Genomic DNA, 53418 nt, shown 5'->3' on the forward strand with positions numbered 1-53418 from the left:
TAGATTTGGTCCCCTGATTCTATTGTTCTCTGGCTGAAACAGGTAATAGTGAGTCAAAGAATTGTGACTGGTAGTGTACATCCGATTTTGATGAATTTTTCAGTGTTACGCTGACCATCCGATTTTTCTCTTTTTATTCATAAAGACTATCGGGGTGGACTTGTCCCTTAACAAAAACAATGAGTCTTATTTACTACAATAGTATTACAGCAAAAGTTATTTACTGATTCAAAGCTGAATTCAAGCTAATATAATCTGGAAAGTCAACATGGCCTGGTAAAAATAGTAAGGAGTGAGCAGTAAAACAATGTACCTGACATTAATTTAAAGACAAGACAAAAAGCTTTTGGGCGATTCCATATACGGGACATTATGACAACAATTTCTACATGTAGTTACTTTAATAGCCGAATGCTTGAATTATAAAAATTTTGTCCATGTCAGTGATGAAGTATACATGAAATATGTCTGGAGCCTAAAAGGGTTTCATGTAAAAAAAACGATAAACAACCAAAATATTTTTCTTTATGCCATGGCCCATGGGTGAATTTATACAGTACCGGGTAGGCCTAGCCCTAGGTGAATTGAAAATGTTGCGTCATACGATACAGGGCTCAGAAATGTCCTGTACGACACACATTTTCACATATTTTTTTTGGGTTGTCCTTTTTTACAATGACCCGGCCCAGTACTAAAGGTCTAGATCTAGACAGGGTCTACTTTGCAATGTATAATATAGATCTAGTCTAAGTCTAGGGAGAGGTCTAGATCTAGTCTGAACTCTTGACTTGAGTCTTGACAATGACATGCTTGATCATTGATGACTGTGTGAAGTTCCTCATTTGTTTGTTTGGACAGCACTCAGGTCTCAGCAGGTTTAATATTTGTTGTGAAAATGGCTGATTTGATTTTCCTAGCATGGAATCCTCTTTTTGCAATCCTCCACTTGATTTAAAAAACAAAAACTCCCATGATACAGACAGTGACTATTTTTTTATTATTCATACTTGTAACGTACAATGTACGTACCACTCACTCAACTCAATGCGAACGGTACGCTTGACCTCACTCGGCCCAAAGCGTCGGTTCAACTGTTCGCGTGGGGCCGCATCATCTCCATCATTGATATCCTGCTGTTTAGTCAAATTCACCACGAATTATAAGTGTCAAAACATCTTAATTTAGACATGTAAAATAATAACGGAAGAAAAGCATGTTACGGAATTCCGTTCCTCATAAGTCATTTATTGAAATTTGAAAGTGAATTACATCAAGGATTTTAATAAATATGCAAAATTAGACATTCTGTCGCACGATTTACGAAATTTCGTAAACAAGAAAAAAGACTAACCTTGGTCTCAAATTGTCAAGCTCCGTCTTGTACTTCCCACATTCAATCTGCAATTTCGCCTTTTCTCCAGCTGTTTCATCAAGCAATTTTCGAGCATCAGATAATTCCTTTTCATACAATTCTTTCACGCTATCCAATTCCCTGGTTTGTGTTTCTTCAAATGAAGTAATTTGAACTTGAAGTCGTCCATTGTCAAATTCGAGTTGACGAACTCGATCAATGTAAGTTGCGAGGCGATCGTTGAGCCCGATCAGCTCTTCTTTTTCTTCGTGCCTTGATATTTTCGTCGGACTCAATAAAGATCCTGATTTTAAAGGTGATGATGAAGAAGCCTTTGGAGTTGAAGTTGACCTAAACTCCGTCCGAGTAGACCGCTTTTCGTATCGTTGACTCTTCGTTTGGGACGCCATGATTTATAAAGTTAAAATTGGGTTCACGAAAATAAACACGTCGGACTGCACCGGGCCCCGTGTACACACTCGTGCTTTGCGCTTGAACAAGCGAGATTTTCCCCGGCACGCGAAAAGCCCGGAAGTAAAATCTAACGGTAAAAGTAAGCTCAACCTTCCTGAATATCACGTGATGTAGAAGCTAACAAATCGATGGCCAGAAGCGCTTCGTTCAGCGGGAAATTTGTTTCGAACGTGGGCGTATTTTTCATGTGACGGCGCTTGTGTTGAGGGAGCTCGAGATGGGGTGATACTTTGGTGATGGATGGGACCAGTGCTTGTAGTTTTTCACAATAGCACTAGCTTATCTGAGGGAGAGGGGGAGGGCAGCGTCCTCCTACCCTGACAAAATTTTGATTATTTTGTTAGCCCTTTTTCATTTTTTTGAATTATTATTGACATAATTTTTGGACACTTAATTCCCTGTCCAAAAATTCTGTCAATAATATTTTTAAAAATTCATTTTTGTGCTTGTCTGAAAAATGTGATGTAACCACTGGCATCTAGCAGTATGCCTAAAGGGGGATCAGTCATATTTAGAGATTATGGTTTTGGAACTGAGATGCCTCCTGAATGTACCAAAATCACTTTTTATTATTTTTATCCATCCAAATATTATTAGGTTTCAAATCATTCTTCATCATAATGGGTTTTTCTAAGAGATTACAATTTTGCATCAACTATATGGTTAACTTGATATTGTGTATTTAAAATTCAACTGAACACTAGTAGATAGACCCAGCAAAATAACAAAATGAACCAATATAATCTTGTTAATTTAATATAGTTTATTTATCAGAGCATGATTTGTAAATTTTCATTGCACAATATACAAATACATCATGTCTATTTACTTATGCACGTAAAATATTGTATAAAAAAATGTGGAAAGAAAATGAGATATAATAATTTCTAAAAGAAAAAAAGGAAAGACAATTTCTAAAACGAGCATGATATGGAAAGGAAGAGATGAAGAAAACAATCAATAATGACAATAAGAAAAACATAATTTCTATCAGCTAAGAAAGATTACTAAGGAACAAGAAATGTATGAGGTATGAACAGACATCAACAATGGAATTGGGTAACTATAATTTTTCTTGAATTATTCTTTTACATATTTGATCTTTAAAAAAATCCTGCCTATGTATAAAACTCATTAAAATGAAAGAAAAAAAAATGTAAAAAACTTATTGCACGATCCATCCCTCTTTGGTGGCAAAGGCATAACAAATAAGTGGATAATTCAAGTTGTTTAAATATAACAAGTGGAACGCCTCTGGCAGTCTCGCCTGCGTTACGCGATTTGATATAACAGCAGTGCTGACTTTGAAAAAAACTCTTCAATAATTATTCATAAAAGAAAACACTTATATGATAATAAAATACTATGTCCATTTACCCAACACGACCTTTGACCATGATCATGTGACATCAGACATGTGCAAAACAACTTGATTACCCTTATGTCTATGTTTCATGAACTACATATACATGTGTAGATCCATAAACTTTTTAAGTTATGATGCCAACAAATACCCCCAACACGGCCAAAGTTCATTGACCCTAAATGACCTTTGATTTTGATCATGTGACCTGAAACAAGCACAAGATATTCAGGGATACATAGTTACTCTTATGTCCCAAGTTTCCATGAACTAGATCTATAAACTTTTAAAGTTATGATGACAATTCCACAAATACCCCAACATTATCAAAGTTTGTTGACCCTAAATGACCTTCGACCTTGGTCATGTGACCTGAAAATCGCACAGGACGTTCAGGGAGACATAATTGCTGTTTTGCCTAAGTTTCATCAACTAGATCCATAAAATCCCAAAGTTATGATGACGATTCCACAACTACCACCAACATGGTCAAAGTTTGTTGACCCTGAATGGCCTTTGACCTTGGTCATGTGACCTGAAACTTCAACAGGATGTTCAGTAATACTTGATTACCCTTACATCCAAGTTTCATGAACTAGGTCCATACACTTTCTAAGTTATGATGACATTTCAAAAACTTAACCTTGGTTAAGATTTCAATGTTGACGACGCCGCCGCCGTCGAAAAAGCGGCGCCTATAGTCTCGCTCTGCTATGCAGGCGAGACAAAAATCATGAAGACAAGTATCAATACATTATTTTACTTTAAGAAAATGACTTACTGAATCAACAAACATACTCTATTTTGAACCTGGGGGGGGGGGGTCCCTTCTCTCTGCTTAGTCTCCTCGTCTCCTACTAACTCATGTATATTTGTTCTCATTAGATTAATGAATCATAAAGCAAAATAAATAGGTTAATTGGATCAATTTGCAACTATTTGTTGGACAGCATGTTTGTTTTCAGAAAATGTGCTTAATATTTTTTTAGTTGCATTAAAATGCATCATTTTCTGCAATGAGCCCCAGGACACATTAATATCAATGGCAAGCTGATTCTGAATAAATTGATGTGGTATAATGGTGGCCTCCTTTACAGCTAGATTTCATACAAATATAGTACTGTTCTTATGTCATATTACAAATCTACATTGATTCAACAGCGATGTAAACCAATGATTTCCATAATATCGTTGGCATTCATAAAAACCGTTGTATCAGTCAATTTTGGTTTGAGAAAAAAAAAAATTGATTTTGAAATTTTTGCGAAAAATGAAAGCACAAGTCCTATTCTATTCATAACTAACTTTCTAGGCAGCAATTTATTGTAGTTTCTGAGATATCTGGGGATTTCCAGGGGGATGCCATGCAAATTGTTGATAAAATGCGCAAACCCCATAGGAAACATACTGTAGCAAAGAAAACAACAGCTGCGCACACTTGGTCAGTCAAACCGTCGTATCGGCACTGCATTAACTTTGCACCTGAAAAAATGATAAAAGGTTTCGACTGACTGCGCGCATTGAAATCGTGGTCAGGGTTGTTGTATCGCGTATGGCGCGATACAACAACTACAAAATATAAACTGCTCAAACCGAAATTACAAGCATGTAGCTGTTTTGCGATATTTTCTCCGATCCTTGGTTTTGTGTAAGAATAAAGATACAAATGTCAAGCAATTGTCTTGGTCTTTCCAACCATGTATTTTTCTAGCAATGAATATGTTGTAAGGCAGGGGAACTAAGTGTGAAAATTACAGTAAACTTTGTAGTCGATTTTCTCTGAATTGGGTTTGCACCATCGTATGTGTGATTCGATGGTTCGGATGACACTGACGATATGATCTTTAAAAATATTCTGGGGATGGAAGAACTACCCCCCCCCCCTCTCCAGCCTCGCTGCTCATGGCCAAGGGCTTGAATTGTGAAAACGTCATTATCCCTGGTTCAGGACCATCACAGAATAACCATTACACTGAGTTGTAGTCTATAGTGATGCCTCTGCAGATCTTGGAGCTGCTGTAGCTAGGTGTCATAGACTTTTGTGAACATATGCAATAAAAAAGGGATAGACTTGTGAAATTTGCTGGGGACAGGGGCAACTTTCATAACTGCACCCTTGCTGCTTATGGACCTGAGCCTGATCTGGGAGAGCCTTGCTACACTGAAATGTAAAATGTCCTAGGTGATGTATTTGGGGTGTCTCTGCAGTTCTTGGAACTGTTGTAGCTGTAAGTCCCAGACTTTTGTGAAAATGCGCAATAATTCAATTCAATTCAAGGTTTATTAAAAACATGAGTCGCAGCCAAATGGCTGAATTGGTCATGTACTGTGTACCAGCCACCCATATCTTAACATTATGTTTCCAAATGGAAGTGCATGTACATGTACAAAGTCTCAAGGAATAGGGTATACTATGAAAATTATTGGAGACAGGCTATTAAACTATCCCTTCTGCATCCTCACTGTGTATTGTAGTGAGCCACACCACCACAGACGACCCATTACATTGAGTTGAACATTGTTCTTGATTATGTCTTTGGTGGTGTCTCTGCAGTTCCTGGAACTGTTAAAGTCAGGTGTCCTTCAAGGTGCATCATAGACAGATCAACAAGGCTCCTTGATAGATGACATTAGCTTGTTGCCGTTGATAACGGATGTAGTGGCAATGATGAAAGTGTAATCTACAAAGAAAAAGGGGTAAAAGGTGTCACATAGTCATGAATTCTGAACAGAGTGCTATTACATAAAGTTGTTTTTAATACACGACCGGGGATTTTTTCCTTGCGCTAAATCTTCTCCCATCACCTAAAATGAAATCTGAACTTTTGAGAATAAAAATCTTTTCATCAATATATAAAAGAAATTATATTTGTCAAGATTTGAGCAGAATAAAATGAAGTTTGTTTCCATTATATTAAAACAGGGGAAATTGGCGTACAGTGACTTAGCACTGAGCAAACATTTTGTGGCTCAGCTACATTAGGTATTTCAAGGATAGACATTCTTCAGCTTGTTTTATGGCTCTGTCAAGGGACATATAAAATAAGTGGAATTTGTGAGTTTATCACTAAAATGTCTGTTTAGTATTTCAAATCAAAATAATTAGATATAGTGCAACTGTATTTTGTATAAATAAACACATGTCAAAATACCTATATCGGCCTCAAATGAATAAACATAAGGGGCTATTCCATTAAATAATCCTTTTGTTCATCCAGCCCCCAATTACCCCTTTTTTTTACTTTGAATCATAAACTGCTCAGGCCATGACGATTTGACAGCATTACATCTTGTCATACAAACTAGAAAACATAGAGACAAATCCCTAAGGTCCCACATACAGAAGTTAGGGCCCCGTCTTTCAAAGAGCTGCAATTGATCCAATCAACCACACCTATGGAAAGCCAGCAACATCTAAAATGCACATTTCTTCAAGATATTTTCTAGATATTATGTAAATTCATTCATTCATAGTTTTCCTAAAAATTTAGTGTGCTTCTCTTTGTTTATTAAGGACATTGTGCAAATTTTCTGAAGAAAAATTTATGACATTGATGGATTCCTGTGTATCTGAGGTTGACCGGATCAATAGTAACTATTTGTAAGACGGGGCCCGGATGTATGTTTCATGGAATTGCCCTCAATGCCACTTTCACAGCACATACATGTACAAAACTCACTCTTCATTTTTCCAAGAAGCCTCAGGGCATTGATTTCTGCGAAGGTACAGCCTCCTATAAAGTACACCATTACAACTCTCTCTGAGGGAGGGCCACTGATGGAACTGCTTCCTGTATGACCTGAAAAATATTGAATATATTTTTATTCTTTGCAGCTGAAAAGAAAACAGTTTCTTATTAATGAAATATACAATCGGGCAAGAGGCATCAATCATATAGGACAGCTTGCTCTACCCCACAGTAAAAGCTAGATGGATACTTGACTGCATTGAGTTAAAATTTATGCCTCCACCATTGCCAAACACAAAATATATTACACACAACTAACATTTTCCAATAATGACCACCATGAACTTTGACCCCCTATTAATTCAGATCATCGTCCGCCAATATGTGAGCAAAGATTGAAGATAATCCCTCATATGATTCACTAGTCATCATGAATCCAAGAAATTTCAATGTATACAATGACCTTTCACCTCATGACCAACAAATATATTCAGATAAATATCACTTTCCTTTGCCTCTACTAGCCAAATTTGAAGTTAATTCGTCAAAACAGCTCTTTACTTATCATGATATACTAAGGGGTATATAATGACCTCTGTGACCATTTACCTTAATACATCAAACCTAATAAAGCATCACCACTTCTATATACATACTAGGACCAAATTTGAGGTTGATCCATTAAATGGCTCTTCATTTATTGTGAAAGCAAAGATGAGATGAATGGTCGGACAAATGCAAAAACATAATGTGAAATTTGTGACAACAGTGAACGATATCTCCATGCTTGAGAAAATACCCAAGAGTTGCCGTGTCCAATTTTATGGGACACCTTGTAGTTTGTAAGGACTGAGATACAGTACCTTTAACAGATGTTGATTTGTGTGTAGCATAGGATGGTCCTGGTAATAACTTGGTAACATCATCAAGACTGGCCCAACTCCCTCTTGAAAGTACCTTAGGTAAAAATAATAACAATATTAAGATTTTATCCAGCGGGAACCATAAAAAAAGAATGAAAAAAAGACAGACGGTCCAAAGGCTGATATATGCCTTCGTGAACAAATAATTCTACAAATTATGTTTATCCAACATAAACCTTTGGTAAATAACATTCAGATTTTATTCAGAGAGAACAATAAAAAACAAACCAAAGACAGATGGTCTAAATGGCGATAAATATTTTTGTGAACAAATCATGTTTATCCAAAATAAAGGTGGAACAACTCAACGTTTTGATTTCATGACATCTAATGGAGGCCAAAATCACTTGATGCTGCGACTTTACTGACTTGTCGATTTGACAAAACTTCAACCATCTATGGGTTAAATAATAAGTGCTGAACCTATTTTATCTGCACATTGGCTAATATAGATAGATTCCAAAGTAACTTTGTGAAAAGTTTGGTAAAAATCATATGGAATTCATTTTAACTGTGGAATGTCCTAGAAAGATCAATCAATTATTCCCAGAATGTACTACAGTACGTTACAGAAACATTCCCGCTGAATTATTTTACTAAAGCATGTACATGTATAGCTAAAAGGTAATATTTTTATGAAAATATTTGTTCAGATGTTCAGATTTATACTGTTGTGATAAAACAGACAAGCTAAAGCTTATAGTGGCAAACCCTGCAACCTTCTTAAATTGTTATGCTATAGAACCTTGTTCATTTTTTTCATTGTTAAATATGTTGTTATGAACTATGTATTTTCTATGTTATTTTGTATTAGAAAAGTTCCTGAAACAATAAATGAATGAATGAATGAATGAAAAAAAAAAAAGTATTTCACAATGATTTCATGTTTTTGGCTCCTTGGATCTAACACACACATTGTAAACTGTGTTCAATTCGTGGTGGACCCTCACAAATCACATCTAAATTGAATCCAAATGTAGATATTATTTGTAAGCTTAGGATTATTTACAAGCATGTGCTAGTTTATCTGCTATAATCTAGACTATGAGGCAATGAATCATTGAATTTGAGAGCAGAGCAAATAGACAATTCCATTGTTCCCCCGCGACAGTGTAATCTGATAATATTTAATGATGTTTGCTCCCCCATTTTATGCTACTTGATAAAGATAGATGAGTAAATAAAACCAGAATGTCTCGTGTTTAATAAGAATGTGGAAATGAATCAATAAATGTAGGTTTCTTGTTACTAATACTATGCAAAGATTTCTTTGAATGAGAAATGCACTTCCAAAGGAAGCTGTGTATACATTTTCATTCATATCGCAAAGGCAAAAAGCAGAAACATAGTGTGTACCTATTTCAGGTAAAAAGAAGATATAAAAAAGAAAGATTAAGAAACAAGAAAGGTTCTGGAAAGAATGGAGAGATGATTTGGGGTCAGTAATTTTGGGTTCAGAATACATTCAAAGACATTCGTTTTAAATTCTATAACAAGAAAGAAATCCTGTTGAAATTGTAAAAAAAAAATATTATTAATGTCTGCATAGGGGAAGGAGAGGGAGGAGGGAAAGGGGAGGAGCTGTGTCGGCCCACACAAGAGAAGATGAGCAGTGGAAGTGCAAAAAACGACATTCCATTCTTAAAAGCCAATACAAACCAGAAGCCTTGTACATCACATATAGCACCACCTCAAGTCCTCAACTACTCAAATCTGGCCAGGTTCCTAATGCACAATGTAACATTCTAGGCAGTGTAGTATTGTAACATATGCCCATTTGAATAACACACCAAGTCACTTCATAATGCATGCCAACCCCAATAATTATGTAGTACCAAGTAGAAAAACAAGTATTTTTCGAAAAAATTCTAGTTTTTCTGTACCTATAAGATTATAGGCTAAATTAATGGTTTACATGGAGTTGGTCTGTGGACTGTTTCATGAAAGGTGTCAGCACTGACAAATTATATTTCTCTGACAGTTAGCGCAGTAACAGTCAAAAGCCAGAGCATCTGAGCCAATCAAAACCAAGGATTTCACTGAAATTGTCAGCGCTGATAAATTTAATGACCCCCCCCCCCCCCCGCCCGGTTACTTCCCTTTAAAAGTTTCTTACCTGTTCAACCAATCGGCACGTGATGGGGGTATAGGCACCGCTGTATACGTAAGACATGTCATTTGGGTCCTTAAGGTTCACTTCAGAAGCCTTGGGGATCTGAAGAAATGAGGCATCCAAAACGGATGTAGATTGTTAGTTAAGAGTCATCTTTCCAATTCCAAGATTATCTAAGTTGTTACTTTAGGAGCAAAAGTCAGGATTTCATAAAACAGGGCAGGGGCACACAAATCTCTGAATGTTTTTTGCATTTTTTAATGTTCTCTGACAAAAAAGTACTCACCACAAAATGAAAATAAATTTCTGTTAGACCCCCCCCCCCCCCCATGAAATGACCCTGATTCTTATGATTTGAATTTTCCATAACCCATATTCAGGCATCAATCATAGTTAAAAGGTGAAATAACAATTTTACTTTTAAAAAGGGGGCAAAATTTTTGCTTATTAAAAAAGGTGATCACTTTAGGGGGAGATTTCGCACAAGAGGGGGCAAAGTTCCCTTTTGGGGGCAAAATCTGGAACTGTTAAGATTCAGTACATACATGTTAATTCATGACAATAAAAAGCAAATTTCTGATAACATGACTTCACATGGTCGGGCAATGACTTCATGACTTGAAAGTACTGGTGTTTTAAAGAGAGATTATGACACAATTTTTACTGACAACTGGTGTACCTTAGGGCATATTTGTCTGTTAAAAAGGAACGAAAAGATGGCCATGGAATACTCTTTTTTAACCCTGTGCTTCATCTTTTCAAGGTACGAGTCCTTAGCCAAGGCTTACAAAAAAATACCTTTAATTTTCTTTAAAGTGATCTGAAACATAGCTACCATTCTCCCCCCCCCCAAGAAACCTCAGGAATTTATCAAAGCAATATAATGAATTATAGAAGTTCAGTAATAATAATGATAAAAATAAACTTAGGGAGGGATTACAGCACACACATTATTTTCCAAGAAAACGCACACGTAGAGGAATGATTCTTCCAATGCATGATCGGTTGGAAACTTATGCTGATTCTTATACAAACCAATCACAATAAAACTAGAATAGCTTTTCTTAAAGGGTAAGTCCATCAAAACAGCAAATGGAATGAATAGATGAAGAAATATTAGTAAGTGACATCATTGACTCTCCCATTTGCATATCACTTTGCTGTGCATAGACCTCTTATCTGGAAAATATGCAAAATTTCAAAACATCACAATTTTCTTATTCTGAATCCGATTTTAATGAAATTTTCAGCATTATGTTTGTTTTTTTTCATTTATGTCTCTTTATATTCAAATCAACCTTTGATGGGATGGACTCCCCTTTAAGAAGAAATGGTAATTGGAAATCTAGTTGCACCAAGTCTAAGATGCTTTATAATTAATTTTTTCCAATCAAGGTTATGCAAAAGTTCCTTCTTCTCACAGCATCTTTAACCTACCAAGTTGAGTTTCCTTGAAAGCTGCCTGAAGCCTGCCCTCTTCATGGCCTTGTCCGCTACGCCACTGATCTTGGTGGTGACCCCAGAGACAGACATCTTTCCCATGTTGATCTCTACTGGCTGCTGTTCAACAAACAGACCCAGTTTCTTCAGATTGGCAAAGGTTAAGAGGTGTTCGTAACCGTGACTCTGAAGGAAGTGCCTCAGTAATGTCTGGTATTCTTTGCTGGGTAAACCTAAAGAGAAAAGTAAATCCGAATAATAATATCATATCCCTTGTATGAAGAATTTCAAATAACTGATCTGCCAGATGGAGCTCACAGGATAAAAGAGAATTTTCAATATGTTTTCTGGGGCATGCTCAATATTTCATGGTCAGTTCTGCTCCAGAAAAAATATCAAGAAAATATTCGGAGCCCTCACTGTGTTTGGGGGTCACCAAACAGCGGGTTGTCTCTAGTGGGCAACCCTTATGATGTAGTGGTGCAGACACTCATCACGTTCTACTGAAAACAGTGTCAGAACATATTTACATGTAGCACAGGCCCCAGAGTGAGGGTGAGAGACCACTTTGGACAAGATTACCAATATTTATTGTTCAAACTCAAAGAAGGGATATAAAAAAACATATACCCGGCGATTCTTTCGAAAGCACTGTTGAGAGTTATTCATCCTCCTTTGGAAGGAGAATATTACTATTTTTCAAAGCCTGGTATATTTGTAAAATATATGTAATATTCACACAAGATATGAAAGGTTTCTGTTGTGGTAACGATTGACCATGATTTTGAAGCCTTTCTCATTAAATCATTGCTCAATGCAATAGATAATTCTACAAATGTTTGCATGGTGGTACAGACAACATGGAGGAGGTTTGTGATTCAACATGTGGTTAGTCCTGAAAAGAACTTTAGGGAAGAAAGAGGAAGAATGAGATGTACCTTTAGTGAGGTAAGGTGAAGTGATTATATAAACTTTTAAACCATGGGGTGTTTCACAAAGAGTTGAGTGTGACTTTGAGTCATGCTTAAACGCCAACATGCACATGTAATTTAACATGTAATCTGATTGATGAATACGTGGTAGAGTGTGTCCCGTGTGCATGATCTGACCAATGAGGTGATGTGTTATATACATGTTCTACATGTAAGTAAAATTTAAGTGCGACTCTAAGTCACACTTAAGTGATGACTTGGTCTTGGTCTCCTAATGACATACAGTCAATCTGCATGGAACATTGAGACTCCTCATCGCATCTTCTGTTCCTAAGCTCATCTATTCCTCAATGCCAAGACTTCTCAGCTGATCTACACTTCTACTGCAATAATGATATCTCAATGAATACATATTACTTCATCAATCTTTGTATCTAAAATATCAATGACTATCACACCAGTTAATGGAATGGCAGAAAGATTTCCAATCAAACTCACCATTCTGTGTTAGTGACAGTAAACACATCAGTCTGAGGGTTCTTGTTATAGACATCTATATAAAACAGAGAAAAAAATACATTAATTGCAATATATATTGTATCATATATTCTTTACTAGTGCTCACGGTTTCCTTCCACTGGATTTACCTTGCAAACAACTTATTTTCTCTTTTATTAATTTCAGTTCTTATCAACTTCCTCTTTTGTGGATTGTGTTTAACAAAGATTTAAGTGTGGCAAAATATTGCATTTAATTCCAAGATACACGAGGTACATAAGGAATCACCCCACCCCCCAAAGAATTTTAAAAAATAAATAGAAATAAAATATGTGGTAGAGGGGTTATTTCAAACATTAATTTTCCATCTCTTGAAAAAATGCTTAAAAGGAATCCAGCACTGGTAATAAAATGTTGCGTTGGAGAGGAGAAAAATGAAAAAAAAAAAAAAAAAAAAAAACAGAATGGTGAAAGTTTGAAAGAAATCGGACAAGCAATGAGAAAGTTATGGCTGCTTTAAAATTGAGATCCCTTAGATTATGTAGATTTCAAATTTGGCAACTGGGTAAGTAAATAATGACAAGGGGCAAGGACAACTTTCTTATGGCTATGTACTAAATTATCAAGGATTTGTGGTTTTCTATTAAGTACCCATTCCCCTGGGGCAGTAATCTAAATATAGCCCTGGTAATTGTTTTATGTCCTCATAAAAGAAAAATAGAATTTGAAGTAAACCTTTGAATAAATGACATTTTAGCCATTTTCTGTATTGGAGTACATGGAAGAGTAGTCCTTGCCTTACATCACTATGACATCACATATGCGGCCAATTTGAGGTCTCCTTAGGTATCGTGAATACCAATATTTACAACTTTTGAAAATTCATAACTTTCTTATTGTTTGTCCGATATTGTTCAACTTTCACCTATCAACTTGTCTGATTTTTCTTTTTCCTCTTAAAACAACTTTTTATTTGGGTTGGAATCCCCTTCACAGATAACCTCATTTAAGTGCTGGTTTATGTTAGAAATGGTATAGCAAGGCTATTTGATTGATTGCTCTGTGATTATTCACCGACCAAAATCCTTGATAAAGATCTTTTGGACCCCCCCCCCCCCCTGATTTCAATACATGTCCTTTTAATACAGAAACCATCTCACATACAACATTTTCAAAGAAAATACAATGAAAAAAAATGAAGATAGCAATAACACTCAAAACCATTTTAAAACAAAACAGAAAATAGCATAGCAGCAGTATCAATAACAATCCATCTTTTGTTGCAGAGGACATGCATCTTATACTCCTGTAGTATGCCTTTTAATGAAAGCACTATCGGCTTTGGTAAATCCTTTAAAAACTCCATTTCATTACTTGATAAGTATGAATGTGTTTACCCTAAAACAGTTATGATGTGGAGGGACATGATATACATACGTGATTTTATTTAAAGGACAAGTCCACCCCAGCAAAAAGTTGATTTGAATAAAAAGAGAAAAATCCAACAAACATAACACTGAAAATTTCATCTAAATCGGATGTAAAATAAGAAAGTTATGACATTTTAAAGTTTCGCTTAATTTCACAAAAGAGTATGCACATCCTGGTCGGTATGCAAATGAGGAGACTGATGATGTCATCCGCTCACTATTTCTTTTGTATTTTATTATGTGAAATATTAAATATTCTAATTTTTTCCCTTTTGTCAAGTGAAACAAAGATTAATTCCTCCCTGAACATGTGGAATTAGCATTGTTGAATATTATATGGTTCAGTCAAGTTGATCCTTATTGTCAAATCTGTAAAAAATGAAATATTGTATAATTCAAACAATAAAAAACAAAAGAAATAATGAGTGGGGGACATCATCTACTGTCTCATTTGCATGTCACTGAGTTGTGCATATCACTGTTTTGTGAAAAATAAACGAAACTTTAAAATGTCATAAATTTCTGATTTTACATCCGATTTTGATGAAATTTTCAGCGTTATTCTAGTTGGATTTTTCTCTGTAGATTCAAATCTATATTTTTCTGGGATGGACTTGACCTTTAATAAATTTTGCATCGTTGCATAAAATTCATTTTGGCAAAGAAAATGAAGGTTTATTTTTTCTCAACCATGCAATGAGCTGTAAATTTTGGAATATAATATTTATCTGTACTCTAGAGAGGGAATTATGAACATCTTTTCATGATGTATACAGGTGCATTACAAATCTTACAAATATCCACATAATTATCATTATCATTAGATATCCCCCCTCCGCCCCCCCCCCAAAAAAAAAAAAGTTTTACTAGAACCTAACTTAAGTTGAAGGTGCCAAAATTCAATGAAATAACTTTGATGTGGGGTAAAAACCTTACTTTATATTCAAGATGCATCTACATGTATGCATGCTGCAGCATTCTGCCAAGTTTCATACAAGAGCATGTACATGTACACTGCGTTTCCACAACATACGATTTAAACAAGAAATTTTTACCAGTTTCATGCATTTTACTAGACTCAAACACACAACTTGAAAACAAATAAAACTGCTATTAACATGCTTGAATTTAAAAACACACCAACCTTGAAAATATCACTCTGAAAAGGCACGCAAGAGAACAGTTGGATATTCAAAGTTAAAGACAATAAGAAAATGAAGGGGAAAATATCAAAACTATGCAGAAATGAATAGAGTATTAACGCTGGGCTTTAAAAATCTTGCATCTCAAAATGCAGAAATTTTAGGAAAGCTCAGAAAAAGCTTCATTAAAGCTTAAAGTGACAACACTCTTTAGCCTAGGAGGGGTTCTTTACAGGAATTGGGATGCTGTGCTCACACAATGTGAGGTTGCCATATTTTTAAAATACAGATTTGTCTAAGTTGCCATCAATTTCTTTTTATTTGAGACACATGGATATAATAGTCCAGCTATGATACAAGAATGTAAAAGAAAGAAACGTTTGTTTTAACATCTTCTGGAAACATAAAAACAGTTTAGAATGTATGTCTTATTCAGTGTCCAATAGAAAAACAAAACAAAACATGGCCCGACATGTATCTTATAAAGAGTTGTTATAGACTTAAACTCATACTGAGATTCTTTTCTCTACACTACACAATGGTCTTCTGGCTGGCAGAAGAGCAGTAGTATGCAGGTCAATTCTGGTTCCTGTTGGCAGGTAGAAGGGTGTTATTTTTTATGCGCATTGTTCATTTTGTGTCGTACATCCTGGAGCTAAAGCATGACAATGATTTTATTTCAATAATGGCCCCTCCTGGGAGCATGGAAGAAATATATTACAAGTTATAACAATGGCAATGATCGGCATAAGAAACAATGAACAAAGGCAATGCAATGCAGTGTCATATTGAGTTTTATTTGAACTACACAATCCTGATCCGGACCTCGAAGGCCAAAAAAAAAAAGAAAAAAAAAGAGAAACTAGCATTTCTCATTATGCTACTGGTATTATCTTCAAATGAGACTGTTTAAAGACATGCTCAAAATTCATGCCAACAGAAAGATACTGCATGGAATATTTTTCCTGGTATCGCAATTTGCTATGCATTTTTTTATCACTGTTCCACTCTGCTACACAACATTTCTTTTGTGTAGCACGTTTTTATATAGAACTGTACAGAATGGCAGTGCCATCTTTTCCCCATTGACCAAGTATGCTGATCAAATTGTTAAAGAGAAATTATTCCCTGTTCAATCTTGCAGCATTTTAGTGGTTTTCCGCTATAAGCAACTGGCACTACATCTTTGTTTCCCATCATCTTTGATAGACAATCAGAACTCACTAATTTGTTATGGTGCTTTTTCATTCTAGCTTGTGTTTCACTTTTTTTTTCGTCAAATCAAGTCTTTATTCAAAATTTCTCAAAAACAATACACAAAAAAGTAACATCTAAATAATACATGAATTCAATTGATTTTTGTGTTCTATTCATTCTTGCACATAATAAGGGGAATTTGACCAATTTCAAGCATGTCTTTAGTTTGCACCATTCTTAGATTTTGTGGTAACAAACAGATTTTGTCAAAATATGTCCCAATAATCTCAAGCATGCCAAAAATCTGGTAAACCCCAAAAAGTATCAACTTCAAGGTGAGCGTTACAATAAATACCTGCTTGTCAATTTGTTCCTCGATGAATGTGTAGTTGTCTTTCATACTTGTTCCATCAAGCAACGCTACAGGAATATACAAGAATGCAATTATCAAACAGATGCAGAAATAAGGATTACTTTTCAATTTTATATTGATCATATTACTTGGTATTATTAATAATAAATTACCACTTTATATCATGAATGGCCCCTTAACACAAAGCTTAGCACTTGGTCGTACATGGAAGTCTGATTATTACAACTGGGGCCCGTCTTACAAAGAGTTGAGATTGATCCGATCAATCGCAACTACATGTATGGAAAGCCAGCAAAGTCAACATATACAATGCATGTTTGCCTAATTTTTTTCTAGATATGAATGTATGTCCATAAATTCATTGATTTCTTGACAGTTAGATGTGTTCCCCTCTGTTTACAAAGGACATTTTGCACATTTGTAGAAAAAATTATGACACTGATGGATTTCCATAGAGTTGCTATTGATTGGATCAATCGTAACTCTTTGTAAGACGGGACCCTGATTGAATTGATCATTAAGAGTAATTAAGCGTACAAATTGACTACAATACCTTTCTATTATTTCCCTTTGAATGGGGGATAATAAAAAAATCTATATTCCTCTTTGAATAACTCTGAATGCGGAAACTAATGACTTTTTGGGGGGAGGAGGGGACTTTTTTTCCTTTTATTTTTGCCTTTCAAGTCTTTTTTAGGGGGCAGGGGGGGGGGAGGGTGTTTCTTGGTGCAGCCAAAGTTCAACAAAAGAATAAACTCACCATGTTCTGTTTGAAGATGCTCATCAAAGTCCAGCTGAGTGTTTTTCTGATTCATGATCACCTCACATGCTCCAATATCTGTTTGATGAAATGAGTATTATTAAATGGGATGTTCATCCTCACAAAAGTGTAAGTATAAAAGTATTTGTAAAATAGAGATTATTATTGAAGATTTGAAGAAATCAATCAAAGAAATATAAGAGAGTTATAATAACAATAATATAAAAAAAATAATAATAGTAAAAGAACAGTCCTTGTATAGTGCATTATACATTTCAAAGGTTTCAATGTGCGTTAGGGAAATGAAAGAAATAAAGATGAGGGATACATGCAGCTGCTGGTAATATTATGACTAAAATATTATCAGTTAAATCTGTATAGTCCATGAATTTACAGTTTTGAATTTCCAAAGTTTTTATTTTGTGATTTCATATGCAATATGCAGGATATTTTATGTAATATCAATGCAATAAAATCAAACTTTTTAATGGTTAATAACATGAAATACTTTTCTTCCAGCTATATTTGAGAAATAAAGTGAGATTATATCAAACAAATATATTTTTTTGTTTAAAATTCTCTTACGAATTGTGAGTGATTTATATTTCTGCTTCAGATCCTTCAATTCAGACTGTACAAACGTCTTCATGTCACTCACTGAACTTAACTGTCTCCCTTTCTGCAAAGTAAACAAAACAAATCAAACATCTTGGTAAGAAGAATAACAAGAGACACATCACTATATCATCACACAGAAGTTATAAGGGCAATATTAAAAACAAAAATTAATAATGTGTTTTCTTTATTTTGAAAGCCCTTTGTGGTGACATCTTCAAAATTATCAAAATCACCATAATTTGCACAAATCTGCATATGAAGGTCAAATTGCCAATTATGGCTAAAGGAGCGCACCCTTTATATTCCATCCAGAAAGCTGTGCAAATATAGAGCTTGTAGAAAGGGCAATTTAAACTGGTATCATTTTTCACAAGGTATAGTGTCATATTGTCCTTTACTTGCTGAAAGATGATACATGTATATTACTCCTTTCTTACCACAGAATATGAATTGACCTTGAGTTTTCAAACACTGATACATTCAATGTGCATGTAAATGTATATTCTTGCAATATACAAGCCCATAATTCCAGTTGTGGTAATGATTACAAAAATAATGCAAACAGACTGCAAAAAAATTAATTCCCAGGTGTTTGTATATATATATATACATATATATATATATATATATTTATATATATAAATTTATGTGCGAAATGATTCTGCTAGAAAATGTTAAACACTCAGTTATTAACAATATAAGAATGATAATCTGTCAGTAGAATTCTATTTCTACATAATAAAAATAAAAAAAATTATAATAACAATATGAATAATAATAATAATGATAACAATAATAATCATAATAACAATATGAATAATAATAATAATAACAATAATAATGATAATAATAATAATAATGATAATGATGATTGATGATAAAAATAATAATATATACATGAATGTGGTCTTTGGCTTAAGAAAATAAAGGATATAAAACAGTCATTAAAGTAAAGATCATCATCATTGTCATCTTAATCCATATTATCACCATCACCAATCACCATATCATTTCATTGTCATATCATCCCCTGCTGGCATCATAATCATCATTACTACCATCATCACCATTACCATCACCATCACCATAAACATCATCATCATCATCAACCATTATCAGCATCATCAACATCATCATGAACATCATTTGCCTCCAGATGAACTCACATTATACCCCGTCTGTACTGTCTTTGTTGTAGAACTCAGGTAAGTGAAGACATCTGATATATGACGGTTGCGTATGTTTTCAAAGAGCTGGCGATTGGGAATAACAGAAAGCATAAAATTCAAAGAAAATTAAACTTGTGAGATATGACTGTCCTGGGGGAGCATTTCATGGAGAGTTCCGTAAAGTGACTTTCACTGACTAATTCATTCTCAGCCAATCAGATGCAAGGATTTGCAGTAGCCTATAACAATCAGCAGAGAAGATCACTTGCATTGACGAGTGGATACCATGCGCGACCAAAAAAACACGTAAAAGGATATCTTTTTCAAGATAGGGCACGGTACATAATAAGGGTGTCAAAAACACTAGAATAATGAAAAAAATTGTATCTTTTTCGTTCGGAATGCTACGTGTTTAGGGTCAAATCTGCCAGGGTATAAAAAAGACTAAAATGTTTTATATATTAAGGATGTACTTTTTTCCCCAACAGTCAACACTACGTGCTTAGAGTCCGATTTGGGTGAGGTGTGGGAGGTAGGGCCGTACTAAACCCAATGATGTACATGTAGGTAAATGTAAAACTGAAGTCTGTGACATATATCGCTGTACTTGTTTAAGAGTTTAATTCAGAGAATACTTGCTAAGGGTATCGTTTTGCTTCCAATACTTGTTAAGGTTAGTGTTTCACACGCCAATACTTGTTAAGGGGTGCATTTTCAGAATATGGAAAATACTTGTTTAGGGTGCTTTTCAAGACCCCATGGTCGCGCATGGTATCCACTCGTCAATGGAAACCCCCCCCCCCCCCCCCCCCCCCCGGATCACTTGCTACTTTTTTCATGAAATGCTCCACTGTATACCTATCATTATACAGCTCTGTATATCAATCCGGTATACAAGGTGTGACAGTTTCCTGTATTATTTTCTAAAAACACCAGATAACAATAGAGAAACTGTAAAGCTCAAAATAACATCTAGGTCTCATTTCTTAAAGACTTGTCCTAGTAACAAACGCATAATTTCTTTAACAATTTCATCATCAGCCAATCAAATAGAAGGATTTCAGCAGCTTTGAACTGTTATTGAAAATCTATCATTATAACAAGATTAATGAAATGATTAATTGGAGTAAAGACTTGCATGGTGTGTTCAAATAGTATCAGGGTCATAACAAAATATAAGCCATGAATCTCAATTTCTACTATAAATTCGGTTATCGAAAAATCATTTGAAAAGAGTGGGACTTGGGAGCACCAAACTAAGGCATGAACATATAACTTGCTAGAACGTCAAGTTTGGATGGACCCATTCAAGGTCAAATTACCTTGTTTTCTTCTTGCTCAAGGGCTAGTCTACCCCAACAAAAAGTTAATTTGAATACTCTGAATATTCTGAGCACTGAAAAGAAGTTCTTGTCAATTTACGGGCAGTCCAGTGATAGAGTCGGTCTGAATATGCCTGAACTGGGACACACTGTGCCATATACTAACTTACCTGATCCTCAACAGTGAGAAGCAATCTGAGAGGTTTTCCGCCCGTCACTTCAGGGCCAAATTCACAATAACCTATCAACGAAGACGAGTAAAAATTACTTCATAATTTGTCATTTCTTAAGGTGTAAATTTTTTCAGACTCACTAGTGTAGTGAAAATGCTGTCTTGGTAACTTGCAACGGGATAATGTCAAGGCATCTAAGGAATTTGAAGTTGTAACCATCAACCCGAAAGGCTAACGTCAGTTATGGCAGCCTTATGGTAACGTTTTCAAAATAAGTTCATTCAGAATTCAGTAAAATTGCCATCCAAGTGTCTAATGGCATTAATAAAAAAAAATATGTAGGCCTACCAAAAGATTCTGGAAAAAACCATGTCATTGCTGAGAAATTAGCAAAAAGAGCCTGGAATTTGAGTCAAACAAAGATTTTCCTTTGCAACAATATACACTGTCCCACATCTGTGTTGGTGATCTTCAGTTTGATCATTTTTCAGCTTAGGATTTCATGATTTCCTCCAATTCAGTTTATGTAAGTAACTGTATCAGATCTAGATCTTATTAATCTCTTGCTTCTACAGATTTTCCTGTGAAATCATTGTTTACAGCAACTATACTTTCATTTATCTTGAATCATTTTACTGGTTAGATTCCTATCTATCAGAGACTCACCGCTGCTGATGTCGAAGGTCTCATCCACGAGGCCCTCGTAGGTGGTCTGGGTACACATGGGGGTGACCATATCGCATTCCCTGTCGATCAAGAAGAGATGGCCAATCTCATTCTTCACAGGAGCTTTCATTGGAGTTCCTTGGAGGGATTGTAAAGTGTTCATCATATCCCAAACCATCTACATGAAGTAAAAGAGAAATTTCGATGATGGATGATGTAGTAACTATCCCATAGAATAAGGAAGAGATGGTCAATCTCATTCTGTACAGGGGCTTTCATTGGAGTTCTTTGGAAGAATTTTAGCTGTTGTCATAAAACAGAATCGGTTCTCTGGTAAAGTGGATCCCTCCGACTCAGGTAATAAGCTTTGTCAGAATGGGAATCAACTCCTAGACAACAATAATCGTGTAGACTAAATTACACAGCTCTGATGCCCAAGCCTTACACCATACCTATATGATATGAACTTTATAAGACGCAAGGGTGTTTTGCAAAGATTTAAGTGTGACTATTAAAGATTAGCACTAAAATTCCCAGACTTTGCAGGCAGTACATCACCACATTGGTCAAAATTTCTCAGAGGACACACTAATGTGAATTAATCAATGAGATTATGCATTTAAATCACATTTAAATCTTTGTGAAGCATCCCGAGGTTACAATCCTGTAAATATAAAGATGTGACCAATCACATTGTTCTCATGGCATCTGTCATACGTCTTTTACCCCCTCCCAAAAGAGAGTAATATGATTATCATCTGCCCAACTTCACACAGACATCGTCACATGCATATCCAGCATGAAAATAGTGGGGATGCATGGATGATGGTGATAGCATCAATTTCAAAGATAATAATGGTAATAATAATAAAAATAACGTCATATTTTACCCAGGATAGCCACCTCAGTTCCGAAAACTGCTCCCAGCAGGCCCTGCTTAACATGATAATGTTATTATCATGTTATTATCATTACGAAAATACACCGTTTGGGGTTTCACCGCTGTTGGGGTCGCAAACTGCGGTAATAGACCCCATTTTTCGTTTGAAACTCTCATTTCTCATTTGAACATTTCCAAGCCCCGATAAACCCATCTTGGCCAGGTAATCCCCGTTGTCTCAATTTCACCTCCACTGGCCAGTAAAGCCAAGGACGAAATGATAAACAACAGCTGTGCTATTACGTAAGACTTCTCTGCCTGAAGAAGGAACTTCGGAATTAAATTATTGTCTTCGATATTTAATCACGTTTTCAAAGGCATATTGTATTCAGACATCCAATATTGGTCCTTTTTCAATTTCGAACGAAGAAAATCGACCTCGAAATAAGGAAAATAAGCGAATAAAAATTAGGTTATGCTTTGCATGCAGGGACTGCCCTTAAAGCGCTGCGCACACGATGCATTCACCGCGTGTACACGGAACTCCATAGCAGGCTCTTAGACACGTTGCAATCCATCGTGTGTGACCCCCTGCTGTGCTGGGCTGTCGCGTTATCTTCAGACCGAGGTCAAGAAACAGGTGTTTTGATACTTAAATTTCTTGCTTGGGGGCAGTTCGGGATTATAGTGGTTGGAGAAGAGAATTGGTGAAAACGATCTGGGGTATAGCCTTCTCAAACGGAGGTATTTCGTCATGCACCTTGATCAGGCGCTTGAGCAATGTAGGAATTTCTTCATACTGCGTACCCATTCACCTCACCTAGGTTGAGTGCAGCACAATGTGGGTAAATTTCTTGCTGAAGGAGAACACTCCATGCTTGAATCAAACCCAAGTTCCAAGTCAGTAACCAGAAGACCACGACGCCCCCACTAGAGATAGGCAACATCGGTAAATTCGCAGTCTATTGCCAACTCGTCTACTCATCACATGGTCTAATTTCATTTAGTCTAATGCCATTCCATCCATCAATATTTCGTCTAACAAACATTTGGTCCAATAACCATTTGGTTCAATCATCACTTCGTCTAATCGCAGGCCCGTCTATGACAATTTTGTCTTATAACCATTTGGTCTAATATCCATTTTCTTTCATATCGTCTAATTAACACTTGGACCAAATGCTATATGGACTAAATGGCCATTGGACCAATTTGTTATTAGACGAAATGGTGAGTGGACGAAATGGCATTAGACCAATTAATCATTAACCACAACATCTTACCTTAGAACACCTCCCTGTGTAGTAGATGTGTGGTATGGTTCCAAATAAGGCTTGTAAGCTCGCTAAGGATGTAGATACCGAATGGATCCACGTTTGGTCGCCATCCTGTAAACAATAGCAATGATTTTTACATATTACATCATATTATTTACAATACCGGTAAGTAGGAGTAAAATAATGGAAGATGTGTGTCCTTCAATACTTGGCTTCAGAAAGTTAAGAGAAGTTATGAAATACACATAATTAGTGACAAAGACATAAATAAAACAACACCTACCTCATCCCACCAAAAATGTTCAAACTTATATTTACATCAATGGGGTAACATACGAAAAAGGATAATCGTTAATAAAAACAGTATTTCCCCCTTTCAACCAACCTGGGGCCGTATTCTGAAAATTGTCTTAAGAGAAATATTCTTGTATCTTTAGAGTTACAATAAAATCTGTATTCCGAAAATTCTTGTATCTTTTCTTGTAAATTTTCTTGTAACTTTCGCTGACCGCGTATGATGTCAGAGCTAGAATTATGCGTAAAGTTAAAAAGGGCGCATAAATATCCCTTTGTGCAAGATAACATATCGAGATAAAAGGTATTCTGAAAATTCTCTTTTATCTTTGCGTTCTGTTAACTTCCTTGCAAAATACAAGAAAATTTACAAGAGGTAGGGGGGGGCTATTGTAACTTATTGTTGCATGCGATATTTATCCGTCTGCAATAATTATTTCTTGCTGCATCCCACAAGAACATCATGTTTTACAAAAGGAGACGTTCCAAAGACATTATAATGACGGATTGGTAGACTTTTCAGCAATTAAAAGTTGGTGTTCGAGACGATGAATCTTTTCAGAGAAAATATGTCTCTGAGAAAAGCCACGTGTATTTTTAGCACAGAAGCGCACAAGCATAAGCGTCGGGGGCGCAAAAAAATTACGCCTCATACGAACAATGCGCTTCATTATTTTTAAGAAGAGACACTTCCATTGGTTGACCTAAGCATAGAACAAGCTTAATGATTGGTTGATTATGAAATATTGGGCGTGTCAGAGATAAAATAGGGGACGTCCTTACAGAGATAAGACAATTTTCAGAATACCAATTTAAGAGAATTTTAGCGAGCTGTTATCTTGCTGGAAAAGTTACAAGAAAATTTAAGACAATTTTCAGAATACCACCCCTGTTTAAACTTTCCTATTTTAACATCAATATGTTTACTTACGAGGAAGAATAATCTGAAGAAGTTTGGTAGCTCTAGCGATAGGATGTCATAGTCGAGAGGAAAGAGATCGAGATGAAACTCTTCCATTGTTACATCTTAAAGAAAAGAGAAGAGATGGAAATAAGATTTTTTTTTATATGGTTGGATAAGAGGTACAAAATAGAAGACATCACCTAAATATGAAAGTAAATATTTTACTGAATGAGCATTAAAATTTACTCTTTTAAAAAGCAGAGATGCAGAATCTTAATTTTTCTATGTTAGGTAAACAGTAATGATGCTATCGTGTGCAGGCATGACTGATTAAATCTAATGACAGTGGTAATAAAAATATGTTAAACTCTCATACAAACATGTCATATGTCTTAAAAAATCATTTGGAATCTGATTTAATGAGCATTTAAGTTAATACTTCTGAGATACACTGTACATGTTTGTTTATTCGATTAATTCGTTTCTAAAATGAAACATATATATAATACTGACATACAAAATATGATAGTAGTCAATGGTGAAATACAGCATGAAATGCTAAGGATAAAAGGGTAAGGCACTTACATGTATTTATTGAATTAATGTCATTATCATAGCCTAAATTTAGCAGTATTTCAAGCAAATCAATCATATCAGTCAAGGAAAATATGATCAAAACATTTTCGCTCTACATGACAAATCTTAATACTTGATCCTATCCATTTCTCTACCCTGCCCACCTCTTAAACAGCCCCATCCCCCCCATCCATGATCTGTCTCTTTCATATTCTTTCTCTGAATTATTAAATTAGGGTTTTACCTGCAAAGACACCTTCTTCTTCCAAAATCAGATCACACACATGAAGCTGGAGGAAAACAAAAAAATAATACAAGCCTAATTCAAATCAAAAATCTGTTTGACTTAAAAGAAACTTGACTTTGAAGAGGTATACAACACAAACAGGGATTTTTGTCTTTTCACAATCAATCTGTTGTTACCTTGTGAGCTTTTGCCTACTGGTTTCTGCAAGCTTTTTTCAGAGCAGCCCTGACTTGCTGTAGATGGGTATTCCAAAAGAATCATTGGCAACTACCGCAAGTCAGATCTAGTCTGAAGAAGCCTGCCGAAATCCATTGTCAAAAGCTAACGAAGAAACGACAAACCGATCGTGGCCTCTTTGCTGACTACACAGTAGTGTGTGTCCTGTATGCATGATCCGTCAATTTAAATGCGATTCTAATTCAAACTCAATTTCTGTGAAAGACCCCACTGATCCAAAAAATTGCTTTGACATGGGCGAATATTCGTCTCATCATGCAAGGTCATCTTAAAGGAGAATGAAACTCTTGGAGCAAGTTAGGTTTTGTGAAAGCAGAAAAATCAAAGAATAAGATCAACAAAAGTTTGAGTAAAATAGGACTAGCAATAGAAGAGTTATGAGCATTTGAATGTCGAGATCACTAATGCTATGGAGATCCTCCCATTGGCAATGCGACCAAGATCTATGATGTCACAGATGAACAACTCTCCCCTTTTGGACACTGAACATATACCCCAAAACATCTCTTTTTGCTCATTCTAATCATATGACAAACGATTCATCAATGATATAATGTTGTGAAACCTCTGTACTTGTCCTCTCATAAAGAGAACACCTCACCTTGTGATAGACTCTATAAAAGTGAGAATATAAGTGAAATAAGTACTAAAGTAATGAGGGAGATGTACGTGTGTGACATCACAGATCTTGGTTGCATTGCCAATTGGAGGATCTACATGGCATTAGTGATCTCAATATTAAAATGCTCATAACTTTCTTATTATTCATTCAATCTTCCTCAAACTTTCAACAATATGTTTCTTTGATTTTTCTCTTTGATATGGATTCAGCTGGTTTCAAGGGTTTCATTCTCCTTTAACCCTAACCTGAAACCAACCACATTTAAAGTGTTCCTATATATATACTGTGTATATATATATATATATACATATATATATAGATATAGATATATATATCATTTGAAATATGTCAAGCTTGAAATAAAAATAATTTTAAATGTATATCTGTATTTATAATCTCAGCTGTGGCATTAACTATTAACAGATATCTGAGAGTGAAAAATAATACATTAAACTTAAAATACTGTACAGTATACTAAGCCTATCAATAATATTTCAACAAAAAAAAGAATATAAAACAATGCAAGATGAAAAAAAAAGTTTATTGCAATCTTTACCCTTCTTGGAACAAAAATAATGGAGTATTTCCTTTGTCTGTCATTTACTTTGTCACTCCGAATCTGACCTGTGAAGAGGGAGGATTTTTTTTTCAAAATACAAAAGATATTGAGACTTTTAGAACTACACAATTACACATAACTTTATTCATTAAACATTTGGCAATGATTACAAATGAATACAATGAATACAATCATTTCTAATCAATACAATGATTAGAAATAAAATACAATGACATATCAATGATAGTAATAAGAGCAATAATAGTAATGATAATGATACATATAATTTATAATGTGCCAAATCTGTTAGAATGTTCAAGAAGCAAAGAAAGAAAGCTTCTGAGCAACAGCTATTCATTACGCTTTTATCGCCTGACCAGCATTGAGCAAGGCTCCATTTGTATTTTTTTTGTTTTTACCATACCATGTAAAAAAGTCATTTTTGTTTGTATAATGATTTGGTTAAATAATATCAAAATAATAATAGAGAGAGAATAAAAAAGATAGGAGTCAGGGACAATTAAGTATAGGAAGTAAAATAATAATATCTCAATTGTCTACTTGATTGCCTTGTGCATGATAACAAACAGCTGTACAAAATATTGGACTCAGAGGATCTGATCATCCAATATCATAATTGTAATACATGTAAATACTAAAAAAGAAAGTGCAAATAAGATTTCCTTGTATAAATCTACTTTTTTGCCATGCTGTAACATGAAATAACATTCCAACAAGTGGAATGCCTCTGGCAGTCTCGCCTGCATTACGCAATTCAAAATAGCAGCAGTGCTTCCTTTGAACAAGTGGAATGCCTCTGGCGGTCTCACCTGCATCACGTGATTCAATATAGCAGCAGTGCTGACTTTGAAAACTACTATAAAATAATTATTCACAACAAACACCATTCATATAATGATACAATACTACGTTCATTGACATTTGACCTTGATCATGTGACCTAAAAATTGTCAGTGATACTCGATTACCCCTTTATCCACATTTTATACACTATATCTATAAACTTTGGAAGTTATGACAGCAATCTGATAATTACTCTAAAATGGGCAAAGTTCAATGACCTTAAATGCCCTTTGACTTTGGTCATGTGACCTGAAACTCGCATGAGATGTTCAGTGATAATTGATGACTCTTATGTCCAAGTGTTATGAACTAGACCAATGTACTTACAGAGTTATAATGGTAATTCAACAAATACCCCCAACATGGCCACAGTCAATTGACCTTGATCATGTGTCCTGAAACTCGCACAAGATGTTCAGTGATACTTGGTTACTCTTATGTTCACGTTTTATGAACTCGACCAATACACTTACAGGGATATGATGGTAATTCAACAAATACCCCCAACATGGCCAAAGTTCATTGACCTTAAATGACCTTTGACCTTGGTCATGTGACCTAAAACTCGGACTGGATGTTTAAAGATACTTGATTACTCTTATGTCCATGTTTCATGAATCAGATCCATAAACTTTCGAAGTTATGATGGTAATTCAACAGATACCCCCATTATGGCCAAAGTTCATTGACCTTTGATGTTGGTCATGTGACCTGAAATTCGCACAGTATGTTCAGTGATACTTGATTACTATTATATCCAAGTTTTATGAACTAGACCAATAAACTTTCAAAGTTATGATGGGAATTCAACAAATACCCCCAATTTGGCCAAAGTTCATTGACCCTAAATGACCTTTGACCTTAATCATGTGACCTGAAACTTGCACAGGATGTTCAGTGATACTTGATTACTATAATGTCCAAGTTTCATGAATCAGATCAATAAACTTTCAAAGTTATAATGGTAATTCAAAAGATACCCCCCATTTGGCCAAATTTCATTGACCCTAAATGACCTTTGACCTCGGTCATGTGACGTGAAACTCAAGCAGGATGTTAAGAAATACTTGATTAACCTTATGTCCAAGTTTCATGAACTAGGTCCATATATTTTCTAAGTTATGATGACATTTCAAAAACTTAACCTTAGGTTAAGATTTTGATGTTGATTCCCCAACATGGTCTAAGTTCACTGACCCTAAATGACCTTTAACCTTGATTATGTGATGGGAAACTCAGGCAGAAAGGTTCAGTAATACTTGATTAGCCTTATGGCCAAGTTTCATGAACTTTGTCCACATGCTTTCTAAGTTATGCTGTCATTTAAAAAACTGAACCATCGGTTAAGATTTGGTGTTGACGCCGCCGCCGGAAAAGCGGCGCCTATAGTCTCACTCTGCTATGCAGGTGAGACAAAAACAGCTAATAAATAATAGTTACTCACAGAAGAAACTTTAATAAGATAATAAAATATTATGTCCATTAACCCAAAATGACCTTTGACCATGATCATGTGACCTAAGGTTTCATGAGCAAGTACATGTACCATAAACTTCCTAAGTTATGATGCCAATTCAACACATACTCCCAACACGGCCAGAGTTCATTGACCTTTAAATGACCTTTGACCTTGGCCATGTTCCTGAAACACACACAGGGTATTCAGGGATACACTGCTGCTCTTATGTCCAAGTTTCATGAACTAAATCCATAGAGTTTTAAAGTTATGATGACAATTCCACAAATACCCCCAACATTACCAAAGTTTGTTATGATTGTTATGATTTTGATATTGATTCCCCCAACATGGTCTAAGTTCATTGACCCTAAATGACCTTTGACCTTGATCATGTGACCTGAAACTCAGGCATGATGTTTAGTAATACTTGATAACCCTTATATCTAAGTTTCATGATCTAGGTCCATATACTTATTAAGTTATGATGACATTTCAAAAACTTAACCTTGGTTTAGATTTCAATGATGACGCCGCCGCCGTCGGAAAAGCGGCACCTATAGTCTCGCTCTGCTATGCAGGCGAGACAATTAATCATCCCTTTATTTACTTCTCACAAAAGATCCAATCTTTTTTCAATAAAATAGAAACCAACCTACATGTACTTCTCATTTCCTTTTAGAAACAGATATTGGACTTACTTGCTATCTGCTTCACAACTGGGACAGATGGCCTTACCAAATACATGCGTCTGCAAACATAAACCAGCCATACAAATTAATGCAAATTACTACTAACTTCCCAGTGGAAATCACTGGAAATTATTCAAAATCTTTTTATTTTTCAAAACTCTGTACAGAAAACTCACCGATAGGTCAGTGAATATAACTGGATGATTAGACAAATAAAAAAAATCATGACAATAATGATAATAACTCACGGTAATCACCTCATATGTAATTTTTTTCTTTCAGCAGGCCCTGTATTCTTTACCAAAATGTATAATTTTTATGCTTTTTAATTCAAACACAACAAGTACCTGACAAAACGGCAGAAGGTCCAATTTTCAAATCTTGGCTCGGTGTCAAACCAATGGTATCCCATTCAAGAGGTAGATGACGGCACTCTTTCACTGAGCAACCAACCCGCATTTGAATAAGTATCTAATGTCTATCAAACCACAAAAATATGAAGCTCTATGGGATTCATTTGTAATATGTGAAGCTACTTTGGCATGCAAATAATTAGAGAATCAAAATATGTTAATGCAAGTTATGCAACCATAGGTTGTACTTACCCATATCCACCTCCAGCTAGTGTGTCTGTATCTAACTTGAAAATCTTTTCCACACCATGTTTCTGGGTAGGAAGAGAAAAAGATACACTTCAAAAATGAGAACTGGGCACTGTAACACAAAGCATATTGAATGATCATGAAACCAATTTCTACATTTGATCACTGCGTATGATCGATCAATCGCTAATATTTGCTGCTTCATTTATGCAAAATTTAGATTTGTCTGCTTCCCAAAATATCAAAAATTCTTGACTTCATGTTACCCTGGCTTTGTTACTTCTGCTCAGCGAGTAATCTTCTCAAAGCCACATTACCAACAGATTACATTGAGAAATCAATAATAGTTCTATTTTATGCCTGAAATGTATTTCAGTCAGGCATTGGGAAGCAACTCATGTTCTTTCCATCAACTTTGAATTGAAGTATTCTTTTTAAGTGATAAATTGAATTAAAGGGCAATTTTTATGCAAGTGAAACTTGAGGTCTTACTGGTTTTACTTTACAAAACATATCATTTTTAATGGATACAGAGTAGATGGGATTATTTCCCAATTAGTATTACCCTTAGGAGCTGTGCACCAGCTATCCTATCGAGCGGCTTCATCAGATCAGGTTCAATCACTAGGTCTTTGTTGTTTGGCATCTGGGTAAAAATATAAGTACAGATGTAAATCAATTGATTAAACTTGTACAAGGCCTGAAGTAGAGCTCAATCACTACCTTTTTTTCTGTCTGGTGCCTGACAGCAATTCTTTTAGCCGTAGACCAGTCGACGAGTAATATAAAAAAATGCATAAGGAATTCAGTGTAAGAAACATATTAACCCACTTTCAGACCTAAATTTCCACAGCTATACTTTTACATGATATAAAGTTCACTCAACCAAGTACAACTATGAGAGTGAAAGTACTAAGCAGGATATCTAAATTTTCTACATGTAGCTTGAATTTATCTTCTTGCAATGTTATGATATTGTAGACCAGATTACCGGCCGAGTCTGCAATTGGCATAGTCTGCAACGGACTTTGTTTGGAGAGGGAAAAGTACTGTAGGCCTAACTGAAGACTATAGACAGTGATGATATTTGCAACAAATGTTCCATAACTTTTTGGAGATCCCAGGTGTTGTTGAACATTGCAGGCGCAGCTTCTTTGTCTCCATGCTAGATCAATGCCACAATGGTCCGGTCTAGAGCCAGTAATAATATTAAGGCATTTACCTGAAAAAGTTTAGGTAAGTTTACCGGCCTGTGTGGCCGCATTTTACAGTCAAAGCCAGGGTATGAAACTGCACTAGCAACTATCACTAGCAACGATCAAGTTGCATGTAGATCTAGATCTAGAATCTAGTTTCGTAATGATAAAGTGGGAGTAACTTTACAATCCAATGTCATAATCGAATATGAGAGGTTGGATACTTACCGTAGTGTTAGAACGAGGCAGCATCATACACATGAGACATTATTTATATCAAATCACATGACATTGAATTCTAAAGTCTAAAGGCAAGTCGTTTATAAAATTTGTTATTTTTTGGAGATTTAGATTTATCATTCTATGTAGATCTAGATCTACATCTGGATCTATGAAAATTTGATAATTTTTTTGTATCCGTATCAGTACATCTGTATTAGTGAGTCAGCAAAATACCACGATTGGCAAATCACGCTAACTTCTGTATCACTTGGTCTGGCCCACAAACACTAATGTGAGGTTAGTATTAGTATACTAATGGGTCTGGCCGGGGTGCAATGGCTGCTGGCCAATCGACATGGTCATGCCCTGGGGCCTGGATTGTATCACATGATGTAACAATATATTACTGTGCTTTGGCCTGGCTGGGTGCACTGCACTGGCTGCTGGCCAATCGATTATGACATTGGATTGTAAAGTTACTGAACAGGCATATATAACATTTATAAATGGATTCCTCTTGACGACTTTGTCTGTGAATGAATGACCCCTGCCCCTCTGCTACTACTGGTACTACTAGTAGTAGCGGCCAGTGCAGCGGGGCGGGGGTATAGTCTCGTATTGTATAATCGGACACTATCATGATTCCGGACGCGCATATTACCGCGTACGAAAACAATTTTGTACCGCAAGACTTCCGCAATTCAATTCCACTGAGCAATACATAGAACAAGATTGCAAAAACAAGGCGGAAAAATCCAACTTTTACCTTATTTATCTCTAAAATGACAGAAATGCTCAAAATATCATATAACATAGTTTTGCATTAACAATTGATATATTTTCTGACGGAAATATGGGCCTGATTTGCCGAATTCAATCTCGTCCGCTCGCTCCTTCGATCGAATGTTGAGGTGTGGTGTATTGTGGGTGATCGTTGATGGCTAGTTCCCCATGCGCGAGGTTTACGGTGATCAGAGCCGTTGATGTTTGACAGCGCATCAATAGAACTTGATGAGCGTCACGATACGAACGAGCATATTGGAAAGTGCCATGGAACATACAACTAACAAAAAAAAATTAAAATTAGTTAGCAAACACAAATTTATAACCAACATCTGCTCAGATTCGATATGAAAAAGCAAACAAAAACTTTGAATTTATGCATGATATGATATATGAAGAAAAAATCACACAAATTCTTTCTTACATCATTATAATGACGAATATCTTTACCCGTCCGGCGCGCGTCCGGAATCATGATGTAATTTGTCACACACAAAAATAATTGTTTTTTGTGGAGGGGGATGCGGCAAGTGCGATGCAAAGACAATGGTTGGTAGATAGAGTCTAGTATCTGGATGTATACGATGCAGGGCCCTCCAGGGCATAAACGCTTCGAGAGAGAGGGCGGAGTGAGGATTAGAAGGTTCTGTCAATGGCCTTCTTGAATGAGCTTGTCGATGTTGAGTTGATGACAGCGTCACTCAGGTTACTCCACTCAATGATACTGGATGGGAAGAACAAGTTCCTGTATTGTTCAGTTCGTGCTCTGATTGGATTGTAGCACTTGTTATTATTTGTCACTTGCCTGTCTATAATATTTGTAGTGTCACAGTTTTCAAATTGTTTGGCACGGATACGTCGTTTGGATTTTATAGGTTGAGCAAAATTTTGGATTGGGAGAGCTGGCACCAACCCCCCGACCACTTTGAAGAAGAGGGTGAGTTTGAGGTTCCTTCTTCTTTCCTTCAGGCTTGGGAGATGTAGTTCTGCTAGCTTGTTTGTGATGAAACCCTCATCTCTAGACACATAGTTCCCTGTAATGAAGCGAACTGCTCTCCTTTGGACACTTTCGAGTCTGTTTGTGTCCTTTTGCAGGTATGGATCCCATACTACTGCACCATACTTGAGGAGGGATCTTACGAGTGCAGTATAGGCTGTCCGTTCGACGTCAGCAGGGAAGTGGAGATTCCGAAGAAGGAGGGATAAGACCCAGTTTGCCTTCTGGGTAGTCTTTGCAACATGCTTCTCCCACTTGAGGTCCTCTGAGATGGTAACTCCGAGGTAGCGTGTATCTTGGATATGCTGCAGGATGTGGTCACCTAGTTGGTAAAAGAAGGACGACTTGCTGCCGATAATCATGGTGTAACACTTCTTTGCATTGAAGCACATACCCCATTTCTGTGCCCAAGAATCCAACGCTGTGTGGTCACTTTGAAGGATATGGTGGTCTTGCTGCTTACTGATCTGACAATACAGGAGGCAGTCATCCGCGAACAGTCTTACTTGTGACTTCACAGCGTCTGGCAGATCATTCGCGTAGCACGGGAACATCGGGGAACCGAGCACTGTCCCCTGCGGTACGCCAGATTATACATGCGCACTATGAGAGCTCTCTCCATCGACAACAACCCTCATGTGACGTTAAGTCAAACAGTTCCTGAGCCATGTGTGGGTAGAGCCTGCGATTCCAAAGGAAGCAAGTTTGTGTAGGAGTTTCTCATGGGGCACCTTATCGAAAGCCTTCGAGAAGTCCAGTACTATGATGTCAGATTGCTTCCTTTCATCATTGGCTCTCAGTAGGTCATGGAGGGCAGTGATGAGCTGGGTTTCAGTCGAGAATCCTGACCTAAAACCATGGTTTAGGGAAGTTAGGATGTTGTTGTCTTCCATGTAATCGAGGAGGTGTTTGCAGATGTGTTCCAAGAGCTTACAGGTGACTGATGTAAGTGAGATAGGGCGGTAGTTTACCGACTGGTGGACATTCCCACTCTTGAAAGCTGGTGTGACGTTAGCTTGTATCCAGTCATGAGGAAGTGTCCCAGTGTCTAGAGAGAGCTGAAATATCTCACTCAATGCTGGTGCAAGATCAGGAGCACACTGTCTCAGGATGATGTTAGGGATGTTATCTGGTCCACAAGCTTTATGGATGTTAAAGTGATCATTTCACTTTGTTCTGATTTAAAAAATTCTCCTTTTGGTTCCTGAAAATGGGCTAAACATTAGGCTTATAGTGTAAAAATACCATCCCAAAAGTTTCAAAGTATTATATTTACAGGATCAATTTTAAAACCTTGGAGATGTAAACCAAAGTTTGAAATAATTGGGAGTTGGTTTCAATGACTATGTGTATACAGGAAATCTGTGCACCACAACACATTAATTCTAGATGAACACAGCATGACCTACATACAATGTGTACAAGGTATACGCTGAATGTACAGTGCAGCTAATAGTGTGTGTATAGGAGATACACACAACAGAAGGCAGTCAAAATAGCCAACGGACTTTTTGAATTGGAGAAAACTGGTCATAAGCTGCACCCGTCTACTAGACGGTTCTCAAAATCAGGCTAATAAATTGCTACTTGTATCTAAATTAGAGTTTTTCATCCTATATTGTGGTCTGTTTCAGGGTTTTTTAGGACAAATACAGGCACTCATACGCACGTTTCAACTCAGTTTGAGAATTTTTTAAATCAGCTGCTCACAAAGTTAAACGATCCCTTTAACATTCTGTAGTAGCTTATGAACTCCATCAACTGTGATCTGTAAAGGAGGAAGGGAGCAGTCAAAACTCTTGTTGATTTTAGGCATGCAGCTTGACTGGTCTCTTGTAAACACTGATGTAAACTGTTCCAAGAGGGTAGTTGCTTTTGTCTTGCTTTCCTTTACCAACTTTCCATCCTGCATAAGAGGCGGGACTCCATTCCTTTCATTCCTCTTTGCCTTGATGTACCTCCAGAAAGGTTTAGGGTTCTTGTTGGTTTTGAGTTCATCAATGATGGAGGAAGTGAGGTAGTCTCTTTCAGCCCTCCTGAACTCTTGTCTACTCAAGCGCTGAAAGGCTTTGTAGTCATCCCAGGAGTTCGACTGTTTCGCTCTCTTGTACATTCTGGTCTTCCTCTTCACCATCCATTTCAGCTTGTGGTTGAACCAGGGAAGAGATTGTCTGCTGCTGCTCGACTTTGATGGGATCTTTTGCTCGATGATGTTCAGCAAAGTGTCTCGCAGCATGTTCCATAGATCTTGTACATTGGTTCCTTGCCTCTTTCTTTCGATGACCCTTTCAGAGAGTTCGGTTACATCCTTCCTGACGTCATCCAAATCTGCATACGAGTACTTGTAGATTTTCCTCCGTGGTGTCTTGACAACGACTAGTTTTATGTCGAAGTCTGTGACCACCAGGGCATGATCGCTGATTCTATGGACAGTAGAGGCGCACGGCCAATATGGGAGACTGTCTCCCATGAGAGAGATTATCTCCAATATCAGAGACTTTTATAAAGAATTTGGGTATCCAATTTCAGAGACAGTCTCCAGTTTGGGAGACCAATTTTCTTTGTTTATATTTGCTGCAAAAGGATTAACTTGGAAGCAAATAAAAATGTGATAAGCAGATTCCTCATGAAAAATTATCCCTTTTCACCGTCTACTTTAAAAATTCACCGTCCACTTTTGTTTTTATAAGGATTTTTGTTGTCATCCACACACAAAACAAATGGGCTTCTGACCTCAGTGGGACAAAATTTGGGGTGGAAAAAATCATGCTTTTGTTGGTGTTGTTTCTTTTGTTCTTTTGCAAAGCAAGTCTCCAATATGAGAGATTGTCTCCCTTATTGGAGAGAGTCTCCCATATTGGTCGTGCGCCTCTACTGATGGATGCTATCAGATGATATCACTTGTGCTGGGTTGTTTGTGAGCACAATGTCCAGGATGTTTCCAAGCCGTGTTGCTTGGCTGTGTACTTGAACTAGCCCATGTTCCAACGAGAGATCAATCACAGCCTGTTGAACTTCCCTGTCTTGTGCGTTCTGACATAGGGTGCGAGTTTGCCAATCTATATCTGGGCAGTTGAAGTCACCTGCTACCACAATGCAGGGTGCTACATAACTTTTTTGAAGCACTTGCCCAGTCGGGCAAGTGAATTCCTAAATAGTTGGAAAATACTTGCCCGAAAATATATTTCACTTGCCCGGAAAATCTCTTTCAAAACGTTTTTACCGCTCCAAAAGAAAGAAGTGCAGGTTTATATACCATTGCTTTTTTCCTCTCTTTTAAACATGAACTGGCCTATGTACCTTGTATTTGCCTGCCATGACTGACATTAGTGTCAATATGCCATATGATTAATTTCCTCTATCAAATATTTTCATGTACTTTTGTATATGTCAATGGCACAAAATAAAAAAGAGAATCACTGAAAATAATACTGAATACAAAGAAAGAAAGAAAGAAAGAAAGAAGGAAGGAAATAAATAAAGAATAAAGGAGAGAGAAAAAAGGAAAGAAAAGAGAACAGAGAAGAAATATGGAAAAATGAAGTAAAGAAAATGGGAAAAAATGAAAAGAGAGAGAGGATAAATCAGGATGAAAGAAAGAATTAAGGAATGAAAAAAATGTTTCCTTCATTCTTTGAAATAAAGAAAGAAAGAAAGTGAAGAAAAAGAAAGAAATGGAAGATGAATTAATGTGTGAAAGAAAGAATGAAAGCAAAAAAGAAAAAGAAAGTAAGAAAAAATTAGGAAAGAAAAAGGTTTCCTTCATTTTTTGAAAGAAAGAAATAATTATGAAAAACAGGGAGGAAGGAAGTAACATTGAAGGAAAGAATGAAAGAAAGGATGAAAAAGAGGAAGGAAAGAATGAAGGGGAGAGAGAATGAAAAAAAAAATAATGGAAGAAGGAAAGAGAACAAAAAGAGAGGAAGGGAGAAGGAAGCAAAAAGAAAATCTCAAGGAAAGAAAGAATGAAGGAATAAAAAGAAAAACATGAAAAACAATGAGGGAAATAAGAAATAATGAATGAAGAAAATAAATGAACACAGAATCAAAGGAAGGACAGCTAGGAAATAAAGATAAATGGAATGAAAAAAGGAATTCAGGAAGGATAGAAGAAAGGATAAAGAAAGAAGGAATGGAAAGAAAAAAATAATTAGAGAAAAAGGAAAATCAGGAAGGAAAGAAAGAATAAGGGAAAAGAAAAGGAAAAAAGAATGAAACCAAGAGAGAACTGAAGAAAGAAAAGGATGGAAGGAGAGAAGAAAGAAGGGATGACAGAAAGAAAGAACAAAAAGAACGAGAGGAAGAGAGAAGGGAGCAAACAAAAATTTTAGGAAAGAAAGAAGGAAATTAAGAAAAAAAAAAGGAATTAAAGTATGAAAAGGAAGGAAAGAAAAATGAACAGAGAGAGAGAGAGGATCAGGAAAGAAAGCAGGGAAAGATTGAAAACAAAGATAGATGGAACAAAAAAGGCCAGCAGAAAGGATAGAAGAAAGGATGAATTGGATTGAAAAGAAAAAAAAAGAAAGAAAGGACGGAAGGAAGGAAGGAAGAAACAAAGAAAGAAAGAAAGGAAGGAAGGAAGAAAGAAAGGAAGAAAGAAAGAGAGGAAAGAAAGTTCATACTTCAAAAAAACATCCAATCATCTAAAAAAAAATTTACAGATATGTTTTTATATATATATCTTAAAACTGATAGAAAACTAAAATGTTTTAGAATAAAAAAAAAGAAATTCAAAGTGAAACCTTGTCAAACTTGAAAATTAGGTGAATCATCACGGCATCACACACACACAGTTACAAGTTCACACCGATCTCAAGACTCAAAACGAAAGCTGAAAACTCAATAACTTGCTCCTCTGATCACATCACCAAATCAGTGATATGAGAATCAATATAATTATAACAAATTCCCGCCGATTTTGTGATTATTTTGGTGGAAAAAATATTTTTCATGTGAGATTGTTGACTCTGATTGATCGGGGATGTGCAGGTCCGGAGTGCAGGTAAGCACAGCCTGCATGCCTGCCACACACAGGCGAGAGGCCCCGGCCATGTCCACCGGCTAGTAAATGTTTGTATGCTGACTTTGTGTGTGTGTCTTTGTGTGTAGATTTAAGAAAATAGCGCAATTACCAGCTTGCAATATGAATTGAGGGAAGTTGTTCACTTTGTTTTTTCTCTCTCTCTTTTGTATTTTTGCTTGTGAAATATGGGAAAACTTTGAAAAAATTCATTTCACAATGAGAATTTTGCTTGCCCGATTCGGGCAAGCAGTTTTTGTCTTTGCTTCAAAACACTTGCCCGACTCTTACTTTAGTCTTTACTTGCCCCGGGCAATCGGGCAAGCGCTTATGTCGCACCCTGCAATGGTTTTGTTTTGCTTTCCATTAAATCTCCTGAGGGACTCATCTAGTTGCTGGACATCTGCAAGTCTACGGTGGGGCATATAGAAGACTCCAAAGTATGCCTCAGCTGATCTTCTTGGTTAGTAATACTAATAGTTGGATTGGAGGTGCGTCCAGTTTATAGTCCAGGAAAAATAAGGTTTGACCGCAAACAAATTGCAATAGAATTTTTTTCAACGCAATGCATTTCCATGAAGTCCCAAAAATGACATACTAAAAGTCCAGAAAAATCCATTTAGTGGAAAGATGTCTAATTTGCATAAATCCAAAATGGCGGCTACCGTAAGAATTTTTGATGATTATTGATAGTAGTACAAACATTGTTCTGATCATAGCACTTTCAAAAATTATGATAAAAGCATGAAACTTTTACCAGTGTTATATCTTACCATAGGCTTCATTTTAAAATCAGAATACAAGTCATATTTGACCTCTGCTGACCTCTAGAGGTCAATGACCTTAAGGTCAATGACCTCTAAATATAAGAAAATTGATGCTTTGCATCATTAATACATAATAAATATGGTTATAATGAAAACAAAATGATTCAATATTGACTTTCAAGTTATCTTAATATTTTAGAAAGAATTTGGTGGGTTTTAAGTCTTGACCTTTGTCCCTGGAGAGCTGGAAAAGGTCAATGACCTTAACATCTTAGAATATTGACAAGTAGCATCTGTGATTTATGAACAAGCTCCTAGTGTAAAAATTGCAATACAATTAATTTGAGCACGATGCATTTCCATGAAGTCACCAAAATGACATACTAAAAGTCCAGAAAAATCCACGTAGTGGAAAGATGTCTAATTTGCATAAATCCAAAATGGCGGCTACCGTAAGAATTTTTGATGGTTATTGATTGTAGTACAAACATTGTTCTGATCATAGCACTTTCAAAAATTATGATAAAAGCATGAAACTTTTACCAGTGTTATATCTTACCATAGACTTCATTTTGAAATCAGAAGACAAGTCATATTTGACCTCCGCTGACCTCTAGAGGTCAATGAACTTAAGGTCAATGACCTCTAAATATCAAAAAATTGATGCTTTGCATCATTAATACATAATAAATATGGTTATAATGAAAACAAAATGATTCAATATTGACTTTCAAGGTATCTTGATATTTTAGAAAGAATTTGGTGGGTCATAAATCTTGACCTTTGACCTTGGAGAGCTGGAAAAGGTCAATGACCTTAACATCTTAGAATATTGACAAGTAGCATCTCCGACTTATGAACAGGCTTCTAGTGTAAAAATTGCAATTATTTGAGCACGATGTATTTCCATGAAGTTGCCAAAATGAAATACTAAAAGTCCAGAAAAATCCATGTAGTGGAAAGACATCTAATTTGCATAAATCCAAAATGGCGACCATCATGAAAACTTTTCATGATTATTAGTACAAGCACTGGTCTGATCATAGCACTTTTAAAAATTATTATTGAAGCATTGAACTTTCACCAGTGCTATATCTTACCATATGCTTCATTTAAAAAATTGGATGCAAGTCCAATTTGACCTCCGCTGATCTCTAGAGGTCAAATACCTTAAGGTCAATGACCTCAAAATATAAAAAAATTATGTTTAGCATGATTAGCTCATAATAAAAATAGTAATAATGAAAACAAAATTATTCAATATTGACTTCCGAGGTATTCTGGTATTTTAGAAATAATTTGATGGGTTATAAGCTTTGACCTTTGAAAACTGGAGAGCTAGAAAAGGTCAATGGCCTTAACATTTTGGAATATTGACGCTAAGCATATATGATAAACAGGCCTCAATGTGTAAAAATTGTAATACTATTTCTTTCAACACATTGCATCTCCATGAAGTCTCTAAAATGATATACCAAAAGTCCAGAAAAATCATAATGGTGAAAAAGCGTCATATTGGCATCAAAAGTGATCCAAAATGATTAATCGTAGTAGTACAAATACTGGTGTGATCATAACACTAAGAATATGATTAAAGCGTAAACTTTCATCACTGTTATATTTTATCATCTAGGTTTCATTCTAAAAATCGTATGCAATTTAGAATTGACCTGTGCTGAACTCTAGAGGCAATGATAATTGAAGTCGGGATATCATAAAAATTTATGTTTTGCATCAAAACAATTTGTTAACTTATAAGGCCCCTTGATAAATGAGAAAATTTGCGAGTATTAACAGTTGTGACCTTTGACCCTGAAACTTTCAAACGTCAATTCATTTAGAATATTAAACTTAACTAGTTTACTATGTAGATATCTTCCATGGGACCAGTCCAATGGAGACTTCACCTGGATATTGAAAAAAAAAAAAAAAAGGGAAAGGCAGCACGCTTCGGTGACACCACTCTGAGTAAATGAAACATTTTGATCTGCCGCCCAGATGTTCATTTAATCATCTCCGACTTCTCGTCATGTCTGTATACGGAAAAGGATAAGATGGCAATATCTTAGATTTCGTCATGTCTACATCCTGTGTGAGAGATGATCAGATGGCAAGATCTTGGATCGCGTCATTTTTTACATCCTGTGGGAGAGATGATCAGATCTAAGATATTGTCATCTTATCCTTTTCCCTAAGAGTTGCAGACATGACGAGATCCCAGATCTTGTCATCGATCATCTCTCTTACAGGATGTAGACATGACGAGATCCAAGATCTTGCCATCTGATCATCTTTTCTAAAAGATGTAGACATGACGAGATCCAATATCTTGCCATCTGATCATCTTTTCTAAAAGATGTAGACATGACGAGATCACAGATCTGGTCATCTCTTCTAAAAGATGTTGACATGATGAGATCACAGATCATGTCATCTGGTCATCCCTCCCACAGGATGTAGACATGACGAGATCCAAGATCTTGCCATCTGATCATCTCTCACACAGGATGTAGACATGACGAGATCCGAGATTTCGTCATCTTATCTCTTTTCCTTTAGATATGTAGACATGACGAGATGATTATATGAACATCTTAAGCTTCCATACTTCAGAATAGCTTGTCAGCCTGTTTAACAATGTGCTACGCAGTCCTATCTCCCAGAAATTTTGAGGAAGGCTGAAGTAATTCCTCAAACCTGGGAAAGATCCAAATGTGCCTAAAAGCTACAGGCCAATCACCCTTTTCTGATATCTCTACAAGCTACTTGAGCATCTCATCCCAAAAAAATGGTCCCATTATAGAACAACATATCATATTCCTAACCAGGCTGGTTTTTAACTTTGGAAATAATATACAGGCTAGGTTCTCAACCAGACTCAGTTCACTGAGGACTTCCGACTTGATACGGTAACTAACTAACGGGTGTAGAGAATTTTGTTGAATTAGCAGCTGCATCTGATACTGTGGTCTACTCATACAACTATACAAATCATTGATGACATTCATCTGACCAAAGTCATCAAACTTCTACTAGAAAACAGACATCTCTTTATGGAGCTCAACAGGAAGACCAGCAGGTAAAGAATTCAAAAGAACTGACTCTCTCAGGGTAGTGTTCTTGCTTGAGTCCAGTCTTCAAACCCAAAGACCAAGGTTAGCTTTTTTCTTCCACACAATCCTCATGCTTTGAGGAAACTCAAAACAACCTATGGTTTTAATTCCATTCCAGCACTGCGACCATGCAATATATCTTGGTGTCAACCTTGATCAGTCACATTTAGAGTGAAGGTGGAAAGTGAGGATCCATAATAACCTTCTCCGGAACTGACAAACTCCTCCACCAATACTCTGCTACAGAGTTTGCATGTGCTGTCTTGGACACATCTACTGTACCTCTAGACAACACTTGTGAGACTATCACAAACTATCTAAAGCCAAAACAATGTGAAGGGTCTGTATTTCCTGTCAGGTATTGCCCATCTGATATACGCAGACCAGTAGCTATACCACAGAGCTCTCAGCGAAGATATAGCGTCCATCAAATCTATGATGCCAAACTAGCTGAAAAAGCCTAAAATCTAGGAAACATATTTTTAATTCTGTCCAACCACTGACAGAGTCACCATTATGCAAGTTATGGGAAGAGAAGTGCATTGCCAACCAGCATCGTGGTAAGCTGCATCTCCCTTCTAATGAGCAACTACACCAGGTTACAATCTAGATGGGAAAACTTGCAAGTCTCTCGGGAAGTATACATAGATGATAAGTGCAAAAAAAATAATTGAGGCATTTCAGATAACATTTCAATACTTCCCAATGCTCTAACCTCAGTCAGGAATGTACTAGCCAAAAAAGACCTGGGACCCGTTTCATAAAGAGTTACAAATGTTGTAACGTTGCCATTATGACAACTACCATGGTAACCTTGATTTTGATTGGCTGCTGAACCCTAATGCCATGGTAGTTGCCATAATGGCAAAGTTACTCTTTATGAAACGTGCCCCTAAAGTTACAAACTTACAACTATACATATGATATAGTTTTGTTATTTTAAACAGACCATTTGGGTAAAGATTGCAGATCTCAACATTTTGACTACTGAGGAAAGTGAAAAGTCAATTACCTCAAAACATTATCGTATCAACCAGTGATGCCGAGTACCAATATTTTTACATTTAAGGTCAAATTTCTTTAGAGATCCTCAAATTTCAAACACAAGTTGATATAACATGATGCTAATCAAGAACTCTGGATGCAAAACATCAATATTTTAAGTCATTGGCCTTAAGGTCATTGTCCTCAAGAGGTCAGGAGAGGTCAAATCTGAATTGCATTGGAATTTTAAAATGGAGCCTATGGTGAAAGTAAAATGCTTTTGTCATTATTTTTTAAGTGGTATGATCAGACCAGTGTTTTTACCATTATTTGTAAAAATGAAAAATTCTCACGATGGCCCCCATTTTGGATTTATGCAAAAACTAGATGTCTTTCCACTACATGGATTTTTTCTGGACTCTTAGTATGCCATTTTGGAGACTTCATGGAAATGCATTGTGCTGAAATAAATTGTATTGTATTTTTTTCACAAGAGGCCTGTTTATCATAAACCACTGATGCTAAGTATCAATATTGTAATATGTTAAGGTAATTGACCTTTTCCATTGCTCCAGGGTCAAAGGTCAACATTTATAATACACAAAATTCTTTCCAGAATATCAGGTTACCTTGAAAGTCAATATTGAATAATAATTGTGTGTGCATTATTATTACATTTATCATGAGCTAATGATGCAAAACATTAATTTTCTTATATTTTGAGGTCGTTGACCTTGAGGTCATTGACCTCTAGAGGTAAGCAGAGACCAAATCTGACTTGCATCCTAATTTCAAGACAAAGCCTATGGTAAGATATAACACTGGTGAAAGTTAATTGCTTTAATCATAACTTTTCAAAGTGCTATGATCAGACAAGTGTTTGTACTACTATAAGTAAACATTACTGAAAATTCTTGCGATGGCCGCCATTTTGGATTTATGCAAATAAGACGTATTTCCACTACATGGATTTTAAAAACACTTTTAGTAGATAATTTGGGGACCTCAAGGAAATGCATTGCAGTACAAAAATTATTGTGCAATTTGTTTGAGGTTGACCCCCTAAATCAGTAATTTTTCCTGGACTTTAAAACTAACAAATTTTTCACAAATTTGGAATGAAATGTGGTTGCGTTTATTTTGATACACACTGTACAGCATGGTATAGCCAGCGGGCGTGACTTTGACAGCCCCCTGAGAGGGGTGGGCGTCAATGTACCAGCCTTTTTATGTAGCTGATAAAGAAAAGCCTAATCTTAACTAAGTGGTTAAAAAGCGCAGATAAATGCATACAATCTTTCACTACTGTACTGTACACGTTATACATATTAGTCTACGAAAATGCATACAAAAACGATATTTGTAAAATTTGAATATTCAACTTTGATACCTTATAAATTTGTTAAAAAGAATGACACCAATTTAGAATTGCATCCACATGATAATAGTATATCAATAAAGTTTTCTAAAACATTTCGAGGTAATTGCTTAATTTTTCTCAGATTTATGTAAAATCACGTATTTCCAAAATTTTCAATTTTTGGGAAAAAATGACAAAAATGCAGTTTTCTACTAAAAAATCTCAGCCAAACTATCTTTTTATCCCCTATACGTAGTACCAAATTGTAGGAAATTTATTTCTCTTTCATATGACACTAATTTTGTGGCAATTACATGTTCATGTCAAAATCTATGAACGAAAATTCAAATTTTCTGAAAATTTGGCGGCCATTTTGGATTTATGCAAATTAGACGTCTTTCCACTACTGGGATTTTTCTGGACTTTTAGTATGTCATTTTGGGGACTTCAGGGAAATGCATTGTGGTAAAATAAATTCTATTGCAATTTGTTTGCGGTTGACCCCCAAAATCAGTTATTTTTCCTGGACTATTACCTCACACTCGGTGACTGCATCTGGGACTCAGTGGGAGTTCATTGCACAAGAGTAGGCCCTACTTCTCGTCGTAAAATAATTTTGTCATATTCATAATTTTTATATTTGGAATAGCAAGTGCAAATTTTTCTTGATTGTATTTCCTCTAGTTGTCATTTTTAAAGCACTGAAATAAAGCCAGTGTCCGGTAATACAGGATACACTGCCATATTATAGGCCCTGTACTAATTTTTACTACAGTCCCATTCACTGCAACTGGTGTTACAGCCTAAACAAACTTTATTCGGTTAATATTTGTTTACTTTTCAGTCGAGCTTCTATCCGTCTTTACGTCGAATAAAATGAATACAAAAATCAAACTTACTGACTCAAGAAGGTGACCTAAATGTTCTCTCGATAACTGCTTCAAAATTGAGAAATCAGGCATCCTGCTCGCGGAAGGCGTAGCCCCATTGCTGCCCGTGGAAGTCGCCATCCTGAAACAGCTCAGCTGATGTACTATGTATGAGCGATCGATCGATCGCGAGTCGAGTCGAGAACGAGATATTAGATTGGAGATATTGCAGCAATATCTCTATGGCCGCAATTTTATATAGACTTGTTAGAAGTATGGATGGATACGAACGACTTTCGATTTAAATCTGAAACCTTTAAAGGAGATGAGATATTTTTAAACAATAAATTTAATTGAAGGGAAATGCATATTTGACAAAAAATTATAATATGAAAAAGAAATATTTACAGATTGGAATTTGTTATGGATTATGATGGAAATTTAAGATCATTTTCATACTTAAAAAGACAGGGATTAAACATAAATGATATTTTCATTTGATAGAGAAAATTCAGAAAACTATTCCAGTCAGCTGGAAAAAATTCATGAAAACAGATAACAAGAGGCTAGGGAAGAAATATCGTTTAGGCCTATATCTGGAAAAAGAATTTTATCAATAGATGATCTAAAAATGTTTATGTAAATGTTATGAAATGTAACTTCTCAATACCTGATGTTTTCGAAAAGTAAAAAAAAAAAATATATAGTTTTTCTAATGAAAAGATTGAACACATTTTTATGAGACCAAGACAATGTTGAACAGCAGATTAAGCCGACTTCAATTTTGCACGGCAATAAAAATCACCACTTTTCCGTTTTAAAATCTCGCTGAGAAAATAAAATTTGTTGTTATTGTAAAAAAAAAAGAGGAAACATATCGCCATCTATTTTTGGAATATGAATATGCTTGTTTGGTTTGGAATAATTGTAAGGAGATACCACGGGTTTTATATCTATTTGTAATTTAAGCTGGGAGGAAATGTTTGTATAGGTGTAGAATTAAAGGATGAAGGAAAGGAACGTCATTTAGTCAATCATTTTGTATTATTTTTAAAAAAATAAACAAATAAATAAATAAATGATAATAATCTTCAAAGGGAGCGCACTCATAACCATGGATGAAATTACAAGGAAAGTTAAAAGAAGAATAAAAAAGGCTGGCTTTAGATAGAGGCGTGATGTCTCTATTTAAGGAAATGGAGAAAATCTAAATCAAAGGAATATATATAGGGAGAGAGAGGCAGAGGTACATATAGAGCGAGAGACAAAACCACACAAAAAACCCACATGTGTTTCTCATTTTTTCTTGCAGAGAAAAAGCATAATGCGGAGAATTGGTGTCCCTTCCATGTAGAGTATAGGCAGGAGGCATAAAGGCCTGGGAGGGTGCTCTATACCTGATCATCATGTTAATATTTCATTTAGTAATTGTTAAATGCATAATTGTCAGTATTAATTTCCGGTATCTTTGAAGTTAGATGTAATTTGTATAATTATATGGAATATGGATTTATCATGTTTCAAATAATTCGTACAACCTGTTTATGAAATGTGAAAGTGTATTTTGATTTGAGAGAATACAATAAAAATAGAATACCTACAAAATAAAATAGAAGAAAATAAAAATGATTCTAAAAGACTTTGGCAGAATCTAAAAAGTTTGGGATTAAAAAAGAAAAATGGAAAGGACCAAGAATTAGTCGTTTCAATTGACGGAGAATTATGTCATGATAAGATAACTATTTCCAATGAATTCAATTCCTATTTTACAAATGTCGCAGCTACGTTGGTAGATAAACTTCCATCTTGCAAAGACATTTTCAGTGCAGACAGTGAAAACATTCGTAAATTTTATGAAAAAAAGGGTATAAGCCAAGATAAATTTGAATTATTACCTGTTAGTGATCAATTCATTTTTAATGAGTTACGTAAATTAAATGTATCAAAAAGCACTGGGTTAGATTTGATACCTGCTAAATTTCTAAAAGAAGGAGCAAAGAGTTTGTACAAACCATTAAATTTCTTAATAAATCTATCTATCTTTACTAGCACTTTCCCAGAGGATATGAAAATTGCAAAAGTAACTCTTATTCATAAGAAGAAAGATAAAACTGCTGTTGAAAACTATAGACCTATCAGTGTTTTAAGCATAGTATCCAAAATTCTAGAAAAGGCGGTATGTGTTCAGATCGAAAAATATTTTAAAGAAAATGATATGATTTACGAATATCAGTCAGGTTTTCGACATGACTATTCGACTGAGACATGCCTTATTCACTTGACTGATTATCTGAGAACAAATATGTCTAAGGGACAATTCGTTGGGATGGTACTCCTAGATCTTCAAAAAGCATTTGATACAGTTAATCACGGCATCTTATTGAAAAAAATACAAATAATGGGTTTTAACCAGGCTACTGTAGCATGGTTCAAATCCTACTTGTCGAATCGACATCAAGTAGTGGCTATTCGCGATATTTGTTCCAAAATTATGCCTATAACGTGTGGAGTTCCACAGGGAAGTATTTTAGGCCCAATCCTATTTTCAACTTATATCAATGACATGTCTATTTGTTTAAAAGCTGACTGTAAATTATTATTGTATGCAGATGATAGCGTACTACTTTGTTCAAATGCCAACCCAAAATTTGTTGAGGAAAAACTTAGCGAACAGCTGTCTACATGTGTCGATTGGATGACTGATAATAGATTATCGTTACACTTAGGCAAAACCGAAAGCATTCTGTTTTGTTCTAAAAGTAATCATAAAACTTCATTTGAATTTGAAGTATCATACAATAATAAGATAATTCATAGGAAAGAATCTGTAAAGTATTTAGGCATTGAGTTGACTAGCTCCCTTTCATTTTCATCTTTAGTAGAATCAATCGTAAAAAGGGCGAATGCCCGTTTGAAATTTTTGTACAGGTATCAAAGTTGTATGGATCAAAAAGCAAGGCGTATTCTCTGTTTTGCTCTTATTCAGAGTTTATTTGACTATGCCAACCCTGCTTGGTTTAGTGGCATAAGCGAACTCGATAAAAAGAAGTTGAAAATTATACAGAATAAAATGGTTAGATTCATTAGCTGTTCTGGTCCCAGAACCCATGATGGCTACACCGAACTCTCTGGAGCAGGTTTTCTTGAAGTCAACAAAAGATCAAAACAGCTTATTTTGCACCACGTGCATAAAATCTTTCACAATAGATCGAATCATTACATTGGATCAAACTTTAATCTAGTTACCGAAATACATAACTATAATACAAGAAACAGCCATTTCAATTTTTGCTTACCAGAAAGGGTAGGTAGTATTGGTAACTCATTTTATTACAATGCTATAAAACATTGGAATTCCCTTCCCAATGATATAAAGGAAAGAGGAAACTTTTTGCATTTTAAGAGGAAATTGAAAGAATATCTTTCACTTGAGAGTCAAAAAGAAGATGCAAATGATATGTTGTACGGTTGATTTAGCATGAATACTGACCTAGTTCTTTTCTCTTCTCTACTAGGTATTATTATGTATTTTACATAGTTTGATTGAAGCTTCGATATGTCCTTTCTTCTATTCTTTCTATTTCTTTTATCTCTTCCTATTCTCCTCTTCTTGTTGTTATTGTCGCCACGTTTATGCTGTTGTTCTTCTCCTTATTTATTTCCCTTCGTTATCAGTTTCTTCCGTCTCCTTCTACTCCTCGTCCCCTCTCTTCTTCTGTTCCTCCTCTTCCTTCTCCTTCTTTTCTTCTTCTTCTTCGTTATATTCTTGTATATATCTTATTTATTGTCTATATATCTTATTTATTGGTAATAGTAAATTCTGATTTTTTTTTCTTCCTTTTTAATATGTAAATAGTATAATTTTAACATTTTATTATCTTAATTCTGTATATTGAGGACCCCACTGGAAATAAGCTTTCGAGCTTTCGTGGGTCATCCTGTGCAAGCCTGTTGTTTTAATGCTACTGTATATATGTTATGGTGACTTGCCAAATAAAATCAATCAATCAATCAATCAATCTTAAAAAAAAGCTTGCACAGCAATTCGCAAGAGAGCTAGCTGCGGTGAGCAAGTGCGCGGCACCCCGCCCCCCCCCCCCCCCTCCCCGCGCCGACAATAAAATAGAAATGAATAAACGAATACACATCAGGCTCGTGGTGGTTATACAAGTCATGGAAGTATGATAATGAACATTTTGGGGGCAAACATATCGATTTGATCCCACCCCCATAACTTATAGCAACATATGAAAATATATAATATGCAATGCAAATATGTTTGAAGAGACATTGGCAAGTACTAAAAAACGTTCCATAAAAATTAATACTATTAGTTACAAAAACACATAATTGTCCAGTTCAGTAGACGCATTGAGCACAATCTGCCGTGTGTTATGAACATTTTATTGGCCTTTATACATTTGTTTAACTCCGAGTCCCCCCCCCCCCCCCCCCCCATCCAAAACGTGGATCGCCGCCTCTGAATGTTACGGTATATGTTGTTTATTGTTCTTGTATTTAGTGATAATAATCATGATGTTTTTTTTTTTTTTTTTTTTTTTTTTGGGGGGGGGGGGTCATCTTCAATACTTCGATTATCAAATTAAACTTGGCTTAGCCTATATAATCTTGTATTATGAATATAATTATAATGTAATTTTCCCAATTAGCGTTACTCAATATAATCAAAATCTGGTATCGGGGCCTAATACAATAGACCGAAGGGGGGGGGGCAAAGTGAAAGGGAGAACAAAGTAAAGGGGAGAGCAGAGGGATTGGGGCTCTCCCCTAGCTGGTCCCATATGGCAAGAAAATAATATTACAACCATATGAAATCTAAGCTCTCTTAAACACAAACCTTCATTACAATATATGCATTCCTGGTGCATTCTCTTTTATAACTTTACGAAGTAGGCCCAGCTGTTTATACAGTGTGTCCAACTTAAAGGGAAACTCGTTTTCAGATAGAGATTTCGCACTAATTTTAAACATGTTTTTACTATGAATTCGATAATTATGGTAAGAATAGAATATTATCTTTAATTTGAAGCAAACAGCTTAAGAAATCATTCATGCATGGCAGATTATAATAATAAACAGTGAGGCCTATCAGAAAAAATTTGCACAGAAAAACACGAGTTAATCTGAATACACTCTCATTTCAGGGGTCAGTGAGAGAAACATAAAAAATAATGCAAAAGAAAATATGAGCCAATCGTCGAATAAGCACAGTTGTCAAATGACGGACCTATCTTGTCAATTTTCTCTGCTCAACCTGATTTTGACATTAAACTTTCAAACTCGTCTTGATCATTAATGCGTGAAGTGTTCGTCAAATAATTGTTAGGTGTCAAAATGTAAAGGAATAATTGAATTGTTTGATGATGTAAATGAAATATCATTTGCCTTTGAAGAAAAAAGATGTGGGAATCCCGGGGAGTGTTTCTTCAACATTTTCATCCGACAAGTTGTCAGATCTGACATCTTTCCTTGATTCTGAATGGCTGTGAGGCACTGTTTCTATGGTAACTGTCGGATAAAATGGGACTTGTCGGATAAAACGTCTGACAAGTCCTTTCATGAAACGCTCCCCCGGTTTCCTTTTTTCTGGGACGCACTGTATAACTAGTTACCATGGAATTCATAGCAAAACTACTGAAGGAGGGGGCATATAATTATGTCATGTTGTCCCTCCCATTATAAATTGTAAATATATAAATTAGAGCAATGTGATTCAATTAGGGGCACCGGGAGTGATGGTCGATCAACAAATACCTCCCCCCCCCCAAAAAAAAAAAAAAAAAAAAAAAAAAAATCGGTGGGCAAGAAGAAGAAGAAAAAAAAGTTAAGTTAAACTCAGTGAAGTTATCGCGTTTACAAGGACTGCAGAAGGGAAAGATGAAAGCATGTAACTGTGACCTTGACCTTTGACTTTTTGACCTCAAAATCATTAGGAAGTTCCTGTGATCCATCATGGTATCATAAACACCAAATTATATGAGCCTAGGTTATAAAGTTAAACTGAAGTTATCTCGTTTACAAGGACTTCAGAAGGGTAAGGTGAAAACATGTCACTGAGAGCTTGACCTTTGACCTTTTCCCCTCAAAATTAAGAGGCTTCCTGAAATCTATGCTAGAATCATACCATGGACCTATTACAAATTTGGTCATGATCATACACGCCAAATCATATAACTTATATAATTTGGCGTATATGATCATGACCAAATTTGTAAGCCTAGGTTAAGTTAAACTCAAGTTATCGCGTTTACAAGGAAAAGTTAACGGACGGACGGAAAGAAAGACAGACGGACAGACAGACCCTGCAGACAGACGGACACCGAGCGTGATACCATAATACGTCCCGTATGACTGGCGTATAAAAAATATTCATATTCGGAAACGCAATTTTGATGGCTCTAAGTGAAAACGTGTGTTTTACATGTCACCCGTCCTTGGCAAGCTTGAGATAACGTGTGTGTTCGGTTGAGGGTGGGTGGGTATGGGTGTCTGTATTAAAAAAATATTCATGCTTGACCGCAGTGGAGCGATGAACCAAAGAAAATTTAGGGGCACAACATGGCGTCTGTGAGTGACAAAACTTCTTAAAAGTCTCGCTTGAGCGAAGCGAGCAAAAAAATTACCATCTTAAAATGAAAATCTGAATTTGTGAAGGAATTTGACATAACATTCAGAAAATAACACATTTTATCCCTTATATATTTCCTTATCTTTCTTTCTCCCTCTCATTGGTCGTATTTTAGTGCATGACCCCCTGACAGCCCCCCCCCCCCGTACTTGATCGAACACCGGCCCTGTTCAGATGTAAAAATAGTGGCTTGCTGCAAAAGGGCAGAAATATTGACACATTGTCCTTTAATTGAGTACATCCAACCAAATTAATTGCTCCTGCATAATTACGCACTCTTAAAGTAGTTGGGCAAAACATGCCCAACTTTTAACCAATCCATGGCAACATACTCTCCACACAACTTATGGTTAAAATCTGCCCAAATTGGGTAATAAAAACTGATAAATTTGCTCAATTGGATAATAATTGCCCAGAATATATATATATTTTCATCAACATACATTTTCAAACACAGTGGACAGTATGTTGCCCAACATTTTAAAGGTCAAGTCCACCCCAGAAAACTGTTGATTTGAAACAATAGGGAAAAATCAAACCAGCATAACACTGAACATTTCATAAAAATCGGATGTAAAATAAGAAAGTTATGATATTTAAAAGTTTCGCTTATTT

At 35.8% G+C, this 53418-nt stretch overlaps 1 protein-coding gene across 2 annotated transcripts; it reads right to left on the reverse strand.

The window, feature by feature from the left end:
- Positions 1-2884: 2884 nt before the first annotated feature.
- LOC129262308 (vacuolar protein sorting-associated protein 33B-like) lies at positions 2885-46348 on the reverse strand. 2 transcript variants are annotated; one of them, XR_010293681.1, is made up of 21 exons: positions 46185-46317; positions 31409-31489; positions 30847-30908; positions 30251-30300; positions 27227-27294; positions 25809-25854; positions 25016-25110; positions 23797-23901; positions 21634-21811; positions 20965-21035; positions 19470-19556; positions 18271-18364; positions 17686-17763; positions 16908-16972; positions 12784-12838; positions 11351-11586; positions 9917-10015; positions 7741-7834; positions 6869-6988; positions 5601-5869; positions 2885-4015 (listed from the first exon to the last, which is right to left on the reverse strand). XR_010293681.1 is itself a non-coding variant. In XM_054900412.2 (20 exons), the coding sequence occupies exons 1-20, from the start codon at positions 46293-46295 to the stop codon at positions 5793-5795; spliced, it is 1872 nt and encodes a 623-aa protein (XP_054756387.2). In that variant the 5' UTR covers positions 46296-46348; the 3' UTR covers positions 2885-5792. The 2 variants fall into 2 exon arrangements, 1 of the variants encoding a protein (XP_054756387.2); XM_054900412.2 differs by having other exon boundaries at positions 2885-5869; positions 46185-46348.
- Positions 46349-53418: the final 7070 nt, after the last annotated feature.

The sequence above is a fragment of the Lytechinus pictus genome, chromosome 5 (assembly GCF_037042905.1).
Source record: "Lytechinus pictus isolate F3 Inbred chromosome 5, Lp3.0, whole genome shotgun sequence".
NCBI lineage: Eukaryota > Metazoa > Echinodermata > Echinoidea > Temnopleuroida > Toxopneustidae > Lytechinus > Lytechinus pictus.

What these genes read in the sequence shown, in the direction of transcription:
- LOC129262308 (XM_054900412.2), bottom strand. Translation starts at nt 46,295, where the DNA reads ATGGCGACTTCCACGGGCAGCAATGGGGCTACGCCTTCCGCGAGCAGG. An exon ending in CTAGCTGGAGGTGGATATGG is followed by an intron (nt 30,301 to 30,846) that starts GTAAGTACAACC and finishes TTATGTTTGCAG; the next exon opens with ACGCATGTATTTGGTAAGGC. An exon ending in GCATCTTCAAACAGAACATG is followed by an intron (nt 16,973 to 17,685) that starts GTGAGTTTATTC and finishes ATATTCCTGTAG; the next exon opens with CGTTGCTTGATGGAACAAGT.